This window comes from Dufourea novaeangliae, unplaced genomic scaffold (genome assembly GCF_001272555.1).
Source record: "Dufourea novaeangliae isolate 0120121106 unplaced genomic scaffold, ASM127255v1 scaffold343, whole genome shotgun sequence".
NCBI lineage: Eukaryota > Metazoa > Arthropoda > Insecta > Hymenoptera > Halictidae > Dufourea > Dufourea novaeangliae.
Genome location: NW_015374236.1, coordinates 1,083,601 through 1,155,689, shown reverse-complemented (window position 1 = coordinate 1,155,689; position 72,089 = coordinate 1,083,601). Strand labels below are relative to the sequence as shown.

General features: G+C 42.1%; 1 protein-coding gene across 1 annotated transcript; it reads right to left on the bottom strand.

Annotated features, from left to right (window-relative positions):
• Positions 1–19,500: 19,500 nt before the first annotated feature.
• Positions 19,501–54,362, bottom strand: LOC107192446 (head-specific guanylate cyclase). Its single transcript, XM_015581704.1, has 12 exons — positions 54,338–54,362; positions 53,823–54,162; positions 36,615–36,688; positions 36,089–36,171; positions 23,844–24,189; positions 22,302–22,683; positions 21,469–21,648; positions 20,873–21,011; positions 20,587–20,753; positions 20,330–20,473; positions 19,951–20,105; positions 19,501–19,791 (listed from the first exon to the last, which is right to left on the bottom strand). The coding sequence occupies exons 2-12, from the start codon at positions 54,060–54,062 to the stop codon at positions 19,590–19,592; spliced, it is 2,112 nt and encodes a 703-aa protein (XP_015437190.1). The 5' UTR covers positions 54,063–54,162; positions 54,338–54,362; the 3' UTR covers positions 19,501–19,589.
• Between the last annotated feature and the right edge of the window lie 17,727 nt (positions 54,363–72,089).

The following is a 72,089-nucleotide window of genomic DNA, read 5'->3' as shown; positions in this document are numbered from 1 at the left end:
AAATGCAATTCCGATCGGGCTTGGGCGAAGCATCTTGGCCAAGTTCGGTTAATCTTTAATTTAACTTTCCCGCCTACTTCTCTCCATATTTTAATCATTTTCATATTAGAGTCTATCGAAGCAACGGCCGATGTACAAGTATTTCCAATATCAGCTCGGCCGTGAGAGAAGCCGGGGGGCTCCAAGAAAAGTTTCACGTTACTCGTGTGCCGGGGACGAGGACGCTGTCTCATGTAATCATGATCAGCCAACCTCGACAAAATGCATGCATATACGCCCAGACGTAGGTACGCTGTTCTGCACGAAACGTGTTACTGTACGTCAAACGAACGGAAGCAAAGATAAAAAAACATTGCTTAGGCACGGAACACTTGTTACAAATGCAATTATTAATTCTTATTTTATTCGTACATACACGATATGTAATTATATTACAATCGAACCTTGAATTTTTACATAATTCTGATTATGATTTGACTTGAAGTAAGATTAAATATTTTGTAATGGAATAATTAAAAATATGTACAGATGCAAAGTACCTCAAAAAATTGGCACGAGTTAAATTCGTCAAACAATCTAAAGTGTTGCCTGTGTATGTGCCTCTGTAATATTTACTTATTCGTGAGTTTGTAAAGTTCATCCATTTTTATCACGAGAGGATTTGGGTGCCCTACAAACCGGGGTAATGGATTATGGTAAATGAATTGATTCAATTATTTTTCATGCACAACCAACAAGAGTACTTGTATTTCTCTAACTAAGTTGATCATTTATAAACTCTGAATATAGCTTTTAAAATTCCTTTAATTATGCCTTATATGACATATTTTTCAAACGATATTCATTAACGTCAATGTGTTCACTTGGGAGGAAAGCGGAAAGTGCATTTTAAGGATTCAATAATTTCTAACGAAGCATTTGCTTCGTTAAATCTTATTCGGGTTTCTATTTCCTAGGTAACCCAGTTTGGCATTATTATATGAGAATATTCTCTAAAATCGATTTAATCGGGGAAAAACACGAAAGTTCAGTAAAATGAGCGAGTACAGCAGCGCTTTATACGCGTGCCGTTGCGTGGAAGAAAAAATTTGGGTCATTGGAGGATTGACCTTGTTGTACTACGCAAGTTCTCCCCCATTGTTTACACCTATTTTTATTCAACTAAATAGGAGACCCGCCTCGCTCCAATTCCAATATAGCCCCTATGTGTACAGTGACCTATAAAAAAAAAGATTAAAAGGAACTAAACGAGAAGATCGAAATGACCAGTAAACTGATAAGCTTGTCGGATTATACGACTGAACTGAGAACAATGAATATTGACTCTGGTATTCGCAGACAAATCTCCGCCGATTAGTTTCCCCTGTCTACCACGTGGCCTCAAATATTATATCCGAAAGGATCAAACGAAACTGGTATTTGAATCTGTAATAATTCATTCGTCAAATATCAGAGGGTTTGTTCCTGCTTTCTAGTGGAAACGCCTTTAATTTACTATTCGACTGGGCTCGCTCGGATCAAAGAACATCTGAGGGGAAATGAATTCAGCTGCTCCGAGATGAAATTAAAAGGTATGAAAAGGCGCCTGAAGGTGACTGTAATCAGATAGTATTCCGGAGTCGATCGAGAATGCTTGTCGCGAGAAAAACGGGTTAGAGATCGGATTACAAAGCAGGCGGAGGATTTCTTTACACTACAGAATCGGAGACTGAGCACGACACGATGTGTCATACAAATGGAAATGTGCATCGCCTTAAGACGTCGTCCGCCCTCTACTACTTCCTGCTCTTGGATGGTAGGCATGTTAGTTGACATATGTAATACCATTGTTCAATGTAGACAATGTCGACTTAACTGACCAAATAAAAGTGCTTAACAGATTCATAAATTGAAAATAACGTGATCGGTCTAAAATATTATAAATTTAGATTAGTCTGATCTGATTATGGACTGTTAAATAAAAAGAATTAAATTTAAGTTAACGGACGGATAAACTGCAGGTTCAACGCAACGGTATGCAATAAATTCCATAGTAATACGTGATGTATTTGATTTCATTCACTTGTCCAATTAATCTCGTCAGACATGAAAGGTTCAACGATTTTCCCGTGAACATGCTTAAACAGAACCCTTTGTAATTGTAAACGGAACCGAAAATATACATAGAAATCTCCGTGGTGGTATTCGCGAATATGCTTTCAATTGGTCGATTTAGTCAAACGAAAACAATCGTTTATCTGATTCGATATGTCTTTCCAATCGGAAAATACGATTGGAACGTACCATTGATCGCACATTGTAAATGCCTATGTAAAGAATTATTGCTAAAAACTTCTTTCAGTTTTGTACATTGGATGAACCCAAAAAAGTGTGTTGTACAAAAAAAGAAAGACCATTTAATTTCTCATTCAACATCACTGATGGATTATCTCCGCAACAGGGTCATTGTCCCCCGGGAAAATAGTACCGCGTTTGACAATACAAAATGTGACCTGGAATGTTCAGCAAATTTACGCCCTGCTATTATTTGAATACCACACGAAATGACAATAACTGTTTCCAAAGGTATCACTGTGGACACTGTGTATCGATGTTAAACATGCTTTTAACTGTGTAAATGGTTTTTCACTCAAACATACACCCAAACAGTTTGCACTGTATTGACATTCCGACTGGCAAACCAACATCAAATAAAACTTTCCCGTATTAGTAACCGTTGTTTCATAAACAACATTCATTTCCAAGATTTTTCCACAAATATCAATTATCATCTTTAGACGGTGAAACAAACATTCCGTTTAACAAACGACAAACACCAACAATATTGCATTACCAACATTTGAATAAATAATAACTATAGGCTCCTATCAGGTTCATGTGAACAGTACTGAAAATATTCACAGACCATACGGTTGTCTCGACGACTCCACCCACAGAATTATCCAGAAACGTGATCCCCTAATTGTTTGGACTCGCGTCGGGCCAATACATCGCGAGTACCCGGCAACGATTGTAACGTTTGAATATATTATTACGAGTGGCCGTAACAGCCACCCACGTAGCTAGTGCACCAATGGGAGCGGTGAGGGTCAGAAACGGAAGAAACCAGCGGCGCCGCGTTCTAAGTTCACGGAATATGCGAACAGAAAACGAACGCACTTGCTCTCCGAACGCACGACAAGGCCATCGATATAAAAGGCTGTCGTTCGCGCGAAGGCCAGCCGATGTGGGAAAACCTGAGACTACAGAGGTGTGTTCGTTTTTATAAAGACCCACCGATACATCAAGAACTCCACTTGCGTGTATTACTATCCGGAGATCGGCGATCGAATCGCGCGTATACGGACTTCTCCGACGACCCGTTTAGGGTGGTATCGAGCGAACACGGTGGCGTTTACTTGACAAATAAGGCGATGGGCACATCAGATGCCCGTCCAGTGTGGGTGTGTATCTTACGTAGGATAAAAGTAAAAATAATGGGAGGAGAAGATGCGCCTTGGATGGAACAATTTTTAAAGGAGATACGGAGAATGGACGAGTCTTGGCGTCCGGCGAGATACTGCTTTTAATGCATCATAGACTATGAGACATAGGACAGAAGTCCGGTTGTTTAATAAAGCGGGTCCTCTGTGTCGATATCGGTGGGAAATTATCTTCGTAACGTGTAGGGTATTTAATTGGTAATGGGAATTCCTCCTGAGATTCTATTTCTTAGTGAGATAGAAAGGAGTATCGTAGATTTATTTGAGTTATTTGGTGGTCTAGAAAGGTATAGATTATAGGATAACGTGTGAAGAAGGGTACTTTTGTTAACGGAAATGAAAGTTTCTTTGAAGAATTCTCACCGCTGATTGAACACTGGAGTGTGGATAAATAATATTGTGGAGTAGTAATATCTACATGTGGTTGTTCGCTGTATGAAGGATAATGTCAAATGGATTTGGATAAATAGGGAAATACTTTTTTTTTGAATGCCGAATTCATTACGGTCCTTTTCCGATATATTGGATCATTTCTGCGCGATTCAGTGAATAAAAACAACAAATAAATATCCGGACTGCATGACCGTGCAGTCTGGGCTTCGTTGCACTCATTATTCGAATATATTTCATTTGAATACGACGAATATTATTACGCCTGCAAGATTGTTAGTAGTCATTAAATACGGTCCCAAAGGAAAGCTGATGCTCGATTATAACCAACGTTAAACTGATATTTTAACGCTGCCGCGATTTTATCCGTGTCCGGGATCTATGTAATTTTAATTACAGACATTCATCGTGATTGCGACGTTAGTAAATAGACGCGAAACATGACCAGCAATACCGAATCCCGAAGTAAAATACAAATGGCTATTTGTTTATAAAAACCGAGTTTATTTGCAACATGATAATGTACGATAGCGACCGCAAACAAATCAGGTACTGCAATTATTTCTGCTATTCGAGTGAATTATATCGGGCGTATATTTAATAATACAGTCTCTATTTCACACGGTTGGATTACTATTTTTATATGTGCCCGATGTGCCCAGAAAATACGAGATATGAACTGGATCGCGCGATGAATCGTGAAACCCCATAAATTTCATTATTTCAGTGTGAAGCCGGAATTTTTTGTTTGACGAATATCATTTATAATCCATTTGAAAGAAAAGCCCGAAGTCACCTGCATTTTTATAAGGGCCCCATCCCATTATTATGCGAGACACGCCGACTGCCCGTAATTCTTCGTATTACGCATGCACAGGGAAAAGTGTAAATCGTGTTGACAGGGCATAATGATTCGGACGTGACAATATTGAAGATTCATGGTGTTCCATTCGCTTCGACGTCCATACAGCTGACGAGAAATGAGCCAATCTGACCATAAATGATCCAGTTCCTGGACAGGTAGCAATTTAGTATAAACACCAATAGATAATCCACTGGTTCTTTAACGAATGGGCAATATCGATTCTAATATCAATTTTCTGGCTTCTTACAGTCTATAAATTTAATCTTTCAAAACTTTTGCGTACTAACGTCTTTCAATACGAAGCAACAAATAATATTTTCGGAAGCATTCGTGATAAATGAATACTAAAAAAGAGTGAATTATTTATCACTGTATCGAATAGGGAAAAGAAATGTTTCGATCGATAAAATCTGCACTGTCGTATTGCCCTGTTGCACCATCTTAAAAAACATTGTTGAAGTACTATGAACGTACTGTCTGAGAATATATTGACGTTTAAATTTTGTCGACGTTCGGAATAGAGAGAGAGAGACAGACAGAAACGAAAGAATACCGTGTGTATCGTGGCCGCTAAAATAATACATAAAAAATAATACATTTTTCGTGTCACGAAAAATTTCTACTCTCCGTTATCGAACATGTGGATCACCGGTTGCGTGCCACACTTACATCCCATACTAAGAGTCAACGAACTGCTACACTTAAAGTGGACCTTAAATCAGATTACCCCGTGTGCATTTTCCTACCTGGCCGAGTCAGAATGCGGGAATATGCTAGTCGGGCGGCCGCGTGTTCCTTCTCCAAGAACAATGCCACACTCTCGACCGCTTCTTTAAACTGTATGCAACGGCAAGCGTTAGGGTTACCCACGAGAACACGACCGCCTTCTTCCAGATATACGGGGTCATCCGAGAGGAAATGCATATTGTACCATCCCGGTAGTATCTAACGTTGATACTCGAATTCGTGAAGCACCGCAGTATTCGAAGAACCACTGAAAATACAGTTCTGTCACTCATCTAACCCTTCGAGCTCTGAATTCTGTGGATCGTTCACCTTTAAACTCAAGGTAAAAGATAAAAGTTTATGTTACTTTACGCTGAACTTTCAGTGTAGTAACATTTCAGACAACGTCTTTCACTGTGCAAATCCTTTTTTTATTCGCCATATTTGTCACTTCCATCTTTACTTAAGAAACACTTTCGTTAACTACTCGAGGTAGATTCATTGTCAAACCTTCTCGTTACACTGTTTTTCCTTGAACTTTGCAAACTTCATCTTAAACTTCGCTTCGACTTAACTGCTTCAGAAGCTTTTAGAACGCTTCCTTAGGAACTCATAAGAAATGAATCAATAGTCTGCTTTTTTATCTTAACTAATACAATCATTACGTTGTAATTGAAATCAATGAATAATATATATTGTGCAACTGAAGTTGACTGCAGTCGCTGGAACAAAATAAATTGAGACAGCATTGATTGCCTTTTTTTAAATACTTCTGCGCGCAAAGTTCACCGAAGTTTAATTTGAATACCGATCAAATTGTCCTGGTCTGGCCCGTTGAATATTACAATTAATTTCCGAAAGCCGAACGGAAACAACATTACATGCTCGAACCGTTCTATTCAAGATGCTATTCTCCGCTCTCTCGAAATCTCATTACCCCATATCACATGATGCACAGGCAGACTATGGACTTAATAAGCATAAGTGCTTCCAAGTGCACTGGAATACAGAAAGCTGTACTGCACGATTTTTTACGTAATTAGCGATTAACTTTTATGCCTTCTTTCTGCTTAACGTCGCCGTCATGCACTTAGCGTAACACAAGTCGCGTGTACTGGTAAATTGTTCGATCAATTTAATCTTTACCAGATCGTACGTTAATGTAATTAACTTTTAACACGTACTAGAATTCCATTTAACAAGTTGTTACTCCATCCGTTTCGTTCGATACATTAAAAATATTACTGGATTCATAGTGGATATGCAATATCAAAGCTTTGTTGGTAAGACAAAGTATTTTTAGATATACGAAGAAAAGCGTATCTGTACCGAATCGGTTATTCCGCTCCAGAACCCCAAACACGGTTCTTCTAATTGGTGCTCGATTTTCTCTTTAGAAGGTAGCGACGTTTATAAAAAGCATGCGACACAAATCAAATAAAAAACCCTGCAGTAACCACGTAGTATGTATCTCCAATAGATCATCCATCTTGCCAGAAAATATTAAACAAGGTATGTTCGATAATACAGTTTTAAGAAAAGCGTGTGAAACCTGTGCTTTGCATATTCAAACGACTGATTAATCATTCTTTCAATCATATTCAGTTTCTCCGCTAAATACTAATCTTCTGGAAGTCCATAAAACTTCCCGAACTTGTAGCTCTAACTTCGATAATTTACTCTGACTTGGTAAAGAAATTTTTCCTCCTTAATATTCAATTTCTTCGGGGGCGATTATATTTCAGGAATCCAGAGATAAAAAAGAAACGAGCGTACCCTAAAGAAACCCAGAAACGTAACTTCAGCTCCGTGAAATGTAACAAGTGCTCCAAGATTTAAAGGCAATAACGTTGACCCAGTCCAGAACCCCAGACACGAACGTCCTTCGATAAGTATTCAATATCTCCGTTACGAGATAACTGGGGCGAGAGGGAGGGCGGGGAACGTATAAAAGGAATCCGTGGAAAGTTTCATTGTCACCATATGCAGCAATAAAACGAAAGACGAGCCATTAGCTGGCGCACATGTGGCGTTCGGCCAGCCAGTCAGCCAGCCGGTAGGTAGTGAGTGGCATGCATGGGCATTCGTCACTTTCTGAATGGATTTGAAAAGCGCGTGAGTCAGCCCCTTTCTGGAAAGTTGATGCTATTTCAGCGTGTACGGAAAACTAAAGCGGAATAAAGCATGACTAACGACTCCGCGGCAGATTTACGCGCGTGGCCAGCAACTGGCAAAAAGTAGCTCAGTTCCAATTTTTCGACCTGTTTTTCATTTACCTCCTTTCGTTTATTTTGTTCTTTTTACTCTCGACTCTCTCCACCTTTTTCGTTCTTTTTTACATTTTGTTTCCTACCCGGTTACACCCCAAAATGTTCTTCCACGCGCCGAGCTCACGGTATGCATATGTACGATATCACCTGGGGCTCTTGGCCGTGTCACCGGTGCGCGTTTACCGTCCCGGCGCTTCTGTACGCCGCTCGTGGCTCACCCAGAGTCGCCCTGGTGGTATCGCGTGTGGATTTTCTATCTTACGTGATTCGCGTTTTCATTCTGTGTAGCTGCAAAGGGTCGCCAGACAGGCAACCCCTCGGCTACGGAAACATCGCAGATCCTGGTAACTTTTGCGGTGGATATATTCGAGGGATCGTGGCTACGATTTATATGCGCTACGAGGGAAATTAAATAACCGCTGTTTAACCTTTGACGGTCAAATTGTTTCTGATACACGGATCCCTCCTAGCTAGTACGTACACAATTGACAATTTACATCAACACCGTATAATTGACCCTCTACTTTTATGCAGCAATTACTATGGAATTCAATTTCGACAGGGCATGGAGACTGAAGTACACTGCTGAGTTTACCGCAACCTAACACTGATAAGACGCTGCCCATTGAGATAAATGTAATTTGTATTCTGAAGCATGAAGACCGGGAGGAAGAACGATCTTTGAGAGGAATTTCCTAGAATATACGTAATAGTATCATAGAAATGCTGGGAAATAATTAAAAAATATATTAGAGTCGGTGACGGTTATCGTTTTAAAGACAAAAAATATGAAGGATTTATATGCCCGATTAACACTGATTAAAAAGACAATTACGAAGAATTTTGGAGCACATAATTTAGGACACATAATATTCCTCAGGAATATTTTTTATAACTAAATAACGTAGAAATAGAAAAAATATCGCGAGAACCCCGGATATTTAACTTTGTCTATCGAGGCAAGTTTGAAGAATTTTGGAGCATAAAGTTTGGAATGTGACACCTTCTTTGGGTACTTTCTCCGAATGGGTGAAGTAGAAATATACAAACCTTGTGGGAAGTAAGCAACACGAAGAGTCAGATTAGAAGGTAAACACAGAGGGTGAAATTAGAAGAAAAATACATAGGGTCAAATCCTGAAGAATTTTGGAGCAAGGGCCTGGGAAGACTTTTCCGGGAAGTATTTCTTGTCTAGAAATATTATGAGAAATAGAAAACACCGAAGGTCAAAATTATGAACTTAACATAACATCGGTACGGATGTAAAATATTTTGGAGCACGAAATCGTCTAGCACAACACGTGCTGCATTTAGTTAAAAAATAAAATATAATTTCTTCGAACTTTTTTAAATATACATTCACTTCAAGCATGTCCCCTAATTATTTCCAGCAGAACAGTTTTCACTCCAGAAGGTCAAAGACCCGGCAACCGATTCTTCGGTGAAAAGTGAATTCTATAAACACACTGTACATGTTCCGAAACCTATACACTCTCTACTATACAATAACCCAAGGTATAAGTGTTTTTGTCGGTCCACGCAAAAGATTACGATTTTACGGGTCTCGCTTATGTCCTCTATACAGTCAAACCAGACATTTGAAAGCCGCACGTTATACGCGAGGAAGTTTGAAAGGGCCCTAAGCACAATGAGAATGCTCGGGTATAGTGGCTGGAGGGGTGGAACGGCCTAGAATCGGCGCTGATTTCGGTTGGCCGACCTGTCGGTGAATACCTGCGAACTACAGGTCGTTGCTACAAACTTCGGGCAGAATAATTCAAACTTCCCGCTGCAGGTTTTAAGTACCGTAGAAGACGAACCCATTCTGACCCGATAGACTGGTGTTAGGGCGATGGGGGGCGGGGCGGAGCGAGGGGGAACAAGGGTGGTAACCTTTTCTTGTCGCTGCACGCCAAAGTTCAGACAACAAGATCCCGAGAGAGATCAACGTTCAAGTTCTTTGTATATACAGGAGGTTCGTTCCTGAGGCAAGATTCCATTCCGAGTGAGTCCGCGTTACTCGAAGAAAGAGCGCGGGTTCGCTTGTCCTGTCAGCCTCGTGTGCCACGGACAACGGGGGGAGTAAGGTAAGATCGACTGCGCTTATTCGCGTGCATCCCAAGAAAGTCATAGCGAAACGAAGCGCAAGATAGACCGAGCGCGCGAAAAAGCAAATCGAATATAAGAAAGGAATAATATGGATGTTCGCTTACCAGCCTCACAAGGTAGCCCCCTTTTCCTCCTCGATCGCCTCGGACGCTTCTATCCCGTCAATCGTAGCCACCACGGCAACTGGCCACGATTCTTCTTTCTCCTTTTCGTCCTCTCCGCCGCGAAGAGACGGGGAGACGCTGTGCAGCCCAGCCGCGGCACACACTGAGAGGCCACCGATCCTCTCGGAAGAAACTTGTTAACGTACGCGTTTAAACGACCACTCCCGTTCAAATTCTTTTTCCCTCCGTTTCACCGTAACGCGCGAACATTGTATATCATGATTACTCGACTCGATCGAGTTACACTACCGAGATCATCGAACCACACACTAACTATGCCCGTGGGTAGCTGACAAGTGAAAAATCACGTGGTAAACCGCCGTTCATCCAGGTTAGAAAACCCAAAAGCTACCGAAAACACTCCGAGATTTCCGTTTCGCACGTTGGTAGAAACGATCGATATCCTCGATCGATGTCACACGGTTGTATTCCGATTATTTTGGAGGTCGTTAGGTCACTGGGTATCGTCGACTCACCAGTAATAAGCAACGACTAAATCATACACGGTCCCGGTAAGACACCACGGTACGCGACATACACGTACAACTTTCGCGCGCTGCAGACTCCGGCAGACTGAGCGCCGAGAAAGTCTTGAGGCCAGCGTACGCGATTACTGCGCTCCTGGCGGCCGATACCCGAGCTCCCGCGTCACGCGTCTTTCAGCCGGTCCCTCTTGGTGCTCCGATTCCTTAGGAACTAGAGTAATACCGTTCCCTGTACGGGTCGCGTACATGCTAAATCAAATCTCACCTTGGCTCACCGATGCAGAAAGTGCCATCCGGAAATGACAATCTCGATTGTCGTAAACGTACACGGGGAGTACGTACATGCCGCGAGCGCTCCGGCAATTTCTACGCCAGGATGACACTGAATGGAACCGGATGTTAAAAGGACTAACGAGTTTCCATGGGTCTTGAAGAGGTTAAGAACTCCATAGTACATTCTTTAAGACGTCGAATAAGTTATTTCCGAGGAGGATTCTGCAGGAACAATTGTGACTATGTTTTCGAGTAGAAGACGTCGTTCGAATGTGAGTGAATGAAATAATTATTTTCTTCTGGAAAAATTACTCATACATTTTAAATTCAATTGTGCACGTTAAATGTTGATTTAGCTTTTTATGTACAATGGCGGAACAAGATTTACTTAGATGTGTATTTTCAGTATGAGACTAAATATGTTATACTAACATTTGTAAAATCAAGAGGGGCCTGGTGTTAACTGAACCGTGCAATATTGAAAGTACATGGTCCGCCATTTTGTTTTCATGGGGAAAGCTTTAAAATTTCAATACTTCTACCGAACGTAGTGCAGTTTATAGCACCGTAGTTGTACAATGTATTCTACAATCACTTTTTCATTTAAGCTTGAGGAAACCAGAATAGCTGAATAATACATGTTCCATATTTTACATCTCGAGTCATGAAAAATTTCGTAGTAGATGTATGTGTCGCCATGTTTATTTAGTATACATCTAGAGTAGGGTGCTACGTGCATAACCACTCACCGTGGCTCGGTTTGTTTATCGCTTTTACCTCGCTTCTCAGAACAAATTCTGAAAGTCCCTCGGCAAATACGGGTGACATTCATACCGGCGTGCACACGATGGTAAACAATTTCTTTTAAATAGGGAACATACACATTCACGCATTTGGTGCGCACATGTCACGTTATACTGACTCTTGTGAAGGCCCGCAACGTGCAATGGTTGCAATCCAGCTTGTTTCCTCTGCATATACATAGGTGTAACAGTTTTTTATGACACTTTAAACCTGACCCTCTTGTTGACCTCAGAATTTATTCACTGTGTCAGAGGCCCTATGGTCGAGGATTTCGTTTAACTCGTGCGAACGCTGCGTACAGTGACTAGCAAAAGTGCGAGCTAGCCGTCGTATACATACTTTTTACGAGTACGTATCTTTTATGCAAGTGGATTTATTTGAAAATTGCGTTGTTTCTTAGCGTTAATACCAAATTACTGATAACTTTTTGTTTCATATTCGCATTCTGTCTTATATTTACTCGTAACCTCTTGTTAATTCCAGAATATAATTTGAATTCTCCATTTAGATTTGAGTAGGATTCCTTTCTCATCAGACCTGATTTAATAGGCCAACTTCGTCACACGGAAAACAACCGTAAAACATTATAGAGTCAGTATTAAACTTCACGTCGGTAGTATAAAACATGCCTCAACTTTAAAGGGGAAAGTTTGATTCAACCGATCCATCTAATAATATGGTACTCTGCACTCAACCATATGATGCGCCCTTGTTTACACTTTTCTAAATATTTATATATTCTTGTGGCTTTCGAAAACATTTTTATAATTTCGTTTCATCCTTTAAAATCAACGAAGTCCGTGTGTTAAAAAACACTTTTTTCTTGATAAGCAAATATGCAGCTTGTTGCGACAGTAATAAACTAAATGAATTGAACTGAAGTAAATTGAAACTAGTCTGTATGTCCCACATTCGGCTCATACCCGATATCGACTATGAAATAATACGACTCAATTGTAAGTCATATTATTTGAACTACTATTCTGCAACTAGGCCACCCCGTCACTTAGAAAATTTAATACGCCTTTGTTATCATTCGCACATTTAACTACCCCCACCCCTCCTCTGACATTTCCGAAGCGATACCCGGTACCACATATCAGAAGTATCTGTGAGACACGAACTATGAATAAGCTTGCCCGAATAATACATGGTCGAAAATGAATGGTCAATTGTGGAAATGAAATGATTAGTTAGGTCAATTTACGACACTCGCGAATGTTAATGCCTGGACATTGAAGTTACGATTGATCGACGTTGAATCAGTATTCCTTGCCTCTCTCGGCGAGGCGTTCCATCGGACAACGGAGGGTGTGGCAGCGGACCAATTTTTCGTTACGTGTACCTACAGCGATCCGGTGTGTACCATTTATTAGAACCAATTGAATAAATTACGTTTCATTCACGTCGACCGGCCCCCACCTCCACCCCCCACCCTTCTTCGTTCCAACGGTTTCGTGCATCGTTCCTCGACCTCTTCCAATTCTCGCCAACAATATCTTTTCACGGTAACAAAATTTCCCTCAGAATAGCAATCAAATCTGCTTTTCCTCAAGCGCACGAACGCATTAACCGAATCAACCTCATCCTTGCGTATGTTCATTGTTACAAAAAAACACACACACACACATACGGGAGCAAACATTTTACCATTCCGATCGCGTGCGATATTTTTCGATAAAAAATTTATATGCAGTACGATGCATCGCACCATCGAGTTTTCCCTACAATGAGGACTTATTATGATAACAACGTTCTGTATTTCACGTTTGAAAATCCGGCTGTCGCGCAACAACAACGAAACACAAACACACGTGACGCTGCCGCGTACGAATTTTTGGATTGGTGATATTGACAGGCTTTAACGTACGCGTACACGCGTGTCCTGTCTACAACGAGGCGACATCGCCATTCGAGATTCGTCCCATTTCACTCATTTCTCTCCCAACCCGTTCCCTTTTTCGACCGTCCAGAGCGGGGAAAAGGGGGAAAAGTCATTTTGATACGTACGCGGCCACACGCCGGAGCGCGTTAAATATTTAATATTCGGTCGCTTTTGGAAAGCTGACGGCCGTCATTGCCATTTAAACGAATACATGGATCGATCCGCGGGGAACGACTGAATGCTTCGCCACGAAGAATACACGCGTATCTCGTCGGTAGGTACTGTGTACACCGGTTGCGCTTCCTATCGAGGATGCATGCGGGAAGAGATCTAAGTCGGATGCTACATTGTGCGAAATATTCGAGCGAAGGCATTCGATTAAGATGTTCTAATTGATAATAAGGACGTCCCCGATATTACCTTCGTTCCAATTTAGAACGCGTGTACGCGAGATAGCCTGGCGGAAAAATGTATCAATTTTGAACGAAGAAAGGGGGATCTCGAGAGAGAATCTTCGGAGACGAAGAATTATCTTTGATGAATAATCTTAAAGAATTCTTTTCACGTTGGACGATTTCGACGCTTCGTTCTTTTTTTCTCGGCAGTCTCGACACGCCTGGTTGATTCCGATCACCACCATTCTTGGAAAGAGGAAACACGATGCAAGGTGCGAAAATAAATTACGAAGTGGTTCTTAATGAAACTTCGTGGCGGATAGAATGCTACGGTGATTTTTCAAGCCTGTCTCATACTTGTCCTGTTCTCCTGAAAAAGAGAGGATAACCGGAAACTGGAACGTACCGTGTAAACAAGAACCACGGCGCGAGATTGAAGCTTGTTAATGAAATATGTTATAACTGAAATGAAGCAACCGGTTCTATTAAGCGATACTTATGATCTTGTGAAGTGGGGCAGAACACGTATCACTTCGGGAATCTATCTTACTTCCTTAGTGGTGGCCTAGTAAAATCACTCTGGAACACTAAATATTCCTTTGGGATTCCTTAGAATCTGTGGGATCTAGCAGAACAAGCGTACAATGAGATCGACAGGATTTCTTGAGAGTCCTTGGGGTTTTAGTTCAACTTTAACACAAACCCTATAAAGCATCATTTGAACCTCTTCATTTGGGTTTACTCATATTATTTTACTCACTACAATTTTCAAATTCTGAGGAATAAAGGTATTTGTGATAATAATAGTAATAATAATCGTAGTAAGAATTTTCAGGTATAAATCTCAAAGATTGTAGGATCTATGAAAGGTCCTGAGGTTTCTTGGATTTCGAAGAACTTCTGCAACCTTTAGAGGCTTTGGATCTCTAGATCTTCGAAAATCATCAGTATTGTTGAATCTATTTCCTCTTGAGGTCTGTGTATAGAACATTCATGACAATCCCAATAGAGTTCTTCATCTCGTATTCTTTTTGTACACAAAGTAATTATCCTTTCTGTTCTGGAATTCATAGCAAAACATCTACTGCGTGTCATACTCGTAAATGCATAAGCACCTTAACTGTACGTGGCGGTTAATTCAGTGTCTCTTACTTTGCGACACGATTAGTTGGCCTTTAATGTATGAAAAGTGCACGAAGTATCTAACAAACATTTTTTTCCTCTCGCAGTTGGTGAACTTTCATTACTTCAATTAATTTCAGTGTCTACCCAAGTTTCCTTTCATTAACGTGTCCGCTTGAGTATAGAACTTTCGGATGCGCAACTTTTCCTTGCTTTATTACGTTTTGTTCTTTCATTGTACGAGGATTTCTTTTCCACGAATAATTTTCATCTATTCCGAACATCAATCGCATGCTACCGACAGTCTGTTTTATTATCCACGAATCAAGAAAGAATCGAATAATAAATCACCAGGACCAAAGCTTTTGTTTTCGATGCTTCGCAGACGCTCAAGCGTGATTACGTGACTTTACAATTTCATGAGAAGTCGAGTGCCAGTTTACTTGGAACTGTTACAAACTATTAAGAGAATGTAATTAAGCGGAGAATGTGGATAATGCTATGCATATGCGGGCCGAGGTACTTGAAATATGTACCGCTAGTATTTAACGACTCACGTGTCTTGCTAAAGTATTTTCACACCCAAAAATGTACATTCATATACTTGTTGGGATTAAAAACACAATATAGTCAGTATGTTATTGGACAATAAGATCCGAAAAATCTGTATTAATTAAATTAATTGCTCTCGTACATTCTATTGAATTTACTTTTATTGTGAGAGTTATACATTATCACGATCGCTGCCCGAATTCCAAAATCGAAGTGGTCTTTTTGAAAAGTTTTACGTCGAAATTGAGCAGAATTACTAAGTAATTAATTGTTCGATACCGCACGAACGATGATTCTGCAAAGTTTATAATATGGAGTATATCCATATAGCAGTGCCATTGAATAGGTTACTTCAATGCATTAGTGCACAACGTGCAATCTATCGCAAGGAGTTCCCGGCACACGAACAATGTGCTCATTGATACGGAATAATGTACATTTCGAGTGTAAAACAGAGATACTATAAACTTCAATACAGAATATATTTACCACGAGTCCGCGTTGTTCTAGATCATCCCGTGGAACAAAGAAATTATCGCTTGATTACGATTCCCAGTTCGCTGCAGTTGGACCACCATTCATTCGCAGCCATTATCTATTAACACCTTTCGCGATCGATAACACAGCAATATATCATCACACGAGATAATGTTGGGCGGCTCCGACATAGTATCTAAGCTTCATTCAATACATTGCATTTGGTTTGTTAAATTCAAACGTTTTCTAACGAAATTCGATAATTTCAGAATTTTAGATTTTACAAGTTTGGGTTTACATAATTAAATTTTCTCTTTCTGAATCGATTATTCGTATATTCAACTGAAAGAAAAACTTTCCAGCAACGTTTCCCTTCTCTGTCCTAGTTTCGACCGTTAAGAGGTCCAGAATACCTACCTTCCCAGATAGTTTCTGGTCGATGCTCTAAATGGGTGTCATCGCAGAAAGCCCCCCGAGGAGAGATTACCAAAATTGCCGTCTCGATCAGCGTAATCCAAGTAATTTTCCTTTCAGTGGCCACGACGACGTAGTTCTTTACCTCCGACCTTAGCTCCTTTTCCTCCATAAACGTTCACCAATATGGCCGTCTTCCTGTTCGTTCCTTCGGGTTCCTTCCGTTCATTTTATACTATCAGGCAGAATTCCGTCGAACGTTAATCGCATCGCGAAGTACAGATAGCAAAATTCCCGTTAACAACATTATCGCGTTCGTAAATCCATTCAAGATTAATTTATTGAGTGATTCAGCTGACAGGTGAAGTAAATCCATTTTTATCGATTTTGCGAAAGACGAATCTTGACTTGTTTTCACAGTTATATCGAAAGCGACAAATTCATATTCTATTTATTATCAATTACTGTATCGAGTATGAGATAAACTCATTTTTTAAAATTCATTTTTACGAGCAGTTCTCGTAGTAAGACTCCATTGAGGGTTATTGTACAAACGGAAGATGTTCTTTCTTCTTTCTTCTCGCTGGCCATGTAGTTTTCGTTGCACGTCATCTACGTTATTATTCCGCTATGCCTACTCCGCTATCCTCTCTCTCTTTCCGGCTCGCTCCTTGTATTTTGATATCAGCCAGGTCTGTCTCTTTCCGCGGGTGCTTCGTTAGTTTCACAGGCGTTTGATTACGTGGCGTAGCCGGAAGGCCCAATGTTTAATTTCTTTCTTTCTCTTTGCACGGCCGCGGGTCCCGTCGCGATGAATGGCAGTATAAGAAACAGTAAAGGTACGTTTGCACCAGCAAACACGCGCAAGAACACGCCCACTGACACACATATAGGTATCCGTATATATGTCCATGCTCGCCTGGAACCCAGCGTGTATGTGTCTGCGTTGGTCTTTTGTAATTTCTTTCGCTGGCTTTTTAGTTTTACGGCGTGGTCGGCCGTCTTCTCGTTCCTTTTTTTTCTCCAGCCCCTACGGTAAAATAATGCGTGTGCACCACGGTGTTAATCCCCCGGAGAATCGGTGGATACTGTTGCATTCGAGTGCGTTCAATGCGCGTTAAACTACGGTCATTTTTGGTCCCTCGACACCGAAAATTATCGTCGCGTCCAACAATGGAATTTCGATTGTGGCCCCGTTGAACACTTGAAACTCTCGCCCATGAACGTTCGATGGGTGGGCTTTTAGTCGAAGCGAAATGTAAACTGGGTCACGAATCAGGGAAATACGAACCTTGCGTCGGGGGAACGAAAAATAATATTGGAAAGCGTACGTCGTAGCTCACGATCGTGAAACAATGTATTTTATTAATTTGCAGATTTGATAATCCAAATATTTATGCGGAACGTATCCAGTGTGGTTGTGTAAATTTATTTTAGGTAATATTCGCCAGTGGTACTAACGACATCTAGAGAGAAGCCTGGAAAGGAACATTCGACACGAGGAAGTTGTTAGTACGCTAGCGTTGGAAATAATTTGGGCAGGAAACTTTACCAAAAACATAGAAATGAAATTGAAGTGTTGGTTTCATATAGAAAAATTTATCTGGCCGTGAGTTATTAGAATGTGCTTTCCAAATTCAAGAAAACTAAGACATAAGTATTATTCGTTACCTCGTTATTTGCGAATAGAAACTGTTTAAAAATACACTTTATTTAGTATTCTCAATTGTAAAACAATTGATTTGAAAAGATCTTAAAGAATCGTTATCACTCACCTGGTATAATTCATTCAATTTCATCTTTCACTCAATCTACCAGGATCGTTGACTGTAGAATGACGATAAATCTGAAATTTGTTTACAACTTACTTGTAAAAATGGAACCTACTTTAACGATGATATCTACTTTATCAAAATAAAAATTCTTGACTAGGTAGATACTTCGTTCAAAACATTTGTCTTTTTCCCTCCTTCCAGCCTTTCTTTCGTCTTTAACTATTTCCTTCTTTCGAATTTTACGCAAAAAATGTAGCCTTCTTAATGTCACGATTTTAAAGAGAAACAGACATCTAAGAAAATTGCCACGAGCTGGAGGAAAGCGGAACGAACGTGTTCACGGAAACGTAACGGTTTGCTGGTAAATAAGTAATGTCGCGAAGAAAGTGCACCGATGGAGTTTCATTTCAGTCCTCAGAAAGGAAGAAAAAGCAAGCCGGACAACGCTCGCGGAACCAGTGGCGGTGTGTTGTTCGGAAAGAATACAAATAGTTCTATTATTTCGCGTACAAAAGACCGGGCTCGGTATGAGGTTCGAATGTGGAACGAGACTTATCAAATATAAACGCTTCCGTCTGGCTTCGAGGAGTTCTGGAAAAGTAAGAAATGGGTGAAAGAACCATGTGAAAACTTTATTTTATTCTTTGTTTTTCATGTCGAACAGTAAACATTTTCTATCTTGAAAGTCAGATTTTGCGACAAAGATATTTGAGTAGTTAATAGAAAATAAAAAAACTTAATAAATAAGGATTTGACAGTCACACATTTCGAGAAGAAGGCGTCGCACCTCCAACGTGCGCCTTTTGAATTAAAGTGAGACAAGTCGATAATGGTCAGCCATTTTTACACTATATAAGTTTGAAGTTCAGTTTAATTACTAAGTAGTACTATTAACAACAATATATACCGTAGGGTACAACTCAAGAATCGTCTGTTTATTAAACTTGTGTTCACTCATTTTGATCAGTACATTATCTCTCCTCTACTACAACAAGAATGAATTTCTGCGTTCATTTTTTCATCACAAAATTGCGATGGTTTACTTGAATCTGACGAGTAGTACAATCAGAACCGAATGTGTAGACAGAATTGCATAATAAACAGGTTGATCGAGGAATAAATTATCTGGAACGTTCTTTATCATACAGATTTATTTGCTCATATGGTCACAGGTATATAATAATTGTAATCTAAAACTCTGCGTATAAATATTATCGGCCAACGGTCAGCCGTATTAGGCTGGTAGAATTAGCGTCGTTACTCGGTGCCAGTTTGTAAATTCATAGAATCAGATTGTAACCGGAGTTTATTGTGGTTTTGCGGACAGTAGCGATTGGTACAGCGACATTCGCGGACGATGCGCGCGGTTGATGACGACGGGGACAGGTTTAGTCGGAATATCTACATGCTGGTGCCGAGACCGCATTCCCTGATCGCGTTTTGAATGTGAATATCGAGCAAAAGATTTGCATCGACATCCTTGTGCTTGTAATCGTTGAGAAAGTAAGACCGTCCATCTACGTTTGCTGGGAATTCCTTCGGCAGAAATTCTTTGCTTCGTGGTTCCAGGTCGAATCCTGATATGGGACATTTCAATAAGCTGCTGTAAAGAAAAGTTAGGTATCAACACCGTGAACTTCAATTGTAACGTGTATTAACAATAAATAAGATAATTACGATAACAGGTTGCTGATCAGAATCGTTGGCTTTCTTAGGAATTCGTATTTTATGGAAGATATAGTGAAATTAATTATATACTTACTCGTACGTCGTTGGGCTAACGTGAATACGAAGCGGTTCACTTAAGGATTCGAATTTATTCGCTAAGGTAACATTGTGCCCGAATAAGCAGTACCTAGGCATCTTCTTTCCAACGACGCCTGCCAGGACCATTCCAGTGTGAATACCAATGCGCATCTGATAGAGTGATATACAAGATTTACGAATGCAATAATATACAATTCATATGTCTCTAAGTAGTTAAAAACAAAGTTACTACATTCACTTTAGGTTTTATTAAGGTGTTAGTAGCATTCAACCACAGTATGATATGTATTCGTCGAAGATATCAATTCAGATTGATTTACTCTGAAGACATAGAACGAATTGTTAAGTAATAAATATAATACACATTTTCGTACCCTTATTGGTTTACCCTTGTGAGTTAAGTGATTGGAACATGCTTGTATCATTTTTAGGGCCATCCAAGCTATTTGTTGCGCATGTGTGTAGGTATCACGATGAAGGCCACATGCAACGCAGTAAGCATCTCCGATTGTTTCTACCTGCAATGATCAGTGAATATAAATAACCCACCGAGTAGTATACATATCAGTTTACATCGAGGAAATCGAACTATAAAATTGTTTATCTCGTTTTACACTTTGGAAACTGGTACCTTATATACGTCCAGTTGACCGCAAAACGAGTCAAATTGCTCGTAAAGATTCTGAAGCATGTTGATAACCATCATCGGCGTCGCGGTCGAGCAAATTTCCGTGAAACCGACGATGTCGCTAAAAAGCATGGTCACTTCGGGATACGTTTTCGCCTCGATAGTTTCCCCTGAAAAAGTAAATTGTGTCGAAACATTAAAACTTGCGTTCTCTACAAAGAAACTACTGTAAATCCAGTGAAAAGTGAATAAAGTAAGGGATATAAATTTTATTTATAATGACTCTTACCTAACCATAAGCGTTTCGCTATATCCGGAGGGAATATAAGATGAAGCAGACTAACATTCTTTTCCCTTTCTGCCGATACAGCGAGATTTGCTTCCTCTATAGAGCTTTTTAATTTGTCCATTCGCCTTCTCAAGCCATCCTGCGTCAGAAAATATTCTTATCAGCATTATCATAGACATTTCCCGTAAAAATTTCGTAAAATTATAACGGCAATGACTTTTATTTCATTTTTATGGAATACGTATTAAACGTATCGTTCGAAATGCGGTTTGATTTGAACCGCCATTTCACCATTCGCGCCATCTAGAACGTGGCTTCTGTAAGCTGGCGCCACCTACGCGGTGAAACTACCTTCGGTAATGCAGCATTCTTTAAAAATGTATAATAGTTTCAAAATATCAATGAATATTTGAATACATTCATGTGGTAATGCATTTTTTATCAGAAAACGAGACCGTGTGCAGAAAATTTTTTTCATTTCGTTGCTATTCATAGAGTACTCGTATATCGTTTAATCGAGTACACGGTCGCATGAATTTTATATTATAAACATAAATTTAACGATGTTACGATAGGATGCAAATATACAATTTTACCTGTGCTCTGGCTTGTTCTCCCACCAAAATCACATCCCTCGTTGCGTCGTGTAATGGAATATCGGATATAAAAAGTCCTCGACCAGTCAGCCCTTCCAGACCATTCAGGAATGGCGAGCTCACGAATAGGATAGAATCCGATTCGGGACAATGGACCATCTGACCTTTCATCTCTAAGCCCTGGAATGATTGAAATCCCATGAGTATAAAAATTCAGGAATCCGATATCCAATAGAAATAATGTATATTGTATCAGAGCGAGGATCTAGTACAAGAGTTTTCAAAGATACATCTCTCAAAGCCTCGTTGTAGTCAAATTAGATGTACTAGTTTGTAAAAGTTAAACTTTATCCCACTGCAACTATTAATGTGGTTAACCAGATTGTCATTTGTGAAGGAGAATCTAACTTTTCATACCTATAATTTGCATTTCATGAAATTACAACTTGCGAGTGAAAGTTTCTGAACGCTTCTATTACTTCATGGGTTATTAAAGATTTTTTAATCGTTAATTAGTTCGTTATAATTATTACGAACGGACAGTATCGAGGGTGCAGTAATCAAAGAAAAAAGTCCACCGTGGAAAAGAAACTAATACTTCTTGACCTTATTAGTAGATTCATCCTGCGTTTCATTAATTTAACTTTGTGCTGCTCGGAATTTTTCCGCCCCTCCAAGAGAGAGCTGTCCAGAAAAACTTTTTCTCACCCCTCTGTAGCCACCTCGTAAAAGTACTGTGTTCGTTTTGGGTTCTCTATACATCAGTTTACAGCTCACGCAACGTTACGATATACATATATTCGATCTGCATACGAAATAAATCATTCTTGTACCTCCGCGGGATACTTGTCGACGCCGTGCGGTCTCTGTACGGTCAGCACAAAAGGTGTGTTCGCACGCTTCAGTATCTCATGGAAGGTCAGAGTAACCCCGCGCGGCCGTGTAAAAACGAAGTACGTCGATATCTCTCGCCCCAATCGGTTTAGATGGTGTCCGAAAATCCTCATGAATCCGACCCCAAGCTGCACGAGCTCCAATTGTCGGTCGACGACGAAGTGCCATGGAAACGCTTTGCAGAAGCCTGCGACCCCCAAATGAAGGTCCGTGGCCTCGGTCGAGAGTGGACGGAAAGGAGACGTGACCGTGTCGAGGTTATTGTCGATCTCCGAATGGACGACCAAATGCTCGCTGTACCGCTCTGGAGTGATACGATACCTGCGAAACAGTTCATCGAATATCATTACGCTTGCACTGATACACATAGCATTTAATACTCTGACTGACTGAGGGTAGTTTATAGGTTCCTATAACTGGAATAACAGCAGGTACTCTTCGAATACACCTTCATTATTTAATAAACCTCCATACTCGTTTGGGTATTTGTCTTAACACTCTGCCGGCCGCTGTCACGCTGGCGTGACTTTTGCTCGCCAACGTTTATCGGCCGGGGTCACGTACGCGTATTATTCGCCGGCGGCAGCGTAAAGACGATGCGAGAAATAAGCGGCCGGCAAAGTGTTAATAAGAGCTTCGATGCATCTGCAATATGTCGTATAAGATCCTCTTCCGGGAAACTTTTAATTGACCTGTACTGATCAAAATGGACCAATTAGGAAAGTTCGCGTAGGCAAATGGAGAGGTTTTAACGAGTTCCTTTTCTCCAGTAATGTGTAATGAAACGCCTGGAACCTGTGTGCAGTGTGTTCGATGCAAATGCCTGCGAACATCGCGGATCAATATTTGTTCGGCCTGTAGCCTCACAGTTCTCGGAAACAGTTCTCCGTGTAAATTGAATTCTTCTCTTTTTCGGAAAATTCAGCGAGCACGTATCGAACCCCGCGAACAAATACTAAATATTGTTCTTTCTTCCTGTTCGGTTTTTTTTTTCATTGTGCAATCTAATATACGATGTATTCGGCCGTGGATTGATTTTAAACGCGTGTTCTAACCTCTGTGAAATATTAAACCGGATCAGACTTCGTTTCGTTTATATCCGCTTAGATAGAATTGCGCGTATATACAAAAAGGTGTATCATTAAGGGAGGATTATTAAAAGCGCATACTGCATACGGGACAATACCAAACGAATTATTTTCTGAAATTGAATCCGCTGTTGCGAAGACGAATACGATTGCGATACAATAGAATCATTATCGTTAGCGAAAGTATAATGTATACAGCAATGGAGGACAAACTGCGGTTCCCAAAGCTATTGCAGCTCTTGGAATAGTTTTAACATCTTAGTAACCAGATTTGTATTATTTATAAATACAATTTTAAAATAATGTTTTCTCTGGCTCCTGAACATTCAAAAATGATATACAGTTTTGAAATTATATTCAGAATGATGGAGGAGGAATCTACTTAGGTCTTACCTAAAAAATTTTGTGTTGTACGGATCCGGCAGAATGTACACGTTCGCATTGTCGTTATAAAATTGTCTGGCGATGCCCTTCAAGCTGCCAACCAGCAAATAGGCGACAGACGGATGGTCGGTTGTGAAATGGAGTTCTATCGCTTCCGGGGTGGCGATGCATACGAACTCTGCCTCCGCTTCTGATCCGGACTGGTGTTGTACAACGTCGTTTACGCCGTCGAGAGTGGTCAGGAAGGCTGTCAGATCGTTCCCGAGGCAACGGAATGCTCGCTCGAGGAGACCCACGCAAGCGGTGTAGATCAGTTCCTGGCCGAGGTGATCGAAAAACTTGCTCATGTCGATTTCTGAAATCGTTTCGCCAAATTACCTTTCAGCGGTGTGGTTTCTATCGAATTGCACACCCATCCTCCCCCCCCCCTACCTTGAACCGGGTGCATGCACTTAGAGGAATTAAATGGTTCTTTCAATGTAAAAGGTAGGAGCACGATTAAGGATCAACGCTTCGTCTTTGAAATCAAATTAATTTAACGAGTCTTTTACTCGAATTGCTTCTCGTTCAAACATTCAACGTTGAATATTTTAATGTATGAAGGTGTTAAAATTGGAGGCTTCAGATTTTAATAGCAAAGTATATTCTTGGGATTAGTTGGAATATTTTATTTTAATTGTTTTTTCATCCGAATGATATGGTGTGACAGCTCTCACATTTTTATGAGCACCGAGAGGTGCCCATATTTTACTTTAGGTGCACGTACCAAGCATACGATGCAACTTTTCGGTATCGTATACAGAAGTTTGCCTCTAGAGGACCCCGGCAAATTAACTTCAAAAATTTGTCCCCTACAGAGTCCTCCGAAACATACTGTATCGTTTCGGAAATTATTACTACGCGAACATTTTCGTATATGCTTCTTATATAATAGTCACTGCCCTATTACAATCGGTCTATAAAGTTTCCATCGTAGTTCGTTGACTACCACTTGAGAATTACAGCCCAATGATTACCTCTCATTTACGAACCAAGAAAAACATCTTTTGGAATACGACGAGAATTCACGAGAATTTTTACAACTTTCAGACCACCTAAGCGATATTCCTCTTCCTCGCTGGAAATTGCTTTACGAGCGAACACATTCGGTATGACTTACAAGGCAAAGTTTCCTTGATATCAGTTTTCCCGAGGACTTTTTCCGTTTACAACCCGATTGATCGAGTCCCGGGTGCACTCGTATCGATAAAAAAACACACAGAAAAACACATTGGAACATTCGAAAAGCTTTCGAAATCTCGTAACCGAACACGATTCCTTTTATAACTTCGTCGGCCGAGAGTTTAATATCTATCAGTCAGCAGGTCCACGGCAATTATTTTTCGACAGAAGGAAAACGAATGAAAAGGAGAACCGTGGCTCTAATACGTTTCCAGTCTCCAGTCCGACCGAGACCCGTTCGTTGCAGCACTCTGAATGGAACCGTAATTCTGCTGACAAGCGAATCGTCGACGATTTTCCCGGCTTTGGCCATCCTCCAAATTAAAAAAAAAGGAAAAAAGCGAGAAAAAAACGAACAGAACACAAATGCAAATTTCGACCGTTACAGGGGAGTTTCTAATCCCCTAGCATTTCCGAGCCCGTTTAAACCTCGAAAATACGGGGCTCAGAACTTCGATTTTCCATCAACGATTATACAATAACTGGCCCGCTTACGAGATTCCCTGTGCTCGATGTTACTCGGTTGGTTCTTGTCCCGTTTAACCGGCCTGGGAGTTCAACGGCGAAATCAGCGCTGCGCATACACCGCCTAAAACGTTTCCCTCCCGGAAATGGGAACCAAAAGTTTACGTGCACAAGCCACGGAGGCGGTCGATAAACGGCCGATAGATTTCGAATCGTGATAAACCGGCGGTTAAGCTCCCTTGCAAATCCGGAAATCGACGCTGCCACCGGGCTACCGGCTTGTTCTAATGCCCCCGCGCATTATTCCCCATCGAGTGTCAGTGTCAGGTGGCGATAATCAATAGGCGGTTCGCAGTCGCCTATATAATACCGTCGGCCAATCGTCTGGAACATCGCGTGATGATTCTGTGACGGGCCGCCAAATCATCCGGTAAACCTTAAACAAATCGATGACTCTTTGGCGGTATACTCTCGTTCGTCGCGCCCTATCGTCGACTCGCGTGGAAGTACACGCTTGGGTAACGAGCCGCGGATCGAAGAAGCTAACACGATGATACATATGTATTTTGTTCGTAGCGAAGGTGGAAGATTATGACCTGTGACTTTTCACAGACTGAAGAATCTTGTTTTTTTTTTATATTTTCATTGCGTGTAATTGCAACTCTGTGCAGTTGCTTTTCGTATGCAACTGTGTCGCGATCATTGTCACGCTAGGTAAACTTCTAGAAAGTGACCACCGTTATCTGTTTCGAGGTCAGTCGACTGTGAATACTTCAGTGTACGTCGGATTATGCTCACTCCGTTCCACAAATCGGTGGGCACAATCGTCTCTGCTGATAAACATACGATGTGGTGATACGGAATCGGTTTAAAAGGAACAGTAACTCATTACTGTTTCAGAGATATCTCTTGGAAATAAATATTTTTCTTGAAATCGAAACTGTACGTCTGCCTTTGAAATATTGTACATTCTGTACTTGATGTATCAGTGCTCAGTAAACTGAAGAAGAATATTACATTCACCTGAAATAGGGGAATATACGGGAAGAGGCGTAAAACAGTAGAAGCTGTGTTCTGTTCGAGAAATAAAACGTAAACCCGCGAGGGTTCTTCATGTTTTGAAGTGTACTTGACGCGAGTGGTGGGAGATGACACGTCAGGGAGAGCTGTCAGCTTGCAGCCATCAACATTTACAGAAGTGATACGAACGCGGTGCAAATTGGAAACGCGGATCGACCCTCCAGAAACTTCCAACCGAGTCGCAACTCGATAAAGAGTGCACATACACACACTGTGTGTCTTCTGGCCGTCTGTGGACGAGAAAAGAGGGTGCACGATTTTATCTATGACGATTATTCGCGTGAGGATTCCAATAGAGCTCTGTGCATCCGCTCGAAGAGACCATTGCTATGCACGACTGACTGAATTGGGACAATGCGCCGAGAGGGAACACTTTGGGGATCGATGTACCGTGCTTCTACCTCGTTACATACGTAGATGCACATCTACGTGGAGACGATTTAAACCGTTCGACGAAACGATAATTAATCAACCCTTTCACGCAGTCACACTTCCATGGCGAAACTAAATATTTCCATTTCGGCTCAGGAACTTTCATCCGCGTCAAATGTTCCTTAACCGTTGCGTCAACCTGATCTTTGCTTTGAAAACATAATCTTCCGAATCTCATCCTGTCTTATCGTCTTCGGTCGGAAAGCTCCTTAAAGCTCAAGTAACTCGCGCGAATGAGATATTCAGTCCCTAACAACGTTGTCTACTAGAAACTGGTGCTAGATAATACGTTAAAATTTCACGGGAATGTTTGAAGATTATTATTCTTCCTCTGGTCTTCATTTAATATACAGGACCAAAGGAACATGTGCATCATTTTTCGGTTATTGATTTTGTCACAATAAAATGACGAGGGAACGTCATGTATAGGTTTATTTAATGAGGATTTATTTTTCTTTCAACAAATTGCAGAGTATAACTCGAAATGTCGACAGAAATCTAACTTGGCCTGCATTCTTAACTTACTAGGTTGAGATCCTTTATGGTAGCAGGAGGAAAATATGAAGAGAAATTTTGTAAGAATCTGGCGAAATGTAGCTGCTTTATGACCGAACGAAAGTTAAAAGGACAACGCTCCGGGAGTAATAATAACCAGGTGTCCACGGTTCAACGCTAAATGACCATAAGAACGGTCGAAGGCCGTTTGTCAAGCAATTTCCACGACAATTCCTTTTAGTCGCGATACGGTGGTCAGTTGCTCACGAACGATCCCGTGCTTTCCACGTCCGTGAGCAATCGCTCGAAACAGAGTGCGTACGCCTTCCGAATACCCAGTCGACTTCTCTCCTACGTTCATCTTTATTTTCGCTCTCTCAGTGTATTACCAGTGTTTGCGATATTGCGTTTTCGTGTCTCTTTCTCGCCGCGTACGTTTTCGCCCGAAATTTGTGAAAAGACGGGATTACTCCGAAGGAGGTCGCGCCCTGGAAGATTCCACGTGTGTACCGAAGCCAGGGGCCGCCACTTTGAATATCTTTCGTAGGCGAAACGTAAAGTTTTAATACCATTTTGCAACTTCTTTAATCAATCTCTCACCTTTTCTTTATCACAGTAACGTATCAAAGTAAATCTTCTCGAAGTGTTCTTTGCATTTTTAAAGCCTTGAAATTCAATAATATAAGATGTTATCGAAGATTGCGCGAGGGTTGCTGTGCAATTCAAGGCAGGATCACAAAAAGGTCGGAATAATTTAAAACTCCATCGGAAGATTTGTGTCCCGATGGACAGGGATATTCTACTCCGATAAATTTCATTCCTCTGAACGGTACACACTGTATTGGATGTATCGGGATTGTGTGCAGCGTTTCCGCGAGTCAATAGTAGGAAAAGGTCTAATACGGGCGCGCCTTTTCGAAGCGGAGTAACTCAAGGCACTCTCCGCGGCTCCATCAGGATCGCACGAGAAATCCTTTTTGCGCTTCGCCGACTCGGAAGAACGATCTCGTGCCGCTCTCCTTGCAACTATTCCTCACGCGAACCCCTGCCATGTTTTTTCTTCTTGTCGTTATCTGTAATGTTCGATGATCACGCCACGGAAGACTAGGCGTAACAGCCCTTCTTTTGTGCCTTTTATATTCGCCAACGGAAACTTTCAACGGGTCCGTACAGTAAGTTCCTAAGAAGTACAATCCGAAATCAAAACTGACGGTCGCTTTGTCTCCGATGGTTCTACATTGTAACGTTCATTTTTCGCATCGTGAATCCATTCTATTTCACATCCTTTGTATTCTAGTCTCTGTATATTGAAAATGTAATAACATTCACATTGAGTAATAACCAAACAAAGTATAGGGTATACGAAACATAAAACAGGAATTTGACTTTACAGAGATATCCTTTTTATAACAACAGACTCATGATTATTATCACAATAATTAAAAGACACAGACACTCTTCTGGAAACGGAAATCTATATTTAGTACACCTACATCGTGTTTTTAGCTTAATTTTTAACTATCCCGAGAACTAGCTCCACGAACCTCAAAGCTTATATAATAATGATGCATTCAAAGGTGTAACATCATTAGCGCCCTAAGTGAATATTTCGCGGTGGTTCCTACTAATTGCCAGAGCGCACAAACGTCGCTGGTACGCTGCGCCGTGCTTGCAAAGGGTCGAGAGGGCACCGTGTTATTGTATTATCGTACGGTGTGCCGCGTTAATGAACAATAAAGTCTTATCGTAAAATTGTATCTCGAATGTTTCGTCGTGGCAGAAGAAACACGATTTCATTGCACGAATTCGCGGATCGGTATGTCCCCCTGGATGGGGATGGATTGTCGCCTCTCGATCGTTCGAACGTTATTGGACGATTCTGGGGGAAGGGTGGTCGTTGATAAGTGCCGACATAGAGAAGTCGAATCTGAATACGTTAGCGTGCATATTGATTGTCCATGATGATTAATGAGACGTTCTGCGGGAGCATGCTCCACTGTAACTACAGTACTTGACAGCCGAATGCAAATTAGGTTAACATACCCTCGAAGATGAAGGATCGCAGTAGAACCACCTGACAACGTACATTGCGACCCGTCGAACATGTTACTCGGAATTCTCGTTGGATCATTAAGACACCGTCGACGAGAGCGTCGACGAATTATTACACGGTCAGGTGCGGGCGGTTTTTTTGATCGTGGCTCGACGCGATTCTTTTCAGAGGAAATAATCGCTTTACCCGACGAAAAGGAACGTCGTTCATAATGTTCCAGCGTTTTTTTTTTTTTGAGATAATTTCTGCCCTCGATATTCTTCTTTGACGACCGACGCGGAAAAATTCGTGTAATACGTGCTGTTAAGTATGCTCGTATAATTGAAGAATCACGCTCGACGTGATATTAAAATTCTTTAACTACTCGTATATCCGTGTTCTCGTTCAGAGGACTGGATCTTTATATCTCGTACATTCTCCCGAGTTAGCCGATAATGTATGAGTTCACTGTGAAATCTGTTGGTCACGATTCTTTTTTCTCTTTCGGCGTTGAAATTATACGAAAAAAAGATCCTCGTTTGTGTTTTACGTCGTCGTTACGACGACAGGTATTTCATTAGAAAATAATTGCAGTACACAACATGCTAGAATTAGGGCGCTCCATTAAAGCGCTGAATTCCATCACGACTTCATATGTGAAGAGTTCATATGTGAACGGTAGATTAGATTGCTATGGCACGGTAAACGGTCGGTATTCTGCGGGGCAATGTTTGTCAAAGTTCTGCTAACCGAACTTACGATTACCTTCAAAAGCAATAACTGTCCATCACGGTGCACCAGTGGAGGGGGAGGGGGATGGTAATTGAAGTAACTACTTTGAAAGTATTCCGGAACAACACCGGCGTACTTTACATCGAGTCGAGTCGAGAGCGTTGTAATTAATGCTCTCCTATAGATCACCCAGCAACGCGTTATGGCCGTTCGATGTTTGCAGAGACGTTAAACCTGGGAAATGGGACTGCCTAAAGAAGTTTACACGAGCTGTAATTTGTATAACTGATAGTCGATTAAATAGTCATGAACGCGTAACTTCACCGTGGAGTTTACAATAATAGACGTAATTAGGAGTATTGCGAAGTAAAAATTGATAGTTTAACGTACAGGAAATTTTGTCAACGATTTCAGAAAATTATATTCACCTTATGTGTACACTTGTAGAGTTCCACACAGCTTTTCTTAGAGCGACGGAAAGCAGTCCCACCTTTCCATTTTCAGTATTTGAAGTATTTCGTGTACCTTTCTGCAACTCTGTGAACGACAGAACGTGCAGGGCACGTACACCTTGCAACTTGTTGCAGTCATGTAAACAGAACTTTAAGGATATCTTTTTAGTTTTATAAAGTCACGTATGTGCATGAGTGGGTCAGCAACACGGGATGCATTTGCTCAAAAATTTAGTCGAGTTTGAACTGGCTAAGAGGGCGAGTCTCTGAATTTTTCTTCGAGTTGTAAAAGATGTTCCTAAATTGTTGCGCCGAAATATTGTAGCTTGCAATCTTTTTCTTGTGGGCTTACAATTTTTCCACATATAGAGAAGCATAGAAAATTAAATTTTTTAGCACAAGAATCAGCTCTACATTCTTTTATCGTAACATACTAAAAGGTAGAAGTCAGAAAGAAAGCAATTACAAACTCCATGTACACGATATTTTGTTACGAAAGTGCGCAAATAAAATTTGTATAAAGAATTTTTGGAGACACCCTGTGTATTGACTCGCATACTTAAATCTTCACCGAAATATTTTCTCCTCCCTCGGTTTTCTCGGAATCTGCAATGTACGTATCGCGAACCATCGTTCTCGCAGTTTTTCAGTAACCTCCGCGGAATTTCAAAGGGAAATGGAAAACGCGGCCGAATTGGATTTACTTCCTTCGCTTTTATCCGCCCTGTCTTTCGATGTTTCGTCGATGAAATATTCAGCTTCGTCGGACGGCCGTACGTCCTACTTTTCGCACGGAGGAAACGGAGTTCTCCGTTGAATTCGTACACCAGGCGCTTCGTGTGTACTCTGCCTAGCGGAGAAGAAGCGACAGCTCGACAGGGGCAATGTGAGAAATAGCGAAATGTGTCAAAAACCGAACATCCCCGCGAAACGCCCAAAATTGTCGAGAAGACAAGGGAAAGCATCAGAAAGGGCGACGACGATGGTCCCTTTGCAGGCGAATCGATAACGGAGTCATATAGACGTATTACCATTTCGAGGGTCCAAATATCGATTTCCTTGTACCACCATATGGTATGTCTGGTCAGTCTCAGAGATATTACTAAAATTTATTGTCAAACGTTGAGAAGAACAACCCACACACATAACACCAAAGAAAATTACTTTTAGACCACTGTCATTCGAATCGACATTATTTTTAGTTACAGCACCGAGTTGAAAAATTACTCATATCGGATGACATTTTTACAGAAAGCTAAATTCTGGTAGAATTAATCTGGTGGTTCGTGTTCCGCCAGGAAATTCGAAGTTATCCAAGCTGGTCATTTCGTCGTATTTTACTTTTCACGGATTACGGTCACGTTTCCGCCGATTAAAATTTCCTTTGGTTTTTCAATCTCGTACGAACACAGCGATACATTTCCCCGGACGCTCTGTAAAAACCAGCTAATTCAGCAAAACCGTAATGAAGATTACGAAACCTTGTACAACTGTCCCGGGAGAATGGTAGAGGGAAATTATTCCTCGTACCTGGATCCACCTTTTTTATTCAATTTCCAAATTTCGCCGAAAAATGACGTATCAATCTGTACATAAACCGCCCCTTATAACAGTCTGTATAAATTACGAACAAGACGGAAGGCGATTCGGTGTCGCGAATACAATTTTCTTGGACCAGGATCGTCGTCGAGTTCATTAATCTTGAACGTTCGGAATTGGCCGTCGTTAACGGGGCGGCCGCGGAAACTTTCTTACGGGGTCGTTTGTTGCACAGTGGGGGGCTCCGATCTCGTTAGAGGCTGCATCATCGAGATAAGGTCGCGCGTGTCTGGCATAGTTGCCCCGGTATTTACGTGTTATCGCGAATTTGCATTTCGCCCCGTGTAATTACGAGCCGTGGCACGCTTCGAATATCGCGGCTCGCGACCAGAGGAGTCGCGCGGTCGTTCGAAACGTTACGAAGACTTCTCCCGCGATTTTGTGACCGTCGGGGGAATTAACAAATTAATTCAATCGCGATTCAATCTCGCCGCACTGCGAACGCGCGTAATCCCTGGATCGCTGTCCCAGGTGACGCCAACCAATGATTTCGATTACATCGGATCCCGCTCGGGTACCGGCGATTCTCGTTAGCACGAAACGCGTAGAACGAAGTGGTATCGAGTCCGTGGTCTTCGAGGCGCGATACCTTGTTGAGTCTACCAGTAAATGTAGACGGTGAAATTGGAACGGACTTGCTTCGAATCGAGCAGACGGATCGACATTGCGGGATAGAAGGATAGAGGTGGGAAGAAAGTGATAACTATAAATAGTGATAGAATAATGTGATGATTAGACTGCGGGCTTTGCGAAATATAATAAGGGACAAAGCTTTCATCGTATTTTAGATAGTCTTGTAAGCTATGAGTACGTAGAATCTGCAGTCCAGTTATATGGAGAAACTGAACATTTTTTTGAGAATTACATTTAAAATTTTGGTAAATCTGATTCATGGAATTATAGTCGTAATAATAAGCATGTTACTCAACAGGTAAACGTTTAAACTTTTGACAGTGGAAAATCGGGAAAATTGTATTTTATCGTAATATCGTTACGGTAAGTGAAAATTTGGGTGGTGATCGCGGTAGCCTGAAGTGAATGAGAGTGAATTTTACACGCCAATTAAAACTGGTCGTTTTCAAGTTTCACACAGGTTAACAGCATTTCGAGCGTATGGACACCTTTATTGACATGCTCGGAAACCTTTGTTTTCCTCTTTATCACGTAATTGCACGCGTGCGGGTAAATGAACTTTAAACGACGAATGTTTTCAATAACAGAGAGAGAGAGAGAGAGAGAGAGAGAGAGAGAGAGAGAGAGAGAGAGAGAGAGAGACTGTGAAATTCTTGTCATTGTATCATTTATCTTCCCAAGTTTATAGTCATCAGCGATTTTGTTTGTTCGATATTTCTAAGAACACACTGACATCTTTCAATCGGATAAAAAAATATGTGCACACCGAATATTATCGCGAAGATTATACAAGTTCTTTCGACTTATCACGACGTTGATGAAAATGTTACTTTGCTCAGAATAATAATATTGTTACTATAATAAAACGAGATCATTAACATACTGAATTAGTACGAAATATTCAAGATTCTGGTGGCCTTTGATCTTCCTCATCAAGGGCCCTGCTGCCAAATTCCTCGAATATCTTGGATACCTGTCGTATCGGTCTCATCAATCTGCCCGTATTATCGTTGAGATTAATGAGGTGTCCCAAGATATTATCCCGGGGCGTGCGAAGTTTCATATCCACAGAAAAAGCTTAATAAACCGCAGTTAAGCAAACCCGGTTAAAGCAAGAACTTGTCTTCACCAGAGACGACCGTGCCCTTTCTTCAGCCGTCCGGAGTAATTATCCGTGAACTTCACCATTTTTAATATTCTTTTTCCTCTTCCCCGTGTCTTGAGGATGCCTTTCAGAGGAGGCAGGGTGGCTCGATGAACGTGACGTATTTAGTCGTCGGTTATACGGTTAACTAAGCGCTGTTTCTTCGGTCGGGGCTCATCGATCTCTCGATGATGGCGAGGGAAAACGAGAGGAACGGATAAAATGGGATTACAAATTGTGGCCCTGTTATCGAGAGGAGGGGATGAGAACTGCCGCTGAATATTTTATATCCGCGAGGCTACGTATCGATTGGTTTTCGCGCTATTCTGCGGTCATTCAATTAAAAACTCGGTCAAGCCCGTATTAACGAATCCCGCGTTATCAACGGCGGCGTGCAGAGCAAAGAAGAAAAAAAAAGTCGGCGAGAATAAAGCGGGCGCGAAGACGCTTAAAGGGAAGCTCCTGCCTGGGCACAAAAGCTCAACGAAATTAGCTCCCCGGATTCTGAGAACGTATAGATATACGGCCGTAGTCTCCATTCATCGAGTTTCAATTTTTCCCGGTTGCTTTATTAAAAAGGTCGGTCAACAGACGGGATCCCTTTGAAAGGGGAACGCTCCGGTCGAAACACAAAAAAAAAATGATGTGTAATCACGTTCGATTCAACCGCGAGTGTACCGCGAACGACACGCAAATTGCCGCCGTTTGCAGTTGACTTTGTCAGGAAAAAAAAATGAAAACGTGTCGGTGCACGAGACTCGCCGTCCATGGAACGTCGATTTTATTTTACGACGACCTTCTCGCCTCATAACATGTCCTCGTAAACTGTTTCCTTTGAAGGAACACACGGGAATTGTTTTCCCGTATCAATCTCACTCGTCGCGTGTGCAACGGCAACAAATACCCTGGCGGTTTTTCATTCGGGAATCTTGATTTCGGCACGGCACGAGTTTCCAGCGAGGGATATGTATCAACCCCGCGGAAATATTACCTCGGTGCAGGTGAAATTGCATTTTTCTGCTGTTTCAGGCCTGCACGCGTCGGTAGAGTAACGTAAACTCTTCAATCGTTCCTTTTTTATTTGAGAAATCTGGATCAAGCTAATGAATGAAAGATACAAATTGCTCCTCGTTTGCAAATGCTGTTCTCATTTGACTGAAATTTCCAAAAGTAATTGTGACCGATTGAAGAAATTGGAAACGAGAGTTATAAAACATTATGTCGAGGCTATTCGAAAATTTGAAGTTCGTGAAAATTGCACGTCGTTAAATGTTAAAGAAATTTTTCACCTACTGACCTAATAATAGTTTCTCGAACTGAAGAGTTTTCACGTTCGATTATCGGGACGCGTGCAACGCAACTGCGAGGGAAATCAAGAAGTGTCACTGCCTCGTCTTACCGCTTCCGAGCGCGGAACACGAAGCCCGCGAAGTATCGCATAACTTTTCAACTCTGGACAAGAGAAGATTTGCCGGGTACGGCTTCGGGAAACGGCGAAACGCCAATAATCATTGCGTGTTCTGCATTCGTTGCGACGACGCGACGGTTCAAACAATGGCAAATAAGTATTCCGTGGGTAGTTATTCAATGGAATAGAATTATTATAATAATTAGGACAAGTGTTCTTTGCAAACTTTTGCCCCATATATATCGAGTACCAGATTAATTTGTTTAAATATGAGGACAAATATAATAATTATTAGGACAAGTTCTTTTGAAACTTCTGCCCCATATATTTCGAATAACAGAATCAAGTGTTTTTCTTTGAAACTTCTTTGTCTTACGACAGAAGATTTCGTTACTTGTAAAACATTGGAAAGGAATGTTCTAAGACGATCAACCGTCTGCCAGAAGAAAGATTTCAATCAGAAATGGTGATCTACAGCTTTTTTTTTTGAGGATAAATTAAAAAACTTTCCCTGGCACTTATTGTTAGCATAAAAAGATGCGTGAGGCAATAAAGTCTTACCGCAGTGGTAATTTAGGGTCTCGTAAATGTCCTCCAGTAAATTATAGTTCTCCTCGGTATCGACGTTGTAGAGGAGTTTCTCCCTGAAACGTAACGTGAAAAGAAAAGTTTATCGATGCTCTCGTTGTAACGTTCACTGTGCGTCCTTTAGAGTGAAATTATTCCGAGACGTGTAACGAGTGCGCAATACTCGGCGGTCCGTTCAATTTCAATGAAGTTCAATTAGCCAGATAAGCCGTGTCCTGTGAACGTATCTTTACCGACGATCTTATTAACCCACCGTCGAGATTAGTGGTCGCCTAAGTCGCTACGTCGTTTGTTCAGAGGATTGGAACTTCTGTGTCAGTGATAATTTCGATCAATTTACTATAAGCAATTTAACGACGATACTTGAACATCATATATTATGACGGTGATCGATGAAACGAAATAGAAAGCAGCATGACCGCGACAGATGATGTGTGACTTTCGAAGGCAACGCGTTGCACGCACAGTGAACTTTACTTACGACGGGAAAAATACTTACAAAGACCCCGTCGTTGAATGTGGTTCCGCGCCTTTGCTCAAAAGAGCTCCCAGAGCTACAGCAACCGCCTCGTTCTGTAATAGAAACGAAAGTCGTGGCTGTGTACTTCGTCGAGAAAGAAAATATCTTTCGTTGGATGAATTCGCAGATGTGTGCAGAGCACACACGCGCGATGGGAGGGAGTCATAGCTCGGAATTACAGTGATTGCAAACACTGGAATACTGGTTACGAGATATTTCCAAGTAACTTCTTTTACATAGACATTGCACGGTGATTTGTGTATACAATATTTGATAGATTTATCGTTAAGAACACTTTGCTCTGCAGTTGTTGACACTGCGTTGGAAATAATCAATAGTAGACATTGGTCGGTATAACTGAATACGATACCAGCAGCGCGGATTGGATGACAATTATTCGTGCACTGTGGTCTTGGTCATCTGAAACCGAGCGATACCTCAATAAACGCTTGTTTGGACATCTGTGTACATAAAACTTTGTTCAGTACTAATCAGTGATACTCCAATCGATCTTATACTGTCCTCCCAGGACTCGGCAAACACTATGCTAATTACCTGGCCTAAACAGACCCGACAGCGTGTTATCGAGGACATAATCAACTCGATTTCGATGGTCATGGAACATGGATCTACTTGGATAAATCTCACAAACGCTGCACACACACGCACGGGAAGATCCTTAATGCTATTCGAGATTTCGATAGGAGTCAAAGACGTAAATCATATGTTATTCGTGTAGAATCCTCCGAGCCATAGACACTTGAAATTCATCTTTAAAGTCTATTAAATCCTGCATCAAATCCACCACATTCCGTCTCCTCCAATCGAATACAAATATTGCTGCACTAGCTTTTTGGCTGCGAACGCTGTAACAAAAGTTGGCGAAGAAAAATTTTCAAAAACTGTGTATAAATTGAACCTATCGTCGGACTGTCGTGAAATACGAGGGGGAATGCAGTTCCAAAACTGTTCGAACGGAATGTATAAATCGAGAGCCTGTCGCCAAAAACTCCGGCCAAAGTTCTTTCATCTTTCTCGCTCTGGATACAGTGGACGCTCGTGACGCTTTGTTCTTTTTTTCAATCGAAATTAATAATCAGCCTGATAATTCGATAGAACCGGTTCTCGTACCCGATCCAGCTTTTAATCATAAATTATAACGCTCGCCTTCGCCGTGCAGAATTTATCGTTCCACTCGGTGCCGGGTCTATGGGCAACTATTCTCGAGGGAATTCCTATCCGAAGCGGTTATGTGGGACATTACTTTGCCTACGCGACCTTCGGCGCCCGCCGGGGTTAAATGTGGAATCATTTTCTGACCAGTTTCTCGCGTCTGGCTAGATTGAATTACGATCTGCATTATCCGTCCTCGGCCACGATGGAGAAATTCTCCCCCTAGTTCCGTCTTTCTCTTCGGCTTCGTTAATCTGTTTGGTCGTAAACCATGTTCTCGTCACAATCAAGAATACATGGTCACGTACCCTTAATCAACTGTAGTACCATTTCTGTTATTTATGACTTTCTCTGGTGATTATTATTTAGTATATATAAAATCGTTGCTTTTGAAAAATTAGGCAAACTCGTGGTGCACCATAAGAATAAAATAATTTAGTCTGCTGCATCCGTATGATAATTACAAGTCCCTTGGAACAATTCCATCAACCTTGCTCATTTTCTGTATTGTTAACGTCACACACGCAACGCTATATAATACAATAGCTTCTGTTATCGAGTCTTTCGAATATACTTCCGTGAAATAGGCGGTTCAACGATTGTCTCCGAAGTTAGTGCCACAAGAAGAACTCCTCGGAGAAACAGGCACGCAGACTTCGAATTTCTCGCGATCGTGGATATAAAGCCATCGCCGAGAACCTGCAATTTTCAGGAAAATGGGAAAGAATCGCGAGGAGGCAAAGACGGTAAAGTGAAAATACGCGATATCGGCGAAGTCGTGTTGGCAACCTGAAAGGGTAGATCGATCGGTTTCCCCACTTTTATTCCTCGTTCGCGGCGATTCCATAGGAGAATGTACGGATCTCTGCTCGAGGTTCTCGAGAGAACCTGGGGGCCACCGAAGAAATATTCACGATATTATCGATAATATAATCTTCGTTGTCGGTCGAGAACGGTAACTTCTGTTTGACTTTCGAACGGGCGCTGGTCCTCGGAACGGCTTCGCGTAATGTAACGCGGAACGAAAAGGAGTATTTGCGAACGTCGGCCTGATTAAATTTTCTCCATCGTCGAAGGAACTTCGAAAAAGCACAGCAAACATTCGGAGAATAATGCAAGCTCGTGAAAATTATATTTCTCCTTTCGTTCGCTTTTGAAGACACCGGGGGCAGGGCAATCGGGGTTTTTTTTTTAGAGGAAAATTCTCGCTCCCGCCTCGGAAAGTCTTTTCAGACCTAACCCAGACCTGGGAATTTGTTGCGAGGTAAGCAGGCGAAGGTCTCGACGTCTCGGCTTTTCGTTCGCCACTTTAACGCCTGCGAAACATCATAAAGTGGGATATTTCTGGACAACCATGTCGCGTGTGTTCAGACCAAAGAGGTGAAAGACAACAATCCGGGTAGGCTGATTTTCGAAAATGCTGGAGAGGATTAGGTTAGCGTAATGAAGTGCTACTAAGGCGAAGAGAGGACAAAAGATATCACGTTCGTCAGTCCAGCCAGATCCAGCGAACGGTTATGAAATTTATTATATTCTATGATGATCGTCATCTTTTACAATATCGCGGGTACGTGACAGTTTTTTCGTGTCGTCCGCAACGATAACCGTTTCCGTATGATCGATGTCAACCGTTCGTATCGCCGCTGTACATGCATACTTCTGCACCTCGTGTTTCCATGAAGGATTGAGAAATTTTTGTAGAATGACACTATACTGCAAACGCAATAATTATCGCCGTCTATAGAACTATAAAATATCTAGAATAATAGCAAGATTTGCGTCAAGACTTAATATACGGATTATTTGAAAAAATGTCATTTTGCATAGAAATCCGCAGTCTATTAATTAATTCGGAGCTCCTCCGAGTTAAATACTAGCATGTCATTAATAATCAACCAGAGATGTGTACCTTGTAAATGATATTGAAACGCGTAGATCAGTGGTATCGATACGATTCAGCTACTAAAAAATTACTCCCGTGCCACGGAGACGTACGATTAATCGTGGAACAGCACGTTAAATCGAATTTGGCAGACGCGTGGATTACTCGAGCTCACAATGTGTGGACAGCCGTGTTTCAATCGGAGCCAAAATCCATAGGGGTTTTTTTTAGTACGATAACAGGTCATCCGAGCCATTTACGTAAAACATGCGTCTTCATAAAACGGCGTTTGGAAAATTTGCTCTCCATAATCCGCCGTAAGCTTGACAAATATCACGGTGCGTGGATTTCTCGATGATCATCGCGATCTGGTGAGTTGGATCTGACAATATTCGAGGGGTAATAAAGATTGTCAGAGTGCTTGCGCTATGCTAACCGTAATAATTTCATCGTACCTCGAATAGATCGAGATGCGCTCTTTAAATTTCTGCTCGGATCATTCGACAGTAATTCTCAACAGAAAATAACAATAACCTCGATTTTACATTCCGTAAATATTCTACTGCTGACCTCCATGAATACGTGCAGTTTCCTCTTCGGAACATTCGTTATCGACTCAACTTGTCGAAAATCAGTTCTAACTTCTGCGAGTTCGTGGCATCCTAACTGCCCGAACCAGACTAACGCATCATGACACTTACCAGAGCTGCTATCCATAACGAACTGTACTCTACATAACTACACTTTAATCATTCAGTACCTACTTGAAATACAGTTGAATATTAATAGTGGAAATGGAAGCACCGATCCCCCCTAGTTCACGAATTCTACTCGACCATGTTTCGGTTTACCCGTAGAAATCGAAATCAACGTTCCGCTAAATATATCTACCGATAAAAAAGAAAGAAAAACCATTGAAAGCAGCTGTCCGCGTGCATTCGACAAATTGAATTCACCGTGGTCCCTCGCGAATACGTTGACAATTATCCGCGCCGGTGCGAAGCGTTCACCTGGCGCGGACGAATCTGCCAGCCGAATTGGATTTTTTCGACATCACCGGTTCCAGGAGCCACGGTTGAAAAATACGTCGGGGGCCGCGTGTGGCGTTCCTGAATTCCAGAAACGTGTCGGACGGTAACGCGAGACTAATTGCCCCCCCCCCTCTGGTCCCACCCATTCCGCTCCCACCTGAGCGAAGACAGAGCAGCGCACGGTTTACGGAACCGGAGGGGGTAGTGGACGAGGTGGACGATGTGTAAATTGGCGGTGCCCGTTCCCTTTCGTTCCCTTCCGTTCGTCGAATTGGATGGACGGGGACCTGAAACTTCGTTACTTAGTGAAATTGGCGGAAATCAAGTTTTCCATGTGCGTGCACTTACGGAATCGTTTTACCGGGCGCGCTTTCCGCCGAAAACGCGAGCTCCTCCCATTCAGGCACCGCGTCTGCTAAACGACGTTATACGCGGTTGAGGGGGGTTCCGCGAAGAACCGACGGATTTCCATTTCTTATCGATACATCGTATGCAGGTACCATATATCGAGTGCACAGCCGTAATACGACTCGGATGGGTTTATCGGATTTATTTGCGGAGTATGGAGCGCGCTTTAATGCTGGGATATCGGGTCTGCGCGGTTCACGCTGCCGGAGATCTTCCGGTGTAAGTCAACATTTTGCATTTCGAAGAAGAGATATCGTTGCAACGCGACGGCATTGGGGGTAGCTTCGTTGAGATTTTCCAGACCAGGTAACCTTGGCTGGAGACCGAATCACAAGTATTGGGACAGCTTTTGTTTTTGATACTTTTGGGTCTTTGGGTCTATTTCAACAGATTACATTCTCGTTTCTTGTAATCATTCCGAATACATATCTAAGCTGGCAGGGGAACATAGCGAAGTGACAATCACCGATTTTAATGCAACTCTGCGAGAAGTGGTTTCCATAATAATATTTCATAGGTATTTATTTTAACTGCCATTATCCAGGTTGGAGGGGTAAAAACAGTCCTCGAAGTTAGGGATGTGAAATGCATTTTGGTCGAATATCTTGAGAACCATTGGAGGTAGGAATAGGTTTTGTGCGAAGATCGTAGCAGGGTTATCCACTCATAAATTTGTAAAGTTCACGACATGATGTGTAACTGATAGAACAGAAGATAATTCCATACTTCACGTAGGAAACCGATGGATTCGTACAACAATTTTAATGCGTGTCTGTCGATACGATCGCGGCTTCTACAATCCGGAGAACAAATATTCGTTCCAGTATGTTAATACGAGTAACGAGAAATTAATGGAAATTCGTACGGAAATACAGGGAATTTTATGAACCGATTATCGGTCCAGAAAAAAGTGCAATTTAAGAAGTTACGTTAAATTTCCATGCAATCTCGAAAAGGTGTTGGTAGAACGGAGATCGCGTTAATAATAGCTGGAGATAAAGCCTCTCCGGTGTCCCGACCACCCCTGCCGTTTTAGCGGAGCTCAGCCGCGACGAGGATCCGTTTTTAAAGTTGAAAAGGGGGATCGTAATGAGCGGAGTCATTCTTCTTGGAACGCGAATGCACTCGAATGGCCGATTTTATCGTTCCCGTTTTGTATTCCTTCGAAGCTTGCCGAGTGTACCGTAGATTTCGCCCGGACGTCTCACGTTTTTCTTTTCTTCCTTCGCGGAAGCGAGAGAGGCGCCATTTCACGAAAGTATCGTCGTGTATTATGGTTTTCCAGCTAGAAAAAGCCCTCACGATTACCACGGCACCGTGGCGAATCGATGGAAAAGCAGCGAAACGCAATCGAAATCAGGTCGAGATGATAGAATTACGATGAAAGAGGATCCGGTTATCATATGTTACGTCGGATAATACATATTTATTCGACCATTGATTCGTTTTATTCTATTCTTCTTACGATGGATCGTGGAACGGAAGAGGGGAACGTACGTAAAGCTTGCATGGTTCTTAAGCACGTAGTTGAGTAATGTGTCTCGACGTTGATACATATTACATTTTTATAAACAATGCTACAGGTCGCTGAGAAGAGTGACACGGTAACGAGAACTATGATGATCTGATAAAGAGGAATATTTCCAAGGAACAATTCATTGTATCATGAAATTGATAAGATACAGATTTATTATTAGAACTTCTTGATAGCATACTTCTTATGATTCTCTAATTGTTTTATTTATGCACCATGAGAATACAATTTTAGCTACAGCATCTCAGCACCGTTGCAGGAATATAATATTTGGAAATTTGTGTAGTTCGTAAAGAAATCTCAAATGAGAATGAAGACTTCGAGAAGTTTATTAACAAGTAAAGTTCAGACAACTTCATTACGTTCAATGTTCGTAGTTACACTCTCTTCTGATGAGACGTCCAACAAGTTCAGACGATCTTGTCTATGTTACATCTGAACGAGAATTGGCTGCAACAACATGCAGAACGTTCCTCAAACACCACGGACCGGATCTATTTACAGAAATCAGGATCTCGCGAGCAACAACCCAAGATAATTCACCCCGTAACTCGACGTGTCCCCGAAATCCGGAGTCATTACACGATGTAACGCATACTGAATTACAAATTCCAGGATACGTGCCGTCGCGGCAAACGCGTTGACGAGACGTCACGACGCACGGATTAATTAACAAACACCAAACGTCAGGTATTCCACATTCCGTCGGTTTCAATTTATTTCAGTATGATTTTATAACGTCGGAGAGAATCGTTTCGTTTAAATAGAACAATGTCGTTTATCAACACAATTTAAATTGTCCCCGATATCGTATAATAACGTTGAAGAACTCGTTGGTCCCCTCTATAATACTTATAAACGCTAAAATAGCACGATAACACAGAATGTGTTTGATGCGTTTATTGTTACCCAATTTCTTTGTGTTCCTATATTAATTTTGAAACACACAGACTGGTCTTTCATCAGCAGCTTTGGGGCTGTAGAATACGTCTTTCACATACAGATCTTTGTTCTTCGGAGAACAACTCCGGAAGTAATGTTCACAGCAAGTAGAAACAGCAAGTAGAAGTAACAAGTAGTGGTCAGACACGTCAACAGTATCGTATTTTATTAGCGCAAATTTCTCTCTGCATTTCCCATGTACATTCCTTTAACGAAGGAACCCATACCAGACCATTCTAGATAGAAGCTCGCCCACTTAATGATATTCTTTTCATCGAACCATTGGAGTTCACCTACCGTTAATTATGTGATCCCAAAGCTTTGGGCGATGGCGCGCATAAAAGGGAAGAAAATGTACGGGGCCGCGTGTGTATTAAACGCCGATACGTTTATTTCGAGCACCGGTATCAGGCGCGACCATATTTCGTATCCATCCCGTCCCGGTCTCGCCCTTTTTCGCCCTCGCATTAAAAGCCCTGTTCCCAATTATCGATGTTCCCACCGTCGGTGGAACTGTAAGGTGCAACTGTAGCTGGCCGAAGAAATTAGTTACGGAGGGAGGGAACGGGCGGGAGGGCAAAAAGTTTATCGGTTAAATGGTAGAGCGTGGCTCGACGAGGTAAGCCGCGATAAACGTAATTGAAACGATACCGGGGCGAGAAATAAACCGGAACTGTCGCGAGCAGCCACGAATTCTGTAACAATGCGAACACTTCCGGTTCCAGTGATTTTTCCGGCGAGTAGACTTTCACACCCAAAGCTCGATTTTCTGCCGGTTTTATCGGGAACACGACACAATGGGCATCCACCATTCGTTCGACTGGACGGGCGTTGAAGATGCGCCTTGCGTTCTCGGACACGATGAAAAGTGTATACCTGCATCGAGATCCAGACCCGGCTGTTTACGATTCCTGGGCGGAACCGGACGGTGGGCTGAATTATGAGCATCAGGATGTGAAAAGTCGCCCGACCAAGAAAATTACGTTCTTATTTCATTCTTCTGTCCAGCGGGAAAATTAGATTTCGCCTTACTCCGCCGTCTGGGACGTGTTGTATATACGCGACGTGATTTCGTCGCGCACTAGTGAAACAGGTAATTACGGACATTACATTGCTAGGAAAAAGATAGTGTAAGTGGCTGATAAATGTTTGAGGGAAGTATAGTTTCTACGATTATGTTTCCAGAGGGTGCTTCAATTACCGCCACTATCATAAAATCTGTCGAATGATATTATTTGGTAATAATATATACGTTGTAACACGACAGAAGATATGAAGAAGCATGTATGTTAACAGGGTGAACTTCGTGTACTTTCGTAATGGTGAAGAATAATTGAGCAAGATTTGCTTCTTCGTCGAGTTAAATAAAACAACCTGTGTAATATGTAGGTAAGATGAAAGTTCATGAAGACGGTTAAGGGGTAGTGAGGGTAATTAGTATCAGGGGGTTGTAACACGTTGTTTGCTGCAATCATTAGAATATCCCATCTTATTTTCATAATTTTCAGTGATAAACAGAAATATATGTGCTGTGATCGCAATAAAATTTGAATTAGCATATATATTTTTTCAGTTTCCAGATACACACGCTTTTTAATTTGACTTTCAATTTTGCAGTTGTAACGAAAACTTCAACGAAGTATGCTTGCTGTAAAACAAACGCAAAGAATGAAAAGTATTTTATCCAACGAAACAAATGCAAATAAAAAAATATATATAAAACGGGCCGTATATAACAGCGAACGAGCTCCATGACATGGAAAATTTTAAACAATGCAAAAATCACGATTCTGTGTGTAGAGAAAATTGAAGAGTATACTCTAGAACGAGAGGGACGCAATCAACAAACGAGATGGACACTAAGCGTAAACATTGTATAGTATTCAAATGTTTGTCGTTACCCGGTACAAATTACGTATGAAACAAACAGAACAATAACACATAAATATGATTACTAATTTCACTAATTTCTTAAACCCAGAAGGAAATCTTCGAAAGTCTTTTCAGAGACAAATCATCATTTCCATTTGATTTCTGATTCATTGATCGAGAAAATCAATTTCTAGCAAATCTCACAATATAAAATGTGGGGTATATATTCAATAATGTCAGTAAGTTTCATTCACAAAGGCGTCATAGGATCTATCAATCAACGTGGCGAAACCACTTCGCAGGCGCGACAACCCAACAGCAAGATTTACTTTGCGATCTACTCCGGTATTAATTCGCAAACAACGCTGTTCCCCGCGACACGAAAGCAGTCGACAACGGAATGTTGTTGCTTTGTAGTTGCCATAACCCGGAATACCGAATCGATCACGATGTTTCCACAGGCTCGCTGCGGCCGGGCCACAATGGTCGCCCCGGGTACCCGGTTCAGAAACGCATCGCCGACCCTAGCGATTATTCCGAGACGCGGAAGCACCGTAAAAGCCACCACCGTTATCGATCGGTTACCCATTCGGTGTGTTTTCCATTTGCACCTACTCAGCCGGTCACACCGCGCAGAACCACGAACGGATACGTTTTAAGTGAACATCCGCTCCCTTTATCCTTTTTGCAAAGGTTCCCATGAATCGTCAAGGTCCTCGAGGTTCACTCGCCGTTGAATCCTTTGCGTAGTTCCGTCGTGATTTTATATAGAATGTTTCATCGAGAGCTTAGCTGGAGGAGCGAGAAGTGAACTGAACCAACCCTTCATATTTTCGTTGGAAAAGCACGGCCTCATTGGCACCAGACAACCTCGTAAACCCGCCACCCTAACGCGATGCGCCTGGACCGCAATGGCCGTCAATTCCAGGAGTCCATGGACTTCGACCATCCATGCGAACAATTAGAGGTTTCAACCAATGGACTTATACCACCCGATATAGCGACCATCAATCTTCTATGAGTCCGTGCCGGCATCGGTAATCAATAATTCGGAAGAATTTCGGGGGAAGCTACTCCTATCCTGCCAGTTACTATCTTGATGGGTAGACGAAACGACCTTTGACGGGCAAATTTGTAATAAATTCTCACTGTTTTGTCACAGATTATATAAAACATTCTCTGCTACACGCAGATCTTCTTATAAAAAATCATAATATGCCAAGGATTTTGTTTCTACTTATTCAAGTCTTCTACATTTCGTACGAATTTTCAGTCCGAAAGCGACAGTAGTTATAGACTTCCCTTGCTTTTGTAAGTCATTGTGTAAAGCATTTTAAGATGGGATTATTACGTTAGCTTATAACAGACACGGTATATCTGTAGCGATTCCTTCTACCCCGGCCATTCCAACGATATCGCGTTAAATCCTTTTCTTCTAAGTACGAACATCGCTTTTAAAGAGAATTCTTTCGAGAAACCGTTAAAGTAAGACCCAAGAAATCGAAAATTTATTTGGCTCCGACACACCCGTTCCTCGACGATAAAGCAGCGTCGACGGCCGGCTCGACTCGTCAGTGATTAGCAGCCTTGTTAAATCCTCCTGCTATCTGCCGGCATTGTTCTTTTATGCGTATCAAATGGATTGTAAAATTCAATTTATCGCGGTCCGAATAATAGGGGTCTCCTTATCCTCGTCATCCGCGGTTTCCGCGGGTACCTCGTTAATAGCTGGATCTAACGTCGTCGTTCTATTTATCCGTCCGCCGCTTATTAATTGAACAAGAGCCTTTTTTTTCCCTCTAATCCAGTTGGTAATTCGCGCGGGCCGCCTCGAATAGTCGAGGACAGCGGGAGAATAAATGGCCCTGGGACGTTTTTTTTTAGTGTGGTGTATGTCCCTTGTTTTCCCCTTTTCCGAATACCACGATATGCAGATTACTCTGGGAGCTTCGGAGTAATCACTGTAACTTTGAAATAAAAACTTGTATTGTATTGTTTCCCATTCAGTGGAATTGCTTTCTTTAGAATCCGTAGTAAAAATATCTGCAAGTTAAGTTGAATGATGAGGAGTTTGACTATTGTTTGAGAACGTTAAAGATACTAAGAAATATATATTTTTACATTTCCAGTCGAATGAATACTTAAATTTACTTAAGAAATATTGATTCATCGATGCTACAGTAAGTTAACTACAGTTTTTCACCTTTATTTTCGTTGTTGTTTCTCAGTGGATTCATCCCTTATCTTAATCTTTTGTTTGCGTTCGTACAATGCTTCGAAGTATATTCTGTGCCCATTTATATTTTCAATAGAGTATGACAGTGTATACTGCATGATTCTTTGGTTTGTTATTGGACGTGCAACTGGGTTAATTACTTTCAGCGCGGAAGTTTCAAGAGAGTAACAGTTTTCGAACTGAAAGGGAGGATTGTGAGAAAAGGTTACTGTGGAACAACGTAAGAATATTGTAAATTGAATGTCGCTCGAGCGATCCTCTTGGGTTTCTTCCTTGCTTGCTTTGGTCTTAACTTTATATTCGAAGGGCAAACACGAGCGAATACCTAACAGGAGTAACAAGCGGATGGTTCGAACTCCCTTGGAGTCGCGATGATAACGAGGTGTTGGAGGACAAATTTGTCTAACAAATTGAAATGTTTTTCGTTCCCTTTTTGTACCAAGAAACAGTCCCAACGCGTAAAAACATGTCTAAAAGATTCGGTGCAGGAATATTCTTCTTCGAATTTAAAGATGCTTCAATCAAATGGATTACTCTCTGGATTAAGCTGTTCCATTAATAGACTTCCAATCATGATAATTGAGACACCCAGACGGTCGACAATTTTTCCTTTAGGGAAATTTAATATTTCAAATGGCTGTAATTTCTACCCATCTGACAAGCTCGAAGGAACTCGAGAAGAAAGATATTGCTTCCGAAAATGTATATATTCGTTAAGTAACAGGTTTAAATAATTAAATCATTTGAACTTGAGATGTTCTACGAATTTTTTCGTAGCATTATAATCCACATAGTTAACGTTTATACATACCTATTCTAAAGTGTTACTATTAGAATAGTACGTGTAAAGAAGCAATAGGTAACTTGGATGTAATACTGAGTGGTCTAAGTTGATCCTTAGTTATCCACTGTAACATTTGGTTATCCTAATCTACCCCTAAGTGCGGCTGCCATACGTGGTTCGCTCCTATTAGCATGTAATGACTAATTTTGCCATTAACACCGTAACCCATTTGTAACCAGCACCAGAACATATTGCAGTCCCACCAAAGGATCAATTCTATTCTAACAAACTACACTCCGAGCTTCAACGTATGGAAATCGTTGTACTCGACAGTATTGAACGTTAAATGGAATTGCCAGGGTATTTCTTTCCCTCTGTATGGTTACGTTACATTCCGTTTGTTATAGACACGGTAATCCACTTAATTCTCGTTCAACGATGAGTCCTTCTCCGCGGCACAACGGACCAGTTTCATTTGAAAAATTCACCGCGTCGCGAAAAGCACCAACCGGGCCGTGCTATTGACAAGTCAATTTCTCCGCTGCACCTTTCAATCGGACCATTAACTTTTTTAGCGCGCGTATCCACGGCCCCTCCATCCGTTCACATCCCGTTAATTTTTAACGCGATCTATTCTCGTGGGAATAGACCAATAAATTCCATCAGGACCATGTGATCGTTTCTCTCTTATATTTCTGACTCATACTGCTCGCTGCCCGGAAATGGGGCGCATTATACGGATTGCCATGCAAATGGACATATGCTTCAAAATTAACATTATAATATTTCTCCCGATTCAAACATGAATATTCTCCACTAATGTTCTAACACAATGCATTGCCATGTTTTATACGCTCTCTTTCTAGTTTCACGTTTCTTACGGGCGGCGGTAGATTTTTCATCGCAGTTACAAAGATAATTAGTGCCATAAAGGTACGGTTATTATTATACAGGATAAGAATAGCTTCTCTTTATCGATCAGATTAATAGCTCCGTGCAACTTTTGAAATCCACACTACCTCATTAATGCCCATTTGATAAGCGTAAAGCGTCCACCATCGTGGCAGCGCTTTATCAGTAGTTATTCCCATGGTAACAGAACCGCGAGAGGAAAAGTTTAATATCGCCAGCAATCGTACGACTTTACTGTCGACGGTACATAGAATAAACCGAGGAAATTTGTCCATCGAATCGAAATTTTTCATGTCTGTCCACACGGCGAACGAGTTCTGTGAAAAAAAAAGAAAAAAGAACAGGTTGAGGTGAACAATCTTGTCGCTATCGCGTGTATGCTTGATCGTTCAAAATCGAGAAGTTCGAGGGAAATCAGCGAGCGGAATCGCGGCGAATAATGGGATCACGGTTCCGTGACCGAAAAGATTGTCGTAACTTTTCCCGAAACGAGAGGACCGATTGAATTAACGCGCCCGTAAATCCGGCAAATTAAACGAAGTAGGAAAGACCCGTGACGTTCCCCGCCGCGGACGAAATTAAAAGTGGAACCGGAAGGAGCACAAAAATAATATCTCACCGTACACCCTCCCGCCGCGCCACTTCCTAGGTTAATTGCACTCGACCCTTTTCGGCCGTGGCAACCTACTCCACGCCTCCTCTTTCGAAACGCTCGATAAGATCACTCGCCTTCGAGGATTTCGATAAAGGAAATAAATGTGTTATACATTTTTCGCGGCCCTCTTGCTCTTCCTCCTCGAGACTTTTCGTTCAATTTATATGCAATCGGTGGACTTCGATCCACTGTCATATTCGCTTTGAGTCTTACATGTTTATCCTTTTTTGGATTTAAGGTATACCGATCTGACGATATAGAGTTTTGAAGAAGTGGTAACAAAATTCTAAGGGTATCTATTTCTTGGAAAAGATTAGGGACAGTAATATTGGAATTTGCAAAACGTTCTCTCGTATCGTTTGGTGCAACATTTCTTGACGACGGTTCTATTTTATATCTTGCAATAACCTTCGAATACATCACTGTAAATATTTTATTAAAAATACTGTAATTAATGTGGATTGTATAATTGCTTTTAATCACTGGTTTATTTACTCTCGCCTGTTTCTTTCAGTCGTTATTTAAAGGAATTCCAGTCTAGTGCAAGGAGAAAGGTGTTCGTATGTTTGTGGACATTTAAGATGTTTTTACCAGAAAGTTATTAAATGTAACTTTCCAGAGAGTGCTTGTTACACACAGATGGAGAAGGTGTCAGGGAGTCCGCGTTTGTAGGTGAACTGTTTACTAAAGGTGAAAGGGGATGCAGGTGTGTAAAGGTGAAAGGGATCTTAAGGACGGTCAGCGCAGCGTAAGAGCAGCCATAGTTCTATACCGAGAGTACCGAGTAAAGGTAGGCATCAAGGGAGACTTTAAAGCGAGTACTTAAGGAGAGATTAGCGAGAGAATGTGGCAGTGATTATACGCATTCATTAATAGCATCTTAATCTACTGAATTCTTTACGAGTAACAACATAATCCGTTCATTTCTTTTTCTCCCAATTAGTTAGTAGAAACACACTAACATGCGTTCATGAATGATAAGATGAAGCGAAATATTTATATAATATTCCTCGTTCCTCTTGTGCACCCAATTTATCCTGGTGGTAATTTAAACGTACCATTAAACTATTCTATATATCTAAGAATATTTAACAAGGAACAAAATGATCTGAAATTCCCGTCCAGCCGCGCGCAATTCGTGCAAGAATTCCGAAAGAATGTAATTCTCGTTAATGATCGTATACGATTGATCGAAAATTAATGGGCGGACGCCTTGAAAGATTCGCCGCGAAACTGGTGCGGGGGCTTTTAACGAGGACGTCGTTCAAACTCGAACAAAATCGCCCAGCAGGGGCAAAAAGAGGGGTATTGTCGTTTGAACGCCGCGCACCTTTTTCCCATCATGGAACTCCCATTAGTTTTGCATCAATCCGTCGTGTTTGGTGCCTCCGTGGTAGAGGGGCAGAGGGGGCTGGATAGAGGGTTGTTATCGATCCTCGTGAACGAAAATCTCGAACAACACGCGGGTGGATACGTTTAACATTCGCTCGACGAACGAATTCCTATATTATCCACCGGGGTTCGTCTATTCGGGCACGAAGTATAATACTGGCAAACACGGTAATATGAATTTCAAATTAGACTTGTCCCGTTTGCTAAAATTGTGCATATTGCCCCGATACCGTTTCAGCTACAACCACTTAATACGAATTTGATACCCCGAACTTACACTACCCTCCTCCTCGATTTACATTTCGAGCGACGGGATCGTATATCAAGTATCAACTGCTAGGAAAATATTCATATTCGTAGTTCGATTTCATTTGGCTGGAACGACGCGGAATTACGTGTAAAATGTCACGTCACATAATTTTATGGTTATCTATGTTTTTAAGCCAATGCAACGTACAACGGTTGATCGAACAATAGGTTTTCCATATTTCTATCTGTGTTTTTACCACACTCACTGTTGGCCACCGCATCGAGCCGCGATTCGAAAAAGTGCAAAATCACGAGGGCGAAACGATCGATCAATCTGGGTAGATTTTCCGCGAGCGGAAGGATTTCTCAAACTATTTTTACAGCCGTTAGAAACAACATTTTCCATTTGGTTAAGCGATGCCCCGACTCGCGGAACGAAACTTTCGAACTGTGTGTGCTTTTCGGGAGACGGAACAAAACCGCAGAGAACAAACCGCGGCACGCGTTTATTGCGCATTTCCGACCCAATTCTTGCCACAGGAAGAATTCAAATTTTCGTGTTACAACTGTACAACGTTGCTCGTATTTCACGCTGGAACGGGGTCGGTGATTTTTATCGCGTTTAATAACGAACAGGGCCGCGCGACGAGCATGGGAACACCTATGGTTATTCTGTCCCATTACGCGACAAGACGAACCCGTAAACAGGGACACTTCGAACCACTGACGATCCTTTCTTCCTTTTTTTTTTTCTTCTCCCACCTTAATCAGAACTTAACGGCGACGATGATCGCGTTTGCGGGAATGAGCGCTGTTCAGTATCCCGTGATCGTTTGTATGGTATATAGAATTTCTATCATGGGAATACGTGCTATTTTATTACGTGGCGATCCAACCGACTTCCACCTCTACAATATTGCATTGTGATCCTCGAGCGTGGATGAAACGATAGTAATGCTATCCGGATACCTTGGTATTCATTGCGGTTTAAATAATTCTGCCCCCGAAACGGATGGAATCTTTGATCAACTTTATGTGGTCTATAATCGAAGCTACTCAGTTTTCACTAACTTATGATAAGTAATTTAAAAAAATATGATATTCGATCTAAATTCATAAAACAACACAGAAACTTTGGATAATGATTGACGATAACTGGCTGCAAAGGCAGTTCCAAGGGAAGGAAAGTTACCCTTCTTATCAATATTCCTGATCTACGACCTCAAGGAACATAGAAATTACGAATTAGTACTTGGGAGAATATTTTTTACCTCTAGATCCTCGATGTTTCCTCAGATAAGCAGCGAAATTGTAGTAAGATTGAATCGAACCCTCATAAATTAAACGCCTCCATGATATTCGAATATTTCTAATCAAGAAATTACAGATCACTACGAAAGATATAGTCAAATTATTAAAAAGAAAGATGAATACTCTTAAACTGGTATTATATTTCGAAACCTATTCTATTATTATATATCCTTCTTCGATAATCCAAAGTACGAATAGGAATGACAAAAGATCGAACCACAGTCTGCAAGAAACAGTTGCTAATTTGTATAATCAGGCATTGATCGATACATCGCATAAGAGAAGCGCGTAACCGCACAGGGGTTCTATCCTAGGGAGGACACACGATATCTCTTGATTCTTATTCCGAAGGACCTCCTAAGAGGATCACCGCAGGCGGGCGACTCGACAAGGAGTCATGGGGGGGCTTCATCATTTGCACAGGTTTTACCGTGCAGCCTCGCAATCGGTAAGATAAAGAAACGTTGTTACCGCGAGGAAATTGGATCGGGGTAGTTTTTTCTAAAAAATTTATAGAAAGATGATGAACTTCGGTAGGACAAGGAAGACGCATAAATATTCTGTTCCCTGCTCGGATAGGAGAAACTTCGAGTTCCTGACCTGTTCTAACTTTCCCTAAGTTCTTGTTCCCCGTGCAATCCCCAGCTGTGAAATCAAGCACGAGGTTCTTGCGTCTCGAGGTCGCAAAGGACTGCGTGGAACGTACATATATGTACACCTATTATTTTCCGTTTTTCGCCCCGAAATCGAAGAATCGTTAAGAAGCAAACACAATATTAAGAATATGAAAAAAGTGAGTTCAATACCGATGGATTGGTCAAGACGAGAACGGCGGCTCTCAGGTGCTTCAGGTTCAGGGTCTGCGTGTCTTCGGCGTCCTCGATTTCCTCGCGCGTCAGCAACGAGGACACTTCGAAGGAGGATTGTCTGGACTTTCCGACGTCTTCGGGGCCCGCATTGCCGGTGGTTCTCCGTCGATTATTATCACTCCCGTTTCCCTCGTCGCTCCTCGCTTTGAAGCGTTCCCGTGAGAAGGGGCATGCCATTTTGTCCCGGTCAGCCTTGAAAGGGATCGCCTGCCAACCGATTCTATCGGCACACGGGGACACAGTGTCGCTGGTCCACGCAACGTGGAAATTCGTACGGCTGTTAATTGAGTATGAACGCGTGACGCAGTGGCGGAGGCGGTAGCAGTCGCATACTCATGTTTATCAGCGATCAGCTGTGCAGTTGACACACACCGAGAGAGAGAGAGAGAGAGAGAGAGAGAGAGAAAGAGAGAGCGACAGAGAGAAAGAGAGCGAGGCAGCAAATTTCTTACCGCTTCTTCCCTAGCCCCTGTTCGCGTCAGTTTCACCCCCTCGTTCTTGGCCCCTTTCTAACGATGCGTGCGGGTCCGTTTGCTCCCCTCTATCATCCTATCTGGTCCAAGCGCTAGCCGATCCTCTTGCATCGTTGCCTCAGAGCCCGTGCCGGACCGTACACCTGTCGCAACTATCATCCGCCCTCGTGTTCCAAGCCGCAGCTAACGACACTATCATTTCACTTATTACTGGGCCCAACGGCGGTGCGCGCGCGTGCTTTCGCTTATCGCAATAGTCCGTGTTACCGCAATGCAATCAGCACTTACCACCCGGCGTCCTCAGCGATCTCACCGGGTCAGCGAAACGGCGGTTCTGCACGCGGTTTTACATACCATACCCTCACGTCGATTTTCACCTGTTCACCTGTCCCCGTCTATACTGGCCCCTTTTAAAACAATTAAACGGTCGGCTCTTCTATACCCTTTCCGTTTACTACTATAATCGCTCGGTCGACTGCAGGCTATCTTCATCCGGCCATTCAATTTGTTCGAACACCGTTCTGACACGGACCTCGTTTTCCTTGTCACCTCTCGAATGCTAAGTAGTGAAACAGATATTCGCGCGGCCGGTTTTCTTCTCCGAAAATATTCCCCACTGTTAATCACGGTGCACGATCCGCCTGACGATTGACAAGCCACGCTACGTACGATGCCGTGTCGGAGCGCGTAGCGCCATACTAGTCGCGGATTGACCGAGGCGCAGCGAGCAGCGCCGAGTCGCCGTTTCCTAGGCGAAGGGCTGACGGGGCGAGGAACGCGGCGAGCTGGGATACACGAGGGGGTGTCGAGGAGCGTCGAGGCGCCACGATGGACGGTGGTGGAAACGCCTGCGCGAAATTTTCAGCCCCTCTCGACCCGTCGGGAGTAGAGCGGCTTTTTCTCTTTGCTCGCAGCTCTTTCAACCGCAAACGAAAACCTGCTCCCGCGGTGCCCTACTTGCCTGACTGCCTGCCTGCCTGCCTGCCTGGTTGCCTGCCAGGCTGCTATTGCCTTTCCCTCGCGTTCGTTCGTCTTTTTCCCCCGATCCCTCCTCGCCGATCGACGATCGTTTCGCGGTAATTTCGTCCAGGAGAATCGAACCTGTGAATCCTTTCCATGTGGTCCCGTTTGAGACGCCCCTGCAGGCTCCAGTGTTGGTCTGATTGACAGGGCCCGAGTCGGTTTGCCGATGGAGTTTATGGAGAGCTGTTCTCTTGCCGCGCTGCAGGAAGCTTGTTTGCTTATCCTTTGCGACAAAGCTTTCACCTTGCACAAAGTAGTTTCGAAGCTGTTGCTGCCTTGATGCCGCCGGAGACTGGCTTGAGGTCAGGAAGCTTATTGATAGGTGATCTGGGTCGTGGACTCGAGAAAGGGAGGCTTTGAAGTGTCTTTCTTGGGGAAGTTTTGTTCGATAGTTGCTGCGGGTTCAAGCGAGACCTCACTTTTTAGGTCATCTGTTTGGAAGTTCCTTATCGATAGTGGAGCGATCGCGCGACAACGAAACACGATCGACTTCGAGCGTTATTTCCATTGTATTCGTGCGTAGTAAACAAAGATACCAGTTAGTGTGTAGAATATGTAAACTTTGTCCCACTAAGGGCACGGGATTCCATGAAGTTAATTCGGTGGATTAAAGAGTAAAAGTAAGAGAAGTAGAACTAATCAAACTTTATTACATTGAAACTAAAGTCGTTCGAATAATTTCAGCCCGTACTATGCATACAAAGAGATCCCTGTTCGATGACGTCTTCTATGAAGCTCCTTGTCCCATTATGTTCTACGACATCGCTAGAAACACTGCGGTTTCTTTTCAGAAATAATCCTCGAGGACGTCGTTGATCGTCAAAGTTGGTCGAATCGCTCGAAACTGCGATCCACTGGTAGTCTGAAAGTAATAACGCTCTCTGGGGTTCGGTCTTTCTTCGTCGGTATCTTGGAATCCCGCTGGATTCCGCAAGGAGTACATACTTTCTGTGAGTTGTACATATTTAACGGCGAGAACCGGAGCTCCCGTCACTTTTGTGATTTCTTTGTGATTCTAATATCTCCGTCCCGTCACCGTCTTCGGTGAAGCGAATTTTTATCCGTCAGTCCGTTGGAAAAGAGATAGTAGGTAGATTCCGATGTTTAGTCTCGTCGTTGCAATATTTTATTTCGTCATCGCTACTCATAATGAAGCTGTTGCGTTATCGAAATATATTGGCGCTCGTTTCCCTGGTCGATGGAGGTAAAATTCACGCTAATTTTATGATTACTGTTCTGCGGGCTGCAATTGACGCGGACATTTCTGAATACAGTCGGTGAAATTTCCTTGTAAATGAGAAAATGAAATATCTCGCCAGCTGAGTGTACCTAATTCTTCGGACTCGTTAATGGAATCTACTAATGGCCAAACAACTTTAGATAACGTGGAACGATACGTGACGTGTGCACGCAACTCTCTAGTAGTGCTTAATTTGTTGCTACCGGATAACGGTGAAAACGGGAATCCGAAACAGTTGTTCTAAATCATGAAAAATGTATTCGTTCAATTACGAAGGACTTGATTGTTCAATTATTAAGGACAGTCTAGGGAACAGTAGAAGTTTATGAGAATTAGATGTGCAAAATAGCAGAAACCTCAGAATTCTTAATTCACTACTTTGTACTTGTCACAATAAAGAACGGTTCGAAGAGACACTGTTCTGAAACTTCAAGAAAATTCTGGAAACTTTCTTTGCTTCAGCAATCCGTACATTTTTCTGTAATTCTTATAATTCTGTCAACTTCACGAACAAGTACCAATTTTTATCAATCAATAATGCTCGTTACGGTTCCACATCTTTAGATCGATCAATGGAGCGGTAAATGGCACTGGCCGATTCCGAGAACTCATTAAAGACGGCTTGTAAACGCTGAACAACTTCCGATACTTTAAACTTTTACTTGAAAGTTCGCTTTTCCTCTAGGAAAGAAGTATTGGCATCCTGAGAACGTACAACGGTCTGAAATCTTGCTGTTATAAAAATCCATTTACTTGTGTTTGCTAACGATTCGATGCAAAATGGCGGTCACTTTTCAATATTAAAAACATTATTAGTAATAATTTATTACCATTCAGTCTAGATATGCTTCACTTTTCATCCAATCTGAAATCTTCAATATATATACAAACTACCTGTGATTTTATCAACGTTGTTGAAGAATGTTTTCATGAGGATTGTCATTCTAAAGATTACTTCCATTACTTAAAATTGACCGAGTAATCTTGACTTTACTTACTGTATACAGGGTGTCCCATCTAACGTGATCAGCTTTAGTATCTCACCTGCTTTTGAAGATAGAAAGAAAGGTCAGATTTTGATTGTTTATCACAATATTTGTCCTGACCGATCAAATAACATTTTCCTGTCACATTACGTTCTATCATCGAAAACAAGTAACATATTTATGCTGTTCACGTTAAGTGGGACACCCTGTATACATACATATATACATGTAGCAAATAAGTCTACTAATTGTGAGACAAAATCCAACTCACCTCGTTCTATTTTTTGCTCAAGCAAACAGGAAGCTGAACAAAGCACAGAGATTTGTATGAATCGCCCCGCGAGTGCCACTGAAATAGTGACAAAGTTGTAGGTGCCCCGTCGTGTTTTCGTGTCACGTATGACCCTATACATATACACTCGTACTACTTGCGCTTCGCCACACAGAGCAAAATCGACGCAGCTTAATTAGTGGCCACTAATTTTTCTCTCTAGTATCCTTCTCAAGGAATCCTTTCTCGTGAAATTGAACCACAGTAATTCAGGTCTCCAGGTTGTTGCAGCGACATCGGGCTGGGAAAGAGATGCGTATCGAGCGAACTTAGGGCGAAACGTCGAGGGCAGTGAAATACAGTTTTTATGGCTTGTTATGCTGCGCTGGAACGACGTTAGATCGGCAAGCAGACAATAGGTTCGCGCGATCGATACCGTTAATGCGAGCAATATTGTTCCACGGAGACGCAAACATCTCACAAAAAAAAAGAACCGAAAATACACACTGGAAACAACGTGGAGACCGTCGCGAATTGTAAATTCCGACCGTTGGAATGTTAGTCGTTTGAAACTTTTCGACCATTCATCAGCTTATCAAAGGATGGATATTTTAGCGACACTTTTTCGGTTAGATTACACTTGTAATAAATTTCATTGCAGCCAGCGAATTACAAATAGTTCTGCTCGCTTCTGTCAACGAAACGATGCTTTCGTATGATGCATCGTGTTATTAACGGATTTTTTTAATGCATTTGTAATGATACTAATGACTTTATTAGATCATAATTTTAGAATTATAATGATCGATGAGGTAGGTGATGTTCAATATTTTTTCCTGCTACAGACCTTAACGAAAACTTTTCTAAAGAATAGGACCAAAGTGGATTGTGTGATAAGAGGCCGAAACTAGGGGAAGTTGCAGAAAATAGACGAAAATAAAGTATCGAAGAGCGAATTTGAAAGAGGAAACTTGGCGTATAAAGTAATTTCAAAATAAATATGTGGTACACAGATGTTTATACGAAGCTTCCTCACATTTCCCATGAATATACCATAATTCTAAAAAGTTACATTACTGACAATAAATGCATGTATTTAGCATTAATTTTATACTTGCAGGAGAATCCACGTTTTTAGTTAACACAGAGAAGCAGTACAAACTGAAAGGGCATGCTCCCATTAATTAACCTTTTATTATACGGATATTTCTGGTTATAAACCTCTTATTATGAAAAAATGAATTCTTTCGAATTCCATGTCATATTCAGTACACAATTGGCAATAGACACGAAAGTCACACGGTTTTACATCAACTGTAAGATTAACAAAAATTTCTATCATAAACCCGTTCATTACTTTCGTATACATTAAATAATACAATAGCATCGCGAACGAAATACAACCAGACGTAAAATAAACTCAGCCCAGTCGCGCGACGCCGCGGTGGAACGTTTAATTTTTCTTCGACCCAACAGACGCTCGCATTGCATAGAAAGTAGGGTCTATTATTAATTTAATTAAGAAGCTAATATTTCACGAGCAACTTAGAATGAAAAGGGGCCACCAGAGAGGAACAGAATGAGAGAGAAAGAGAGACTCGGTTGTGTGGCTCGTTTGCAGTAAACAGCAGCTAGTACAATAATCTCTCACGAGAATGGAACAGCAGACCGTATACAACGTGTATGGCAGTAAACGTAGAAATTTGCGGTCGGGTAAATAACGACACAGAAGCAGGCGCGATGCTTTAATTGCGCGGGCCGCTCGTAACAGAAATCCTTTGTCCCGATCCTCGGAACAAGACTCTCGGGCAATACTCGAATACCGGATGTTTCTGGCCAATGGGGTGCCACCAACCGGGAAAACTACTGGGTAAACTCCTCGAGAGTAACAATTCTTTTTTTGACACCGACGAAACAAGCAGAATTCCACGGTGAACACAACCAAGTATACCGGTGAGCATTGCCCGCCTGGAGAATTCTTAGCCATTTCGCGAATTCCCCGACTCAACCGCGACGTGACACGGAGAAATGGAAATTGTGGAGGCAAATGTTCTGCGAATGTTCGCGCGACGTTGCAGCCGAAAATCGTCGAAAGTTCGATCGGCACTGATCTTATTGATGTACGATTATAATGGCTTTAAGTTTCGGTGCGATAAGTGAGAAATATGATGTGCCTTGGAACAGGATCGAGCAAGTGAAAAGAAAGATCTTGGGTCAGCCATTACTTGCAGTTAACTGGAAAGTTAAAATGAAATAGTGGTGGATATTTTTATTACGGGCACACGAAATTTACACATATTATTAAAGAAATTAGTAGATTAATTCTTATAGTGGCTAATTTTATGGTGAACTCATTCTGTGACTCTTTGGACTTTTGTTTTTCTTTTGTTAAGAGGATTATATCGTACTTGAGAAGTTTGTCTGAAAGCGAAAATGGGGATAAAGAAAATTACGTAGTATTGTCAGTGTCGTCGCTAGATCTGTACCAAATAAGACTACGTTCACTGTACTACTTATCCGCGAATTTGCTAAGACAAAGTCAGCAAAGCGAAGAGTTAATACGACTTTAACTGAACTGCATTGGGAACGCCTGAATTGTACCAGTAATAAATTCTTAAACTGGAACGATCCTCAAGAGTCTAAAACTTAAAGACAGTTCTGCATTTTATCACACACTCTCGGGACTCGTCGTTTCTGGGGAGCGATAAAAGAGGACTTTGTCTCGAGCCTTTGACAGCACAGTGAAAAACGGAATTTTAACTTCGTGGTCGCTATATGTACCTACTATTCGCAGAATATGTTACTTACATTAGATTTCCCTATTTTCAATAATTTCACTGGAGAATACTTATAAAATACATGGTAGTATAGAAATTTATCACGTTTCATACTTATTATATTTACTGTCCCCACATTTTACGTTTCTTATAAATAACAATCCTTTAGAACAAGCTACACTAACAAATTTATCAGTAAATATTGATCTTGTATCAAAAGCACGTGAATGCACATTCTCCAGTTAAGAAAACAACTCCAAGCTGTATTTCACCTTAACGTTAAATATACTGAAACAACATGCTCCAACCCCAATTTCCAACAAAATAAATCCAACGTCGTTCAAATTGAAAAGTATTACTAATTCTACCAGGAATAAAAAAGTAATTCGCAAAACTACGGAGGATCAATGGCTCATGAGTCAACCACCACTGTTCTCGGTAATAGTGCGCCTCCCCGTTGCCTAATTAGACACTTTTAAGTCTGAACTCGTTATTTCGAAACCAGTGGAAGTTAACAATCCAAGCGTAGTCCCATTAAACTTTCATATTCAACATTCTTGTAATCGGCCCTCGCTGCAAACTTTCCTTCGCCAGTCGCCCAAACTAGCACCAATGTTCCAACGGGGCTGGATGGAGTGTGCCCAGGAACTTACAAGCCTCCCAGAGGCGGCAGTTCCTCCAGGAGAAATTAAGTCGTCGCGTTACACAGCGAACTCGAATACTCGTAATCAGTTGCGTTTCGAGCAGACGACGTCCGCAATAAGAGCTCAGTTTCCGGCTGCTGGCTGGGGCGAATCGTTCTTTCCTCAGAACCAGGCGCGTTCAGCCAAGGAACTGTGACTTCGTTTGACGACGAAAACTTTCTCAGCGTGGTTCGTTTGACTTTCGGCACGTGAAACCTTCGAATTTCGTCGGACGAAATACAGTAAATCCTCGATGAGTGCTCGAAGGCTTCTCGGTACTGAACATTAAATATTACATAAAATAATGGCCACATGCGACTGAAACAAATATTATTTGCTTAAGAATTCCAAGATCTATCACTGTATTAAACCTCATTAAAAAGTCATCGTTACACCTGGTGACCCCACCTTGTCAATGCCGAGGAGATTTCGAAAACTTGTGGAAGATTTACTGTACACTGACCGAAATCTTCATCGCTGGCAAAGTACGGCGAAGTGCACACGCCCTGACAATAGGTGCACGCGATTCCAGGCCGTGTATGTGCTGAACCACGCATCCGTTTTCCCGCGAGTTCGCCGACAGTCACATCCGGCAATGAATCAAAAAGCCCGTCGAGGTTATCGATGCTACGCGGAGCGATTCGACGTAGTCAACTAGTGCACCGAAAGGCTTAAATAATGGACAATCCTGGCCGGGCTCCAGGGTCGACGGACATACGATTTTCTTACTACCTCGATGAATGTTTCATATCTGGGTAAGGAAAGAAAGAACGTCCTGTTATTGTGCGTCAGACGGATAACTCCTTTACTTATTATGCAAGAGGAAAGTATCTCAGAAGAAAAATATATTCTTCTGTTGTTACTGATTGAGACTTTTACGGACGTTCCCTTTTGTGGGATGCAGTGAATGGTTGAATGCATTTTTTTCTTCCATGGATCTTACAATTTTTAGGATATCGAGATTATACGAAGTAAATGCCATGTGCTGTATATCGCACAGGATGTTTCGTACTTGCTCAGATTGGTGAACTTCCACCTACAGTAATGAACCTTCATCATTGATCGATGGCGATATTATGACACATTTATCAGATCCTTGTTTCATTCTAGTAGATAGATTGAAATAGATTCTTCATAGAAAAGCGAGCAAATAAATGGTCGGATGCGTAAGCGCCTCGAGTTCGAGTAATGTGTCTGTTAAGTAGAAATATCTAGCAATGGTCAGACGTGTCCACCAAGAGTATTCGATATTACGCTTAATCTATGGTTATTCATATTTCTTGCAAACGGAACATCCTATGATTTTCTCTTATTATGGACCGTAAATATGCTTATTAATCAATTTTTATATAAAATATTTCCATAGTTCATGCCGCTACTGATCTATTTACTCAGCTTCGTGGGACCCTTTATGACCTCTGTATTTAAGGCTAATTCTATATTCCAATAAAATTAGGGAGCCGAGGAAACATTACAAATTAAATGTCGCGTACGCGACCATTTCATTTAAGTAATAGGTCCACTTCGTTCAATAAATTCTCCCGCACATCCATGGGACTTCGGACTAAGACGCATGTTTATGTATCAGGGAAGATAGCCGAGCGCAACTTATCTAAATGCCCTCAATCGACTTAGACCCTCGTTGACTTGGTCTGGACACGCCTCGAGCCATTCCCGACCCCACCCCCGATTCATCTGAAACGATTTCGGCTCGACCGGTGTCCATACTTCCGGAACTTGCGCTGATTAGCTCGGACCTTGTCGTACCGATCCCCGATAAACCTGAACCAAACTCAATCCTTTCCGCGTGATGTCTCTCCGGCATCGCTAGTACACGCTTCGATCGATTTCCCTAAAATTACATTCTTTCCCCCATAAGATTGTAGTGAATTTTTTTGGGCTTCTCCGACGCCCCTAGAGTTATTACAGATATTCCACAATCGGGTCCGGTACAACCGATCGATTACGGAACGATTCGTCATATTTCCATAGAATCGTGAATGACGAATGGTTCCCCACCTTGAATATGAGTGGAAAACATGGAAGAGAAATTGCTTGAATGCTGGAAATGTCGAAATTCCTGGTGAGCGAATAAAAATGATGATTCTGCGGGGTATTGATTTTCAAATCAGTATTGGCCAATGGTAACAAACATTACCACGTGGATACGTGGCCTTCATTATTGATACAGACCACTGTCTTGTTTCACGTACTATTTACATACGTTCGCTAAGGTCATGAAATACAAATACCTCACGATACATTTATTTATTCCGCTATATGTTCGTATGTATTAATGCAACAATGCGTCACGGTATCCGCCAGTGGCGTTTGGTTGCGACACCTCCGACACTTTGTGTGCTATTTCTATCTCAGCTGCGAGACATTTTCAACGTAACTGGAGACATGGCATTTTGTATACATGATCTGTATTCTATTTAGAACCACCATTTTCCTTGAATTTCGCGTCTTCGAGTCGTAGCACTGTGGTTTCGAGCTTACTATGGACTGTCCACGAATGTGGGGGACTTATCTTCATTTCGAATCTATCAGGCAACCAACGGTGCACGCTGAAAATTGTTTTGTCCCCTAGCAATTCGGTCACACTCGCCCCAGAATTCGTTCGGTATCAGCTAAGTCACTTAAATCTTCCTTGACATGATTTCACGCGACGACATTCTGTGACTGTAACTTTTCCCGATATCTTTTAATTCGTCTTGCCCAATGCCTTAGATCTTCCTCGTTCCGTTCTAACTTCGGACCTTCCGCGAGCTGTCTTCTGTCATTTGGAACTTCGCTAAATTAATTCAATTTGTTCAACTGCGTTCCAGACAGCCACTTTATCCGCTGCATATACATTTACGTTCGTAACTTTTTCTTCGTCTAATTTAATACAATTTTGTGCTACGTTTGTTCTTGTGTTAGCTTCGATTTGGTTTATATTGTTCATCAGAACTTACTCACGTTTGGATATTTTTTAATTTGTTGTTATTAATCTGCTTAAAGGACACAGAGCATAACATCGTTCTCTAGTGTAGCCTTTGTGATTATTCTACCTTGTATCCATTCACCGAATACATTGTTTCCATTATTCGAGCAGCTTGAACACAATTCAAGAATCCAGCTCACGTTACTCTCTAAACACGTAGCTTAAAGAAGACCTTGGATGTCACGCCCAGCTAAAGGGTATCGCTCCGCGTTACGTCGAGTCAAAGAAAACTTCACAATACCTAGACAAATTGGCTTAGGGAAGAAAAAGTTTAACGAGATGCTGCTTGACATATTTCAGTCGTACGAAGAAAAGTTTACGTTCAGATAACAAAAACGAGCTTTCCAGACCCTGAGGGCGACAGAATTTCCAACGTTGTCCAAAGATCCAGATGATATTAAAGTGAATCTGGCGTCAAGAACCTTTCACAGCTCAACAAGTCCAATTATAAAAATTAACCCACCGGTAATTAGTTTCTTGTTGAATCGATCCAACTTGAAACGAATTCCCAAGTTGAACGAGCAAGATAAACGTAGCTTCGTGTCATAGTGAGAATTACATGCCAAAATCCACAAGATCCCCGAGTAAGAGAGATATGAGTGGCGGTGAAAATTCAAGAGGGTCGTATATCTCGGTCGCTGGAAGCGGGGTTCTTGGATATTGAAATGGGTTTCAACGCGTTTGGGACTAGTTCAATCTAGTTCACACGTGTTTCGGTTGGCGGAGTGGATCGGGCCAAGTTGGAAAGGCAATTAGACGCGGTTAGGAATATTCTCCACCCAGATCTTACAAGAAAACTTCGGTACCTCGAAAATTCCGATTTTTTTGTTTAAACTCCGCAAGTTTGTAAGGGAACTGAGTAGGAGCATCGAACAATTCTTCGTTTTTGCTAACATTCGGTTCTTCAGGGTGAAATCACCCCATAAATGTTAATGAGAATACAATCTACAATGTTTAAACTTTATCTCAGAATTTTTTGCGAGTTAATTTTACAATAGTTTTTAAACAACAGCTGATTGAGAATATTCGCACATTCGTACCAACCTATCGCCCCTCCAGGTGTTGTTCGAATGTTTTGCCTGTCATCCACGTTTCATATTTAAACCGAAAACATTCACGGCTCCACATAGGGATTCGCAGATTGAAAGATATTGTATTGGGACCGGCGTGGAACAGAGGAGAGATACTTCTCCTCGGCGTTCCCTTTTTCATTGAGAAATCGCGGCGGCATTCATAAGCGGCCGGTATTGAAAAATGTTTCCCGAAGGGGACATGAGACTTATAGACGAGCACACAAGATTTCTCCAACGGATATCGCAGAGGTTTCAGCCAAAGGTTGTCGTCACGCCCATTTCCCTGTCTACGATCCCGTGGAAATTGCGATTCTGTCGAAACGTGGCCGCGAGTGGGAAACAGTTTCAACACAGATTTCGAGTGAATTTAATCGTTTCGTTACAATCGTTTGATACTGTCGATCACGAGAATTTCATCAAATCTATATCCGTATTTTACAATTTATTCCCACCTGTATGGAGGTGGGGGCACAAATGGGTTTTAATGAAATTCCGGCGAACGTTTTATTAAAAATATCGGTGAACCGACCGGTGGAACGCTGCAGTTAATATTCATTTGCGAAAAACCAATAAGTGCAGCGCAATACATTGTAAGTTTATGAAAATTCTTGTAACCGTACTCTGGTATCTAGAAAAATTATTTTTGAAAATGTGATCCACGCGAATATCTCGCTTATTATCACGCGTCGAGTATGCAAATTTTTGTAATAATTTTATTCCATAAGATTTATAATAATCTTCTTTTCTCTGTATTAATTTTTATGGTAACTTCACTGAACTACCCCTTGGATAGGACATCCGAGTGAAGCAATTTAAAAAATCGGGGGTTCGAGGAATATTTCGGGCCGGATCACCCTATATTTATTTAGAGACTCCCGACACGAGCTTGGATGTGTAGCTTCGGTGTAGACATTATTCCGTTCTCCGTAGGACAGCAAATATCACGGGTGTCGGGGAACGACTCGCACAATACCTACCTGAGCAACTGACTACATTTTTCCCCGGGCATATTATACTTTCATGTTGCGCGAAACAATTTTCGTCGCGTGCAAATAACGTCGTGTTTTGCATTCTTTGCCGTGTCATCTCTCCACGCTGGTCGACCGAATATCGATCAAAAATCGCGTGTTTACGCGAGGTGAATGCTGACGTTTCATGAAAATCCGATTCGTCCGTACAGAATTACCTTTTGTCCATGGTTCTACCTTGAACAATGTCGAACCGTCTCGTCGTCGTATTGTACATTAGACGTGATATCAATGAACCGCGGCGTCAAAATCACACGCCATGTCGATCGGCAGCAGTCGCGAATTCATCGCGTGTAAAAGCACGGAAACACTGATTTATCCGTCGTAGAAGCTCTCGAGAATTATAACTTCTTTTATTACGAGTCGCTCGGAGTACACATTCGTGTTACTCCGAGAATATTCGGCGCGTCTCGCGGTGTCCTTTACAGAGATACGCGGTAACTACGAAACAAAGTACTTAGTTCTCTAGCCTCGACACAACTTCACCCCACCCACACGGCTAGCTTATAGACAGTACAGTCGAGAGAACACGCACCTGGTGCTCCAGGCGATAGTGCTTCCGATACGGTTCTTTCGCTTCCATTTCATTAATGGAATATATTAAACCATCCCGCGCCCGCTTATTCCTTTGCAATTCCAATCGGGTACCCGAGCCGCCTTGCTCGGCCGAGCGTGAACGAAGAAGCGCCACGCTCTCCTCATCGCGCCCGATTCGATGGAGACTCGATAATTAACGTTACTTCTCGTTAATTAACATCCAATTCGACGTTCTGGTTACCGTGGTTCTGGTGTCCATATCAAAGCGTCGGTATGGAAATTGCGTATTTTCCCGATTCGTAACGATCATCCTTGGCTTCTAGGGTCATAGAGTCTTTTTCGTGTGATCTACCGATCTTCGTTGAAGATACGAATCTGGATAGGTCGTTATGGTCCATCTAGATCCTCTACGAGATTCACCGAAAATTCCTCGACTTGCATTTCCACACGTTCGATATTCGTTCAGTCGAGAAAAAAATGCCAGAAGTGTGTGGCGATCCTGGTGGTGCCGTGGGAACAGGTGGCGGTCACTCGGTTCTTCTGGAACGTTAAGCCGGTGTCGATCGATCGATCCCACTTACAAGGAACTTCAATCAAGCGCCCGCGCATCTAATCGTCCCCGGGGCCGAACCAACGGACGAACGAATAATGGAGAATGCTCGACTTCTGTAGGCCGGAGCGAGCAGCACTCGGCGAAAAAACCACGAAAGTCGACATTAATCTTCGCCCTACGACGAGATCATAGAAGAGGGAAATTGATGGTCGACCCCGGGATACCCTAACACGACCACCGCGCGTTCCGTCGAATGAAGTGCCGTTTCATTATAAAAATTGACAAGGGACAGGCCCCACTGAATCCATGCTCGTATCAGCCCTTAAGAATGATGAGGTGTGCGGCCGATTGGCTCGGGAGGGAGCTTCTCGTACGTTCGATTCGTTTACGGTGTGACAAATTTCAACCTCTAATGCTCGTTGGTCTGTAGGATCTTCTTAAAGCGTTCCAGAAATGGGGAAATTAACGGCTATCGTATAGGAAGCACAGTGTTTTATAAAGGTATAGTGGAGATTTCAATCAAATGTGGTGTGACGATCTTAAGAGGAAAGTTGTGTGCTGCCTCTTCCGTAGCAACAGTATTCTGACATTTAAATGTATAAGTGTTTCGGTAGACTTTACGTAATAAAAATGTACTCTCCGCTTGCTTCAATCACTCGAACGTTCTCGTTATTTAACTTATTAATTGTATATTTCTTACCTAAGGCGCTTCGTTCCCCACATACAAAAGAAAAGGATACATTTTTCCAATGTCTATATGGCTACAGTCGTAATAATGTAAACAGTCGCATCTCCCTGCCCCGCTAGTCTGACCCCCTTCTACCTGCACGGGAAAGGTAAATCCTGTCAATCGTTTCAGTCATTGTGCAAGTTGGTCGCGTAAAGACGTGTTTGTGATCTGTGTGACGTGAAAAATTGGGACGGAATTTACGAGGTGTGACAGTATAGTTTTGAGAATAATTCATTTAAATATTTCAAATTTAAATATTACAAAAATTTATTCTGAAAATTCAACGGACGTGGAATGCGTATAACACAGTCCCATGGTGGCTTCTTCCAAGACAATTGTCTCATATCTGTTTCATTTTCTAGATTAGAATATAATAATCACAATTATGTCATTAAAAGAATCTACCTACTAATTTTAACAAAATGACCTCGGGCTAATACAATCGTTAAGAGACTGAGGTCCTATCCTTTCTGAATAAGCGTCTACAAATGTACAGTAGCGATCGCAATAACAGGATAAAAAGATGATCAAGATAAACCGTGTGATATATAACACCATTGGACGTGAGTTGGAATTGCGTTAATACGCGTGTATGTTGGATCGGTTCCATATCGTTAACGGGCAAGGGCACCTCGAGGCATCCAATGACGTCAGGCCATTTCTCCGTTATGACCGGCAGCATCCACGTAGTTTCTGGCCTCTGCACGCATTTCTATGGAACCGGCAAAGGTGGATGAAGTAGGCGGAGAGTCAGGGCCACGACTCGAGGCGAATCATCGATATTCGATGCGTGACGGTATTTTTAATTAACTCCCGGAACGCTATTCATCATCGCCACGGTACAGCCCCGAGGATCCGAATTACAAGGACGTCCTTGACTAATTAATTTCGCGGGAGGCAAGGTGGCAGATAATTTTGTTTCGTACTTGAAACGGATCGATTAATGATAGCGTCGACGACGACGTAGCTCCGGCCACCGTGGCGGCTTTTCAATTTTCCAGTTTATATCAGATTGAAGATGCAAAGTAGTTGGCCGCGCGCGGTCTCGCGACACTACAGTAATTTGTTACCGCCACAGGTGCTCTGGACCATCGTAGTTGTCCCATAATGTCCACTCGATGAGCGTATGTATTATCTTGTTAGGACGATAATCGGGACACTCGAGAAAAATTATTTATATCACGATTATAAATATCACGTTGACTGCCACAGTGAAAAAGGCCGTGAATAGTCAGACACACGTCGTGTGTCAAAATCATTATCAAATAGAATTATGCTTTACAATTTCGTTAAGGTACGCGAAAGAATCTAGGGGTTGGTGCAATTTGCATCATCGGTATTCTTTATTCGATTAATTTTATATTCAAAAGAATAATAGAGCCGAAGCTCTTGGAGGTAGACGTGTGCAGAAAGTGCCAGACCAAATTTGCATAAAACCGGGGAAGGAGCACTCGATTCTGAAACGTCAACCGGCACTTTTACCTCGGTAGAAAATTCCTTTGTAAATAAATCGCCCCTTTCTGTGATGGCGACGAATCGGGGAACAGCGTGTCGCGGTCGGGCTTCACGCTTCTTCCAATATTTGCGCATCGATGGTTTATGAGACGGATAACACTTCGAACTGCTTATCCCCTCCTTTTGTTTGACTTGTATCCGCGTGTATTACGGGAGCCTCTTGTTCGGACCGACTACGAAGGACGGTCAGGTGCGACGTGCACGAATCGGTATCGAACACGTATGTACCCAGCTCGCTGTGCTAAACAATTCCCACGACGTGTTCCGCTCGAACGGCGATCCCAAGACGCTTCGACACGAGCTGATTTCCCCATATACCTCGAGGTATTCGACGGACGAACGTCCAAACGGCACTTACCTGAAAATTCGGTCGATTTATTTGGATGTTAGGAGAAGCATTCGGAAGCGCTTTGGAAACACCTTAGAAAGCAACGATGATAGAAACGATCTTAGATCCATTTCAAGAACCCGTCACGGAAAATCACATTTTGTTAGCCCTAACGAGACATGAAAATATTTATTTGAAGAGTGCAGAAGTGATAGAATATCAGAGATGTTTAGATCGTAATTTCGATTTTCAATCGTGCATATTAAGCAGGCTAGTTAAGTAGACCGTTCCAGTTACCTATTTCTTATTATTGCCATTTGGATCAGTGTTTACCGATATCTCGTCCAATTAAATTTCATATGGAAACCCTGCAGTAGTTTTTTTGCCCTCTAAGTACATGATTACGCGATGAATGTACCACTAAAGATTACCAAAATTCCACGAATGCATGACAGCTCGCCATTTCATAAGATCGATTCACCGCGGTTACCGGAGACAACGCGTTCCGTAGAAATCGACGATTTCACAAGGCTGTGATTAACGGCAGCACCCTAAGCATTATCACACTGAGATTAACGCTTCAGGATATCACGACCCCGGGTGCCAGACCATAAGAGGACGGTTTCACGCTCATCAAACTTCAACCCGAGCTCGTTCGACGATATGAAGACACGTCAGAGGCTCCGCCCCAGGAACTTTTTGCTGGCAATGAAATCCGCAACCCTCATGACCCAGTGTGTCATTGTTAACCCATATCACGGTACATTAGTGATCCGCGGAAGCTCTTTTTGTGCCCTTTTTGTGCCTCTTTTGATGAAATTGTAATTCTTCCGAGGAAAATTCTTTTTATTTACCGAGGAATCACGGCGCACCACCATTTAATCCCGACGGTCGGATCGCCGGTCATGCGTCTCGTTTGACAGCCGATACGATTGCTTCGTTCGCCAAAGTGGGACGAGGCTCGTAAAACTGCTGCTCGTAAATGTTCGGGCAATTATATAACACCCATTATGTACCCGACCCCCACACCACTGGCCTTCCAGGGGCAAACACCAGGCGGCCCGATGAAACTGTATCTTAGCTCATAACCCGGCTAGCGGGTTGGGCTCATAAATCTCGTCGCTGCATCGATTCCCGTAGTTCGCCGCGACTGCCGGATAACATTCTCTTCTCTCCTACCCTGCCACGCGCGGGAAGAGAACGCGATAGGCACGAGCCGAGATATAGCTCGTTTCCACGAGAGAGAAACACCACTCTCGGCTATCTCTTCCTGTGTGTACAGTGGGGCTCGTGGAAAAACTTGGGTGGTCGTTGGGCTAATCGTGATACGGCCATGTCTAGAAACTTGCTCGGTTTTAGTGTCCCTAGAATATTCGTGGGTACACTTCGTTTAGCACTTGGGGACGCAAGTGCCGGCTTAACGATCATCGAACGAAACGTAAAATTGTCGTATTTCTTGGCTTTGTGAAATTATGATATGAACGGAACTTTTGAGTAGAATTTAACGCAATGTATTTGTGTACAGAAATGGTAATGTAGTAATTCGGTTGCTGTTGGATGATCGAAAGAATCTACAGTTTTTGGGTATCAGGTGGAACAAATGCAATATGACCCTTTCGAATACCACTCAAATGAGCTCTTAACCCTTTCATTCCGAAATTATTGAAAAATTACGAAAGAAATATTTTGTTCTATCCGTGTGTATATTACACGGCATATCCTCGAATGGACCGCGTTTCCCAAATATTTTTACGTTCGTTCCATCGACACGGTTCATCCACGGCGGACCCAGAATTCTATTTCACGTAGTGCCTCGCGGAACACACGATGGGAAACCCACAGAAACGTAGATGGTCTCGGTGGATCGTCGATTACGTGTTCCCTCCCCAACTCGTTCCCTCGATTTCCTCAGGAACCCACGTACACAAGATCGCGGAGGCGCGTTATCGTGCCCTTTTGGCCTTTCATAATGGGGACACGAGGTCTGTGCAATTCCCT

Coding starts and splice junctions, on each gene's coding strand:
- LOC107192446 (XM_015581704.1), bottom strand. CDS start 54,062: ATGGCATGCCCCTTCTCACGGGAACGCTTCAAAGCGAGGAGCGACGAG. Junction 24,190..36,088: donor GACCCTAAATTACCACTGCG/GTAAGACTTTAT, acceptor AAACGATTTCAG/AAATCGACATGAGCAAGTTT. Junction 20,474..20,586: donor GTCAACTGGACGTATATAAG/GTACCAGTTTCC, acceptor TGATCATTGCAG/GTAGAAACAATCGGAGATGC.